At 36.4% G+C, this 72,089-nt stretch overlaps 1 protein-coding gene and 1 long non-coding RNA gene across 3 annotated transcripts; both read right to left on the reverse strand.

Moving 5' to 3' along the window:
* Positions 1-2,269: 2,269 nt before the first annotated feature.
* Positions 2,270-16,237, reverse strand: LOC140137460 (uncharacterized). The gene is made up of 5 exons (XM_072159154.1): positions 15,913-16,237; positions 11,884-12,020; positions 10,161-10,563; positions 5,249-5,385; positions 2,270-3,444 (listed from the first exon to the last, which is right to left on the reverse strand). Exons 2-5 carry the CDS (start codon positions 11,994-11,996, stop codon positions 3,084-3,086), a joined length of 1,014 nt encoding a protein of 337 aa, XP_072015255.1. The 5' UTR covers positions 11,997-12,020; positions 15,913-16,237; the 3' UTR covers positions 2,270-3,083.
* A 2,204-nt stretch (positions 16,238-18,441) lies between these two features.
* LOC140137462 (uncharacterized) lies at positions 18,442-35,165 on the reverse strand. 2 transcript variants are annotated; one of them, XR_011856847.1, is made up of 5 exons: positions 35,085-35,165; positions 26,439-26,546; positions 23,671-23,740; positions 22,287-22,423; positions 18,442-19,961 (listed from the first exon to the last, which is right to left on the reverse strand). It is a non-coding gene; the product is annotated as an uncharacterized lncRNA (long non-coding RNA). The 2 variants fall into 2 exon arrangements; XR_011856846.1 differs by lacking the exon at positions 35,085-35,165 and having other exon boundaries at positions 18,443-19,961; positions 26,439-26,736.
* Positions 35,166-72,089: the final 36,924 nt, after the last annotated feature.

Raw genomic sequence — 72,089 nt, forward strand, 5'->3', positions numbered from 1 at the left:
CATAATTTTTTGTGTTATTTTTGATAATTGGTTATTAAAAAGATGTGTTTTCCAAAAATAGAATTCATAACTTGGAATTGTCTTTCTACAAGTCTTTGGCCTTGAAACGACCTAGAAGGCATGTTTTTGGAGCGTATTTTCAAAATTGACCAAATATTAAAATCTGACTTTTATTGCCAGTTAGAATCCAGACTAGGATTACGCTATGTTTCATTTGGCAAAACAGACACATATTTATTTTGAATAAAAAAAAGTGCTGTATTTTTGTAGAATAGGGAGTAGACCATGTCAGAAGCAGAGGAAGGGAATGTAGACGATGGATGGATGGCATCAGATGATATGATAGCGTTACATAGAAGAGAATAGCGCAGGATGGAGTAAAATGAAAAATGGATGAAGAGGCATTCCTTCTACAGTGGAGTGAAATATTCTAAAATAGGGGAAACTACATCTTTAATGAATGAATCCAATGAAAATATTCATTGAGTAGGATTGTTGTAAATAATCAAACATCAAGTTTTTGCTGGCCAAATTCAAAAAATTATTACTCACGAAAATGAGCTCACATCCTTAGGTCACCGTAAGGAGGTGAAGTTGAGGGTCAGCCATTGTGAACATAGCACGCATCAAGGAAAACATTAAAGTTGACTTCCTGTTTTGGGATGCTATCATCAAAACAACAACAACAACAACAACAACAACAACAACAACAACAACAACAACAACAACAAAAACACACACACACACACACACACCCCGTCCATATCGTTACAAATACATACGAACATGCAACCGCATCCTCACGGACAACATAAAAGTAAAACAAGTTCTACTCCCGATGTTATTGTACTCTGTAAGCAAGGAAAGCATCAAGATAGACTTTCCTGTCTAGATGCTCTCACCGAGTAAATCAACCTCATCATTATCCATACACACACATATTCACCAGTAGCGTAGCCAGCGGGGGGGATCAGGGGAAGAGTGCCCCCCTGACAAAAACTGAAAGAAAAAGTGCCCCTCTGACAAAAAATGAAAGAGAAACCGAGGAGGGCAAAGGAAAAGAAAAGGGCAAGGAGCCCATTTTCTAGCAAAATTCAGGGCCAAAATAGTAAAAAAAAAAAAAAAATTCCGAGCTACACGCGCACATTGTAACAATAAAGCCCTTTTCAGCCGGATAATGGGCGAAAATAGTGTAAAATACCATTTTTCGCGCTACGCGCGCACATCATCCCAATAAGGTCTTTTTCGGGAAGCTCAACGACATACAGTCTCTATGTATTGTATGATGCAACTGCAATTTTTTTCGTCTGTGCCCCCGAAATTTTATTTTGCCCCCCTGACCAAGAAAGCTGGCTACGCCCCTGATATTCACCCCACACCCCCACCCCCACATGTAACCCTTAACATCAAACGCAGATAACACATCCAACACACATTCCATTCAAGGTCACAAAGAAAATTTTGTTCTCATTTTCTCAGTTCATATCCTATAAAAAGAACTTCGAAGGCACCAGTAACAAGTGATAAACGCAATTTTCGTACCTACATACGTATGGAGTCACAGTTTCACAAACTAAACGAGAAACCATGGCAACAATTTAACAAAATTCTATAATCTTGTCACTCTGTGAATATAGTACTGATAAAAGATTTAAATATATGATTCAACTATTGATTTATTTCGTGCTTGAGTCCTTATTTTGGGTCGGTGTTAAAATGCAGTCTAGTAATACACCAGTGGTGTATGAGTCTAGTCACGTGGTTGGGTCATAGTGTCTTCCATCAGTCAGAATTAATAGGTAAATTTTCACGGGAAAATTTTCTGGACACGTGACCAATGCGTATCAATGTGAGTGTAACCTCGAGCCTGATCTCTGACCTCCGGCGGTGACCTCGCTATTCAAGTCTTAGTAATTTTGAATTGGAATAGTATTTTTGACCGCAATTTTGATAGAAATTTGTGCATTGCTAATTTATTGAATATTATGTTATCTTAATTTTTTCACAATATCATCAAAACGTAATTTCAAAAATATCTATCTACGGAAAAAAATATTTATCTACGGAAACTCTTACCATAACATTATTAACTTGCGACAAGTAACTTATTTTCCCTCAAAGGAAGAATTCTTCCTATTCAAATACATTGGAAGAACACCCGCTGTGCTCGGGGTCACATTCCATAATGCTAATATGTCTGCGCCCATGGGTGTCACATGTCCAGAAAATTTTCCCGTGAAAATTTACCTATTAATTCTGACTGTCCATATAGCAAAAGTCCGAGTTTTCAACTTCTATCTGAACATCCCTAGTCATCTTTGGTATTTTCTCCTTTGCGTGTAGTGCTATTATCCTGTATCCTATCAGTTTCACGTATGTTATCTTAGGAAGAGAAAGTATGACATCATAGACGGCTAAAAGCCACTCTGGTGATTGTTGTCTCTGGTTCCCCTGCAATAGATAAAGCTTTTCGATAGAAGGGTGTCCACCCAACATACTGATGCCAATCGGTGTATATATTCCATCTGTAAGCTTCAGAGTTGTAAGCTTCTTCAGGTGTTTGGCAATGAGGCTAATGTTCTCATCTGTAATCGTCTTGCCGTGGAGTTCCAATATTTGCAGTTGCGTCAATGCCAAGGTCATCACAGCAAAGGTTTGACATGAGGGCGCCTGTATTCCAATCAATGATAGACACCTTAAATCTTGCCATTTGTCAGTAATAGCGCACAAAAACCTGTCAAGGTTGAGCCAGTATTCGCTGATGTCTGGATCATCGGTTGACATTCTAAAGGATGTGATGTTTGTAAAATTGAAGAGTGATATCAACGCTGTGTTTAGTTGACTAGTCTCATGGTAGGTTCCACAGGCTACCTGCATGTTGAGAAAGCTCAGTTGAGAAAGCTGAGTTAGCTTTGAATCAGATAGTGTCATGCAGCCTTCTGGTGATAAAATTATGCCATGGAGTATCAGACGCTGAAGTTTGGTACACTTTGCAAAGTACTTCATCAAATTTTCCCATTGGTTTTTATCATTTCTAGCCAACCATGAAACTTCACATACCTTGACGGTTTTATGCAGGGGCATTACTTCAGGAAAAGACAAGTACGGTATATGTCTGAAATATCTGCCGTATCCCCGGCCGTATATACCGGATCATTCGCCGATAAGAAGGAGATAATTTCCAGATTACTACAATTTTTCTTAAGATGCGTTAGGATATCATTGCTTACAACCTTAAGATAAATAGATTTCAATGAGCCACTGGTGTACTTCTTCAGAAAATCCAGGACGGACTCTTTGTCGGCTGGAAACATCCAAGGTTTAATGTATTGGCTAGATTTCAACCTTTTCCTTGTCATTCTTGTCAATTGTTGTTGTTGCCAGAAATCAACATGGGTCCAGACTTGAGGATTGGACAGTATTCTATGACATCTCTTAGAAACTCTGTGAAATGGAATAATAATAATAATAATAATAATAATAATAATAATAATAATAATAATAATAATAATAAAAGAAAAGAATATATTGGCCACTCACCTCATAGCTTAGTCAATAATAGAGTGGGGATTTTACAGCACCTGTTTTGTTGTTCACAGAACGTTTCTGTTTTTCACTCTCTTGTCGGCCCTTGTATTATTATCAGTGGCGTAACGTCATAAGGGCAGGGGGCAAATCAACGTGAAAAATTGAAATATCCAATTGAAAATAGCGGGAAAACGGTCGGTCTTATCATGCTCAGTGCCCACCCACCATGAAATGTTTCACGTTACGCCACCTATGTTTTAGGAACTTGGGACAGGTTTCGCACTAAACAAGATTGACTATAATATTTTCTTTGAACAGCTTATTAGCAAAACATGGTGGTTGTGGTATGGTCCGCGCCGGAAACAGTTTGATCACACAGTGAACTATAATGGCTCTTGAACCCACATCTCATATGCACAGTTTATTCGTTACATACCCTGTGTCTTGAATAGCTAATGTAGCCCACCAACCATGTGGTTGAATAATTCCTGGTATGCCTCAAATCATGAGATTCAAATCACTTTTTGTCAAATCAGTGCAGAGTAGGTTAGATATGAAAAGTGAAAGTTGAGCAAATACACCTGATCCGTGAACTCTGTCTTTTTAAAGACAATTCTTGTTAGGGCCATAGGTCATGCTAAAATTTAAGACGTACCCCATTGGCTATCTGGATCCACACGTTATACCCCAGACCCCATCCACCCCATGTCTGTGACATAACGTACTACCTAACCGGGTGCTTCACTAAATTTCTCCACTTTTAAAAATTTCATTTTTTATCCTCCCAAGTTTGGGGCTAAGGATCTTGGCACTGTGATAATTCCTGCCCTATGTATTAGCTGGTGTGATATCATGGAAAATGCCTGATCATTGTGCTATTCAATTAATACTTTATCATGTTTATTGCAAATTTGACTGTTAAATATATAATATTGCTATGTTGTAGTATTTTCGTCGTAATACATGGTGTGAAAAGATAAGGAAGGTCTTTCGCTGAAACTTTGTTACATTTTGGAAAATCTTTTGTTTAGTGTGTTTCCTGCAACATGACCACTGCATATTTTGATTCCTGTGGTACAAACTAGTGAAACTACAAAGCTTTCCAAAATGTACACTTTTCCTATCTTAGGGTAAGTTGTTTAATTCTCAAGATCCAACGATTTAGAGCAAAAATTGTATGTTGTGATTGAAAATCTTGGCTTTTGTTTGTATAGAATGAATAGGGATAAAATGTGTTAATTCTCAATGTGAATTTATACTCGATCACTTTTGCAAAAACGCGATTCTCGCGCATGCTCTGTGTTTACTTTTCAGAGTGTCGAGCCGATCCATCGATACCCATTGCTTTTGCAAAAACGACATCGCTTTGCTTGTCACATAAATGTATCAACCAATCAGTGCCTACCAACTTGATCTATTATTTTGCAAATTAATTTGTGCGATATGCCTATACTAACAAGGAAAAATCTCAATGGCCTGTTGAAATGAAATATATTCCCACAATATACCTCTGGTAAGTGTTCACCCGCCAACCCTCCCTACAGATACACACCTCTACATACGTACCTCATGACCATAAGACGTTCATATAGAGTGAGGAATGAGAAGATGATAATGAGAGCATCATCAGTGAGGATGTCAAAAGGACATCCCGACGATGTACCCCTGTCTGGTAAGTGTCACCCGCCACCCTTACAGATACACACCCCTATGTACCTACCTCATGACCATAAGACGTTCATATAGAGTGAGAAATGAGAAGATGATAATGAGAGCATCATCAGTGAGGATGTCAATATGGCATTCAGACGATGACGTAATCACTTGACCCATTTTCCAAACGCAGTCTATTCCGACCTGATGGAAAAATATTAAAGATAGTACTTATAAAATTAAGAAATCTTGTATCTTATACTATGGCATGCCTGAGATTATGTTTCGAATGACTTTCCTGGTCTCCTCTTGGGTCTGTGTTCGGGGGCTACAAACCAAATGGATCGTTTTCCAAACACACCAACCAGATGTTAAGTTATGACCAAGTAAAATGGCGAAATCCCCTTTCCTTGATCGTGTTATTACTTATTCACCTTCATTCTGGTTTTAATTTCAGTTGAACCCAGGCAAAAGTTGCTCAGAACTTGGTTTCAATAATCTTATAATATGGGGCAAAGAATCCTGATCATCATTCGCAAATTTGAGATGCTTAATTCGGATGCTTAATTTTCAAGAAAAGCAATGCACAGTTTCCGAAGTAATTTTTGTTTTTAGCAATAGGAGGGAAGTATTCAATATGGGTAAAACCCGCCAAATACAAAATCCTTTACCAATTTCGTGCAGCGCCATCCTATTGTGTCCCCCATACCTCTAAAAGGCTAATACATTTATTGAGGACAACTAAAAATTGCTCATGAATGTTATATTTTTCATGAATAAACCTTCATAACAACTTTATATTTTGCATCTGGAACTTAGCCAAAGTGTTCTTAATGACTACTTCTAGTGTAATTAATTTGCATAATTAATTAGCAAGTATACAAATTTGATAGCGGCTAGATATTATTTATATATCATATTACAATTTATCAGAACATTTTAAAACTGTTTTAAGACAGAGTTCTGCAAAGTAATATGAACATGAATGTATTGTTTTTGCCAAAACATTTGTTTTTTGAAATGCATAGGACTACTGTTTAGCTTTTTATTAGCTCATTAACTGCGTTAATAAATTGATTATTTTTAATATACAAGGATATTATGAATCTTTGTATTTGTATTAATGATGAACATACAGGGTGTAACAATAAAATTTATACAATTGCATTTTGACTTCTCAGGAAAAAACTAAAAGAGTTATGGCATAATTGTTATATGCAATACAATCAGTAATATCTTGGCTAAAAGAAGACGTTTAGTTGGTTTCTTTACTGACTTGGGTTCAAAAGTTATGTCCGATTAATTAAAACGTCCAGAAAACGTGTTGGGCCACTTTTGTCATGTTTGCGCACATCAAGTTTGTACCGCGTAGATATGCTTATCGTGCATTAAACATCAAAGAACTGACACAAAAGAATTATAAGTCGTGTTTCTTCATATAATTAACATGAACTTAATGACAATATGATCTTTCTTTAAAATCTATAAATGAAGTCATGAAATTTCTTTCAAAATAAAGTAATTTCTCATATCCCTGAGATATCGTTGGGCCCGACCGACCCAGTTTTTGCATCCATAAGTACAAAACAATAGGATTTTGAAATTAAGTTCAGCTGGGCTTCTGGGTGTGTCTGATGTGCTCTCAGTCCCCACAACAGATACTATGCAAAGGTGGGTGACCGACTCCTTAACACGGAAACAACATATTTGGTATTTGGCTTAAAGGACAAACAACGTTGACCAGTCCAACTCTGAACTGTGGTAAAGTTGTAACATAATATACCACATTAGCAAGAAATATCAATCTCAGATCATATCCAATCATGCATGCACTAGGACTTTACACTTTAATTCTGCATAAATGTAACTTTACACCACCTGCTCCTGAAGGTCACAATTTGTGTTGTGGGATATGATGCGACAAAAAGAACACACAATTCAAATACATTTATATTTGGAGCATGTATTTTCAGAATAATATCACTTCAAAGAATATGAGTGTTGAAAAACTTGTCAGTAATGATTTATATGGTTATATTAATTGTATGATTCCAGCAGGTATGAGATATGCTACTCTCTAAATGTAAAAGAGTGAAATTTTCACTCCCTGTCAAGAGTGAACTGATTTTCACTCTTATCGAGTAAAATTGGCTATTATTCGAGTGACAAGAGAGTAATATAATTCACTCTAAAAAGATTGATTAGTTTTCACTCAATTAAAATAAGAGTGAATCGCCACTTTTTTTTGAGTGAGAGTCATTTCATTTCCACTCTTTTGAGAGTGGGTTTCAGTCATTTTAAGAATGAGAAAGCACTCTTTCTGTTAGAGTGAATTTTCAATCTTTTACATTAAGAGAGTAGTAGCCTAGTACTCCTCTACATGTACGTGCAAAATCAGGGGGAAAATCCCGTCAACACGAAACACGGAAGTATTAAAAGCTACACGATGTGATGATATTATTATCAGAAATACATTTATGGCGCTTACATATCCATGACACTATCTAGAATTTTTTTCGATATACTATATCACCATATAATATGGCTAATATTATAAGAAATAAAAAAAGTTTTACGCAGTTTTGTATGGAATTGCAATATTTTATAGAGCTAGGACTTACCCGGTAAGAGCTTATTATCCTATGCACACACGTTATCAGAAAGGGCTCACACGACCGTAACCATGAACATGATGAACCAGAACAAGTCAGAACAAAGTTCAGTACTCACCGTTAATTTAAAACGAATCCTTTGTAAGTATGTGGAGTAGATGGTATAATGGATACAGTTAACCACTGTTAATGTCATGTTAATGTCATTTTCACTTTGAGATTTTTTTTAGTTTGTTTTCCAGATTCGTTTTAGGGCGTAATGAAAAATCATGATAACGTTTCAAATTCCTTTTATATGCCATATACTGTAGATAGTTCAGTGAAAGTTTTCTTTATTACAATATGATATTAATTATTAAATTGTATATTGCAGTAAAATTTCCATCTTTATTAATAATATTTGAGTAAAAGTGATATATTTTACAGCAGGATGCGTAGATAATACAACAAATGTTGCACTTTTAACATGTTTACGATGCTAATTTAGATATTCAGTAAAAGTGGCCTTTTTTGAGAAACTATCTTCTGTAGATCATGTAGATATTACATTAAAAATTACATACTTTTTACTACAAGTTGCCATCTACTGTAGATAGTTCAGTCAAAGTTTCATTTTTTATTACTGCAAGTTTCTATCTACTATAGATACAGGATGAGCCAAAAAAGTGCAATAAGGCAAAGATGCCATACTTATTATTTTTGGAAAAAATTGAATTTTTCAGTTGTTGAAACTTTATATAAATGATATGTTCAATAGTCACTACATGTATCTGTGAAAACATGAAATGTATCGTATCTGTAGTTTTATTTATATGAGCCTTTGTTTTTTACTGCAATACCCACTTTAAATATTTGTCCACGAGGCACCTGCATAGTGAATGTGAGTACACAGTGCGTAACAAACACTGCAGATCTAGAACTGATTTTAAACTTAGTTTTTGCCTTCTTTCACATCATGTTTATATTCAAATAAGGTCTCTCACATTTCTTAAAAGTCCTTCATACCCTTCAAAAATCCAGCTTTAGGTTCTCTGTGCCCTACCCAACTGAATATTGAGCTCCATTTCAATATGCACACATTTCGGTTTGACATTTGAAAAACATTTGAGAAAGTTAATAAAAAATAAATATCTTTAAAACAGAGGAAGGTGTGAAAATAAAAATAAAAATAAAAATTTAAACGATGTAATAATAATGTCCGTATTTTGGTAATTCCTCAAAATAAAAAAATCGGTAGGTGTTTTAAAGTCAAATTTCCGACCAAAAATCAGAATCCTTGTGAAAGATAATCCATTGGCTATTTTGGCCGTTTAACATGGAGTTCTATGGGATACTTAAAAAATCATAATTAAACTTTATGTCAAAATTGCCCTGTTGACCTACAAACACAACACATTTGGCAGATTCCATTTAGATGCAAGATGGGACATATGTAAACAATACACCAAAAATTAGGTTTTCAAAATATTAATCAATTGCATATTAGAAGATCGTACATTATGGCACCAGTGGTATGAGTCTAGTCAAGCAACACCTGTTCTTGCCTCAACACGGTTTCTTCAATTTCTTCAAATCGAATTTCCGAGTTTTCAACCTCTATCTGAACATCTCTAGTCACCTTAGGTATCTGTTCCTTTGCGTGTAGTGATATTACCCTGTATCCTATCAGTTTAACATATGTTATCTTTGGAAGAGAAAGTATGACATCATAGACGGCCAGAAGCCACTCTGGTGATTGCTGTACTTGGTTGTTTTGCAATAGATACAGCTTTTCGATAGAAGGGTGACCGCCCAGATTACTGATACCAATCGGTGTATAGATACCATCTGTGAGTTTTAGAGTGGTAAGTTTCTTCAGGTGTTTAGCAATGAGGCTTATGTTCTCATCTGTAATAGTCTGGCCGTGGAGTTCCAATATTTGCAGCTGTGTCAATGCCGAGGTCATCAGAGCAAAGGTTTGACATGAGAGCGCCTGTATTCCAATCAATGAAAGACATTTTAAATCTTGCCATTTGTCAGTAATAGCACACAAAAACCTGTCAAGGTTGAGCCACTTTTCGCTGTTGTTTGGATCATAGGTTGACATTCTAAAGGATGTAATTTTGGTCAAATTGTAGAGTGATATCAACGCTGTATTTAGTTGACTACTATTATGTGCGGGTCCACCAGCTACCCGCATATTGAGAAAGCTCAGGTGAGAAAGTTCAGCTACTTTTGAAGCAGATAGTGCCATACAGACTTCTGATGTTAAAATTATGCCATGGAGTATGAGACGCCGAAGATTGGGACACTTTGCAAAGCACATCATCAGGTTTTCCCATTGTTTTTCACCATTTTAGCAAAACTAAACCACGAAACTTCACATACCTTGATGGTTTTAGGCAAGGGCATTATTTCAGGAAAAGACAAATATATGTCTGAAGTATCTGCCGGATCATTCCGTGATAAGAAGTCTGAAATATCTGCCGAATCTACCGGATCATTCGCCGATATGAAGGAAATAATTTCCAGATTGCCACAATTTTTTTTAAGATGCGTTAGGATATCCTTGCTTACAACCTTAAGGTAAATAGATTTCAATGAGCCACTGGTGTAGTTCTTCAGGAAATCCAGGACAGACTCTTTATCGTCGGGAAACATCCAAGTTTTACTGCGTCCGCTATCAGCTATCAATGTCTTTAGTGGCATTATCAATTGTTGTTGCTTCCAGAAATCAACATGTGTCCAGACTTGAGGATTGGACAGTATTCTATGATATCTCTTAGAAACTCTGTGAAATGGAAAAAGTAATACAATTATTGAACACTCACCTTTCTAATATTGCAGGTTAGTCAATTATGAGAGTGGGGATTTTACAGAACGCATTGTTTTCAATACCAACCACAAACATCAAGGCCACAGGGGCCGAGGCGGCAAGTCCGAAGCCGGCTACTCCCATACTAAACACTCCAAAAAGGACCCCAATGGGCTATTCCAGAAAATGAATTCACACCCCCTATAGAGGAGTTCGGATATCCAGACTTTTTGTCCAGTCGTGATTGTTGGAAATCCAGACTTTTTAAGTGTCCAAAGGCGAAAAAATCCAGCAGAAAAATAGTTCAAAGTAAGAAATCCTAAATTTGGGAGCTCATTTTAGACATTTCTGTGATTTTTCCTTCATTTAATTGGATTTCCAAGCTTTTTCAAGCGACATTGACAACTGGAATTCCAGTTGTTTTCATAAAGCAGACTTGGAAATCCAGACATTTCTTTGATTAAAAATTTACTCCTCTATAGGGGTGTGCACTTATTTTCTGGAATAGCCCAATATAAGGAACCTCGCAGGGCACGAAAGGAAGAGTAACCTTAATATGACATTGATCAACAGTAACTTTAATGTAATTTGATATTAATATTTTAATCGAAGAGGCAGGAGAAGCGCCTTTTGCACACTTGTATACGGCTTTGCCTTCACCTTATTTATAATAAGCGTAAATGACGAATGCAAGACAACGTAATCAATTTACTTTGCTCTATCATTAACTTTCCCAGGCATGTGTGATAGGCCTATGCTCGCTTACAAGGAAAAAGTTCCACAATGTCATGTTGAAACGAAAAGTATTCCAACAATGTACCTCTGTCTGGTAAGTGTCACCCGCCACCCCTACAGATATACACCCCTACCATACCTACCCCATGGTCATAATACTTTCATATGTATGAGGAATGAGACATTGATAGATGCACCCCTGTCTGGTATGTGTCACCCGCCACCCCTACAGACACACACCCCTATATACCTACCTCATGATCATAACACTTTCATATAGAGTTAAGAATGAGAAAATGATAATGAGAGTATTATCAGTGAGGATGTCAAAAGGACATCCCGACGATGTACCCCTGTCTGGTAAGTGTCACCCGCCACCCCTACAGACACACACCCTATGTACCTACCTCATGATCATAACACTTTCATATAGAGTGAAGAATGAGAAAATGATAATGAGAGTATTATCAGCGAGGATGTCAAAAGGACATCCCGACGATGTACCCCTGTCTGGTAAGTGTCACCCGTCCCTCCCTACAGATACACATTATATGTACCTACCTCATGACCATAAGACGTTCATATAGAGTGACGAATGAGAAGATGATAATGAGAGCATCATCAGTGAGGATGTTAATATGGCATTCAGACGATGACGTAATCGCTTGACCCATTTTCCAAACGCAGTCTATTCCGATCTGATGACAAATATTAAAGATAGTAGCAATGAATGGAGACGCCTGCTTGCATCCTATACTATGGCATGCCTGAGACATATGTTTCGAATGACCTTCCTCGTCTCCTCTTGGGTCTGTGCTCGGGGGCTACAAACCAAATTGTTCGTTTACCAAAATACACCAACCAGAGTTTGGGTTATGACGAAGTAAAATGACGAAATTCCTTTTTCTCTACTTATTAACTTTCATTCTTGTTTTAATGTCAGTTCCATATAGACTAATTCAAGTTGCTCAGAGTTTGTTTTAATACTTAAAACTTCTAATATAGGGCAAAGAATCGTGATTCTCTAATTTGAGACAATCGGTAAACACAGAATACATGGAAATAACAAATCTATGTTTAATGAAAACGGTGTTTCTGATTTGCTTGAAACAAAAGCCATAATGTTAAACTGCATACTAGCTACCAAAAGGTGAGCTAATTTAGCTGTTTGAGAATAAAGATCTGTTCAATATGCATACTTTGTACTCAATAATTCTATTAAAAACCCACCATTTCCTTATTTCAAGCAAATACATAGATCGAGCCAACTTGACACGAAAACAAAATAATTTGGTATAATGGCACCGGAACACCAAATTCAAATACAGTATGAGAATATATATTATTAATTCTTGTGAATAATTATATCCCTTTTAGATAATATGAGTGTTGGAAACTTGTTGATTATAATTTATGTACAAATTAATTGTATTAGCTTTGCAGGTATGCTAGTACTGAAGTCTGTATACATGTACATGCAAATACAGAAATTAGAAATCCGGTCAACACGAAACACGGAAGTAAAGCTGCACGGCGTGGTGATATTAACCAGGAATACTTGCTGACACATGCATATCCATACCACTATTGTCTGTCCAAATAACTTAGACACCCAGTTTTTAGGATATATTTCGAAAAGTTTTCACTTTGGCAAAAAGTCATGAAAGAAAAGTTGCTAAACACGGTCAGACCTAACAGAAATTATTAGTAAAGCGTTGAAAAAAATTCTTCCTTGTCTACTTTTATTCAATTTTGACAGATTTACAGCAAGATATCTGGGTCCAGCCGAATATTCCTAATGACTTGAAACTTTTGATGGGATAATCTATTTACAGTAAGGGGTGTTTGAACATTGTAATCATGATCAGTGATTCCACCCTTTTTTCTTTGATCCTTTTACTAATTCACAATAATGGCGGCCTACTCAAATGCATTCAACAAAAGCATGTTTGCAATCTACTGCGAGAGGTTGTCTCACACACATAACAAATACACTACGATGAAATAGGTTGATGACAATATTTGATTGAATGGACTGCACTGTGCCATGATTTCGGTGAAGGACACCGGTTCAAATCCTTTGTTTGGAGCCAATCAATAATTTCATGCACAACCTCTATAACTCAAAAGATGTCACAGTTGGTGCATTATAACAAATGATAGGGCAAGTTACTATGCGTCTGGAGTGTATTGTGAATTATACTCCTCACCAATAACATCAGAACATTTATAGGGCATACAATTTGTATTTTCTTAGAATTGGACCAAGCCAAAAGCATGCACAGAAGAAGATTCAAATACCGCACCGAATTGTTGTAATTGGTTGAGGGACAGCTGGGATCACTTATAGTGGGTGCACTAAATTCACGGTTGTTCTATTAGCAACGCAAAACGTATGAAAAATTCCGCTGGTTTACTATTTAGAAAGTGAGGCCAGTTATCGATCCGTTATGAATAATTCATGTTCGACCCCTTGGTTCATGTTAATTGATATTGGCAAATAACAACGTTGTTAGTTTTGCGAACTTTGCCTGTTCAATGAGAGTATAGCGTGCCCCCAATACATCTGGGCACAAACCAGGCGAAAACGATCCAGTTTAATGAAATGGCGGACAGGTATTCCCATCAGGCACCAGTGATATGTTTTTTCAAAGAAAGTCTACTAATTTGAAATGAAATGACATTTTGCAATAGCAAAGTCAAAATTAGGACTTGCTGTCAATAATATGAAGGAAATATGTGACAGACGCAAGGTGTGAAATACAAGTAGTATTTGAAGTTACCATAACCTTTGATACCCGACCTGACCTTCCATCATGGCGCCTTATTCGTCTTATGTATTTCTATTATGCTCTCAAGCAGGCCCGTACGCAGGATTTTTTTTGGGTGGGTGCTGATTTTGAAAAAGTGGACTTTTTTCAAAGGGGGGCGATTTTGTGAAAAGTGGACTTTTCCCCTAAATTTGGACCTTTTTGACCAAAAACCTGATTTTTCATAAATTTTGGGACTTTTTGTCTACTTTTGCAAATTTGGGGAGGTGCGGTCACACCCCCCCCGCCCCCCTGCGTACGGGCCTGCTCTCAAGTAAAATAAAATACCAATCTGCACTAAGCAGACAGAATGTTACTTGGCTCCCAGCATGAATTATTGATTTTATACGGAGGTAAAGAAATGCACAGTTGACTACGACTATGTGCAAGCCGTGCAACAATACTCCAAATATTTACGGTAAATCTGAATAATGGTCACATGTTGACATATCATGTGTTCGGGAAATCACGTGGCAACATTTTAAGATTTCAGACTTGTTTACTAGTTAAATTGTCATTTGTATTATTGATTATTTATCTTTGTTAATTAATATATCTTTTAAATGCTGATAAATCGTGGTTGGCTGCCCATAATGTCTGTTAAATTCAATGTTTTATGAATATAATTTTACCACGCAGAGGGGGTCACACAGCATAATTTCACACCACACGACTTAGCTACAACCTTGGCGGAAATTCGTTGCCACACCTACACGTTCTGATGTTAAAAGCACGCAATCGGAGCCAAATATGTGATAGTTCCGTATTATTTTGTATAATAGTTGCAAATGTACATGCAGCTTACACTCGCCCCTTCCCCACCCCCACCCCCATTTTTTCAATGTTGGGAGACTGTGATGTAGAAATGATGACGATTTTGTCCAAATCAACATTGCAATAGGGGTGCGGGAAGGATGTTGACCAATTAACGCTCTGGTGTGGCAACCTTTTCCGCCAAGGTTGTAGATTTCGGAGCTCTGCACTTGAAATTCACATAAATTTCAAAGTGTATATTTAATATAATACTTATTTGTTTGTTGAACAAACTGGTACACGAAATATACTAGCTTATTACCTATACAGAAAGGGGATTTATACACATTCACTCAGCAATTTGACATGCCTGGCGCATCGAGCCATTCTCTGTCTGCATAACATGACTACTGCCCTCTATAAGCCTGGGCACAAATTTAAATAACAATACGCTATTTACATATCAATGCGGCCTCATGATAATTTCTAGTGCCGCTTCCAGGTATTGTTCTATGTTAATACACTAAGAATAAATATGCCAATTAGAAACACTGTCTGCATTTTATGAACTGAATTATATTTTTCATTTTTATAAAATGTTTTTGGTGAGGAGTATAATTAATTTACTATTCATCCATTCACTATCCAAAATCACCATACCTACAAATCTGTATAATGAGACCTTCCAAAATAATGGTACCCAACTTCTACCGGATTATTTTTAAAGTGTTGAGAAAAACCTTCCAATTTCAATAGAATTTCTGGTAAACTCTCACTCAATGCTTTGGAAACACAAAAATCCCGTTAGGTCTCAGCAAATGTTAACACTTTTCTTTCATGACTTTCTTTAAAAGTGGATATTTTTTCAAATAAGTAACAAAAACTGTGTGTCTAAGTTAATTGGACAGACAATAGTCATTATCTAGAAAATAATCTTTTTTCTACCATTTCACTGTATATGCGGTCATAAATGAAGACAAAGTTTACTCAATTTTGTATAAATTGCAACATTTTATAGAGGACTTACCCAGTGAATCAAATATGTGCATATACCCCACGTAATAAGATTACAATGATTGGAACCATCAATTTATAACGAATCCTTTGTAAGTAGGTACAGTAGATGGTATATTGGATACAGTTAGTGTAAATGTCATTGTCACCTTTGGATTTTTTTCAGTTGTTTTTCAGATTCGTTGTAGAGCCTAATCATGATAACATTTTAAATTTCTGATATACCATCCCAGCAAACACAAACGTTTTCGACATCATTCGCAAAAGGTTATAAAAGGTTGTCAGAAAACGTTTAAATGTCGGGTTATATAAAGGGTACATTAATGGTATAAAACGTTTTCATAACATTAAAAACATTTATTGGTAATTTACTGCACAGCAAACACAAATGTTTGACAGAAAACATTTAAATGTCGGGTTATATAAAGGGTATAAAAACGTTTTAATAACATTCCAAAAACATTTTTGAAAACTTGGTACAAATCATTCTAAACAGAATATTATTTTGGGGTTGAAAAAATATTTTACAAAAATGTTTGCCCAAAATATTTACAATAATGTTTTTAAAATGTTTTGACGACCTTTATATAACCCGACATTTAAATGTTATTAAAACGTTTTGTAAAAAACCTTTTAAGAGCATTTCTGTGTGTTGCTGGGTGCAAATATTTTATATTAATGTTATTTAAGTATTGACAATATATTTGGCCAAAAATGTTTGCAAAAATAGTTTACAATGACATTTCGAAAACATTTTAAAAATATTGTTGTAATGTGTTTTCATACAAAACGTTTTAAAACGATTTCATGACCTTTATATAACCCGACATTTTAATGTTATTAAAACGTTTTTACCTAAACCAAAACCCAAAATATAACTTAATTAAAACGTTTTAGAAACGTTTTTGTGTTTGCTGGGATATACCGTATACTGTCGACAGTTATCTACATCTGCATACCGTATGCTATTTACTGTATATCGCTGCAAACGTTTCATCTTTATACGATTACATGCGATCTAGTATCTACTGTATAGTTGTTATCTTCAGTATATAGTTGAGTGAAAGTGTCAAATGTTCACAGCAGGATGCTATACCTACCGTAGATAATGTATTAACGTTGCACCTTTTAAAACAAGTGTAACATTTAGATAATTTAGTAACAGTTACCTTTTTGAGAAACTATCTACTGTAGATAGTTCAGTGAGAGCTACATGTGATGCTATCAAGTTCAGTGAAAGTTATACCTTTACTAACTTTGCTAACTATTATAGATAGAAGACAAGATGGTAGATGGACTCAAAGCAGCAGCACGAATTTTTTGGGAATTAGAAAAAATATTCTCTGGCTTTGCCAAATGAAACGTAGCAAAATCCTAATCCTTTTATTAGTTCTAACTGGCAATGAAAGTCAAATTTCAACAGTTTTGCAATTTTAGCGGAAATGGGTCAAAAATTATGCATGTTTTCTAACAGCATTCAAAATCTTGAGTATAGGCTAAGTATTAACTCATATGTTATTTTTGATAATTATTGTTTATTAAAAAGATGTTTTTTTTTTTAAATAGCATTCATAATAACTTGAAAATGTCGTTTTACAAGTCTTTGGGCTTGAAACGCCAAAAAGGTATGTTTTGGGCCGTATTGTCAAAATTGACCGAGTATTAAAATCTGACTTTCATTGCCAGTTAGAATCCAGATTAGGATTAAGCTATGTTTCATTTGGCAAAACAGACACGTATTTTTTTTAGTGCTGTATTTTTGTAGAATAGGGAGTAGAGCATGTCAGAAGCAAAGGCAGGCGATGTAGAGGCATGCCTTTTGCATTGGAGTGAAATATTCTAAAACAGTGAAAACTACTGCTTTAATGAATGAATGATTATATGTATTTTCTAGTAATGTTTTGATTTTAATGTAAGGGCAATCCTTCAATTTATTGTGTTAATATTGGATCTGCCTAGCCTTGTGCCAAATGTTATAAATAAATAAATAAAATAAATAAATAAAAATTCAATGAAAATATTCATTGAGTAGGATTGTTGTAAATAATCAAACGTTAATTTTTTGCTGCCAAATTCAATAAATTATTACTCACGAATCTGAGCTCTTGCCATCTTGGTTGATGGCTTGATCACAGAAAGAGAGGCAAGGTTGGGGGTCAGCCATTAACGAAGGCACTTTTGTGAATATAGCACGCATCAAGGAAAACTTTATAGTTGACTTCCTGTTTTGGGATGCTATCACCAAAAAAACAAAAAAACAAAAACAAACAAACAAACAAAACAAACAAAAAACACCGTCCATATCGTTACAAATACATTAGAACATGCAACCCCATCCACACGGACAACATTAAAGTAAAACAAGTTCTACTCCCGATGTCATTGTACTCTGTAAGCAAGAGAAGCATCAAGGTAGACCCTTCTGTCTCTAGATGATGCTCTCACCGAGTAAATCAACTTCATCATTATCCATACACACATATTCACCCCTCCCCACACCCACACACCCCCACACATGTAACCCTTAACACCAAACGCAGATAACACACCCAACACAGATTCCATTCAAGGTCACAAAGTTCATATTACATAAAAAGAACTTTGAAGGCACCAGTAACAAGTGATAAACCCAATTTTCGTACCTATATACGTGTGGAGTCATAGTTTCACAAATTAAAAGAGAAACAATGGCAACAATTTAACAAGTTTCTATAATCTTGTCACTCTGTGAATATAGTACTAATAAAAAAATTAAAGATTTTAATGTAGGATTCAAATGTTGATTTATTTCGTGCTTGAGTCCGTATTTTTTTGGTCGGTGTTAAAATGCAGTCTAGTAATACACCAGTGGTGTATGAGTCTAGTCCATTAATATATGTGGGTCTATCAGTCGTCTTCTATCATATAGCAAAAGTCCGAGTTTTCAACTTCTATCTGAACATCCCGAGTCATCTTTGGTATTTTCTCCTTTGCGTGTAGTGATATTAACCTGTATCCTTTCAGCTTCACGAAGGTTATCTTAGGAAGAGAAATAATGACATCATACACGGCCAAAAGCCACTCTGGTGATTGTTTTCTCTGGTTCCCCTGCAATAGATAAAGCTTTTCAATATAAGGGTGTCCACCCAACATACTGATGCCAATCGGTGTATAGATTCCATCTGTAAGCTTTAAAGTTGTAAGCTTCTTCAGGTGTTTTGCAATGAGGCTAATGTTCTCATCTGTAATCGTCTTGCCATGGAGCTCCAATATTTGCAGTTGTGTCAATGCCAAGGTCATCAGAGCAAAGGTTTGATATGAGGGCGCCTGTATTCCAATCAATGATAGACACCTTAAATCTTGCCATTTGTCAGTAATAGCGCACAAAAATCTGTCAAGGTTGAGCCAGTTTTGGCTGCTGTTTGGATCATAGGTTGACATTCTAAAGGATGTGATTTTGGTCAAATTGTAGAGTGATATCAACGCTGTATTTAGTTGACTACTATTATGTGCGGGTCCACCAGCTACCCACATGTTGAGAAAGCACAGTTGGGAAAGCTCAGTTAACTTTGAATCAGATAATGCCATGCAGCCTTCTGGCTTTAAAAGTATGTTATGGAGTATGAGACGCTGCAGATTGGGACACTTTGCAAAGCACATCATTAGGTTTCCCCATCGATTTATATGGAACCACGAAACTTCACATACCTTGACGGTTTTCGGCAGGGGTATTATTTCAGAAAAACACAAATGTCTGTCTTCTTTTAAACATAGGTCTTTCATGGACCTAAAATCTAGCTTATCATTCGCTGATAAGAAGGAAATAATTTCAGATTGCAACAATTTTCCTTAAGATGCGTTAGGATATCCTTGCTTACAACCTTAAGATAAATAGATTTCAATGAGCCACTGGTGTACTTCTTCAGGAAATCCAGGACAGACTCTTTGTCGTCTGGAAACATCCAAGTTTTACTGTATCGGCTAGATTTCAACCTCTTCCTTGTCAATTGTTGTTGTTGCCAGAAATCAACATGGGTCCAGACTTGAGGATTGGACAGTATTCTATGACATCTCTTCGAAACTCTGTGAAATGAAAAAACAATAGAAAGGAAATGTAACACTTTATTGACCCTCACCTTTCTAATATTGCAGGTTAGTCAATTATGAGAGTGGGGATTTAACAGAACGTTTCAGTTTTTCACAGAACCTTTTTGTTTTTTCACTCTTGCTCTCTTGTGGGCCCTTGTATTATTATCAGTGGGGTAGCAACATAGAGGCAGGGGGCATATCAAAGTGAAAAAAAATCGAAAAAGCCCCCCCCCCTCCATCAAATGTTTCGCCCTACGCCACTTATTATGTTTTAGGAACTTGGGACAGGCCCGGGGGGGGGGGGCACTTCAATATGAAATGGATATAGGTGTAGGGTTGGCACTTTCGCAGTAAGGGGCATTCGGTGAGAGCAAAATGTAAAAAATATGGGGTCATTGGATGAGAACATGAAATTGGAACCTTTGGGTGAGAGCCGAAACAGCGTCAAAAACCTCGAAAATCGAATTTTTTAGTTCAAAAGGCTTCAAATTTCTTTGTTTTTTCAAAATAGGTAACAAAATCAGTGATAAATGAAAGTTGCTGTTCAAATTGAAAAATAAGGGTCTTTGGGTGACAGATCAAATGGAAAAATATGGGGAGGGTCTTCGGGTGACAGAACATGTGTTCGTAAAAAATATGGGGTCTTTGGGTGAGTGCGACGCTGAAAAAGGGGTCTTAACAGCCCTACATACGCGTCACCTCCAAAGTGGGAGTGCCCCCCCCCCCGGGGGACAAGCTTTCGCACTAAACAAGGTTGACTGTAATATTTTCCTTGAGCAGCTTATTAGCAAAACAAGGGGTTGTGGTATGGGAACTATAATGGCTCTTGAACCCACATCTCATATGCTCATCCCTTACATACTCTGTGTCTTGAATAGCTAATGTATCCCACCAACCCTGTGGTTAAGAGGCCAGAAAATAATTCCTGATATCTCATACCCTCGTTTGTATGCCATTTTCTAATCCTGCCCCACATGACAAGGACTATTTAGCACATCTAATATTGTAATGAGACAGTGGCAGCCAGGACTTTTTTTTAGCCTGTTTGCAGTTGGCTACCAGCCATCACATGATTATAATATGCTTTACTGATTGGTGAGCAAGGTTATTGATAAGGCCGCTGAGCATAGGAAAAATACACTGGATATTTCACCCGCCGGTTTACTGCTCATGGTGTCCAAATGTGTTCATGTAAGAGTTTATTAAGCATCTTATCTAGACTTTATCCGCATGGTATAATTGAATATGATAGTGATATGATGTGATAGTGATATGATATGAAGCTTTTCTGTATCCTTTTTCTAGAGTTTCTGGCTGGCGAGTTATATAAGCTTTATGGGTATCATGGGTGTGATATAGGCAGAGAATGTGTCAATCTGGACCTATAGCACACCATGAAAAATCCAAATCTGTTCCCTGTAGGTGGCTTAAAAATCTAAATGCAAAATGAGGTTTAAAAAAATATTTCCAGAGTCAGGATGAACAAGGTATCTTAATGCCTCAAATCACTTCTATATTTACAAATCAGTTCAGAGTAGGTTAAATATGACAATTGAAAGTTGAACAAATACACCTGTTCCATGAACTTTGTCTTTTTAAAGACAATTCCTGTTACGGCCATGGGTCAGGCTAAAATTTAGGACCCATTGCCTATCTAGATCCATATGTTATACACCAGAACAATATTTTTTATGATTGTTTTTAAAAATTGGCAATTTTTTGACCATTTTTGGTGCAAATTTTCCAAAGTTGGTCAAAAAAAACACAAAACACACACACACAAAAAACCTGTCCTAGATATTTTTATCTAGTTTTTTAAAAATTAAGAAACATTTTTTTGTCGTTAATTGTCCGAAATATTTGGGCCAAGAAACCCGATTTTTTTTAAATTTTCTCCAAAAATGAGCATTTTTTGCCCAAATTTGACCTCACAGATGAATTCATCAAGTCTTTGCCCGAATGTTTCCATAATTCCAGGGTTGAGACAACCCTTAATTCTCTGAATTTATACTCGATCACTTTTGCAAAAGTGATTCTCACGCATGCTTTGTGTTTACTTTTCAAAGTGTCGAGTCGATATCCGTTGCTTTTGCAAAAACGACGTCGCTTTGTGCGTGTTAATTTCTTGTCGTGAATGTATCAAACAATCAGTGCCTACCAACTCGATCATTAACTTTCGGAGGCATGTGCGATATGCCTTTGTTAACAAGGAAAAATCTCCACAATGGCATGTTAAAACGAAAATTATTCCCACAATATACCTCTGGTAAGTGTTCACCCGCCACCCCTCCCTACAGATACACACCCCTATATACCTACCTCATGACCATAAGACGTTCATATAGAGTGAGGAATGAGAAGAGTATAATGAGAGCATCATCAGTGAGGATGTCAATATGGCAGTTAGACGATGAAGTAATCACTTGACCCATCTTCAAAACGCAGTCTATTCCGATCTGATGAAAAATATTAAAGATAGTACTATTGAGAAATCTACTGGTATCCGAATGACCTTCCTTGTCTCCTCTTGAGTCTGTGTTTGAGGGCTACAAACCAAATTGTTCGTTTACCAAACACACCAACCGGGTTATGACCAACAAAAATTGAGAAATACCTATTTCTTAGTCATTTCATTACTTTTTAACTTTCATTAATACGGTCTTAATTCCAGTTGCATCCGGGGAAATTCAAGTTGCTCAGAACTTGGTTTTAATAAACTTATAATATTGGGCAAAGAATCCTGATCATCATTTGCAACTTTGAGACAATTATTCTGATGCTCCCTTGTTGAGAAATCAATGAAATGTTTCTGAAGTATTTTTTGTTTTTACCAATATAGTTCAATACATTTAAGAATTGCTAAACATTGCTCATGTATTTTTTTCATGAATAAACCTTCATAACAATTTTACAATTTGCATCTAAAACTTAGCCAAAGGGTTATAATGACTACTTATAGTGTATTCAATTGTCTAGCTTCCGCAATTTGCATAATTAATTAGCAATAATGCAAATTAGTTGATGAAGTATGAAAATACGGTTTTCAAATTCAATAGCGGCTAGACTATTATGATACATTAGATGTTATGAGAACATTTTAAAACGGTTTTAAGACAGAATTCTGCAAATTAATATGAACATGTTTGAATTGTTTTTAGTAAAATATTTTATCGAAAATGCATTGTTTAGTTTTTTATTAGCTCATTAACTGCATTGATAATTTGATTATTCTAAAAAACAATAAAATACAAGGAAATTATAAATCTTTGTATTGATGAAAATAGTATTTCTGATTTGCTTAACACGGAAACAAAATATTTGATATTTGGCACAAGAACACGAAATTGAAATGCATTATAAACATAGTTTGAGCATGTATTTTCTGATGCTTCAGAGAATATGACTGTTGAAAAACTGGTCAGATATGATTTATGGTGACAAATTGTTTAATGCTAGTACATGTACTATAATGTGCAAACTCAGGGCAAAAACCTCGTCAACACGAAACACGGAAGTAAAGCTACACGATGCGATGATATTATTACCAGGAACTGAATACATTCATTTACATATTCATGGTACTATCTAGAAAATCATTTTATTTTGGTATATACTATATCGCCGTATAATATGGCTTATTATAAGAAATGAAAAAAAGTTTACGTAGTTGTGTATGGAATCCAACGTTTTACATAGGACTTACCTGGTAAGAGCTTATCCTATGCACAATACATATGCCTTACGTCATTGGAAAGGATTCACATGACCATAACCTTGAATCAGAACAAAGTCCAATACTCACCGTTAATTAACGAATCTATGTTGAGTAGCTGGTATACTGGATACAGTTAAAGGGGTACTACACACTTCAATAAAATTGTGACTATTAAGTTTTTGCACTCTTCTCACAAACTAATAACACACTGGTAACAAAAGTTTTATATATTGTTGGGGCAAGGAATCCAATTACTACACTGAAATTTCAGTGACCCAAGACAAGCGGTTCGTTATTTATGAAAAGAAATGAGGTACCGCTAGGATGTACCTCATTTCCTATCATATATACTGGACCGCTTGTCTTGAGTCACTGAAATTTCAGTGTAGTAATTGGATTCCTTGCCCCAATAATATATATAACTTTTGTTACCAGTGTGTTATTAGTTTTTGAGAAAAATACAAAAATAGTCACAAATTTACCACAGGGTGTAGTACCCCTTAATGTCATATTTATAATGTCATTGTCATTAATATGTAATACTTCAGTGCCAATCAGGTTAAAGAAAACGAGAATAACACCTCGCTGTACCCTGTTAGTTTAGCTTGCGCATAGAGAACCTAAATTTGTATTTTTGTGGGGATGAAGGATGTAAGAAATGTTAGACTTTATTTGAACGTTAAAATGATGCGGATAAGTCTAAAATTACGTTTAATTTAGGTTTAAGTCAGAATTGGATTTGTAGTTTTTACTGTGCACTGTGTGCTCTCATTCTGAATACAGGCGCCTCTTGGACAAAAATTTAAAGTGGGTGAAGCAGTAAAATACTCATAAAGATAATCACTTTTTTTACACCAGGTGACTATTTATTGAGTCTTCAACACATTTTCTGATCTTTTTCATAACCAGTTATCAATAATAACACAAAATATTATCATCATGAGGTAACTCTTAGCCTGTGCTCAAGATATTGAATGCATAGACTTGTGCCAAGTCTTAGAATTTAGAGTACCGTAATTGATTTTATTATGTACTCTAAACATAAAACAAAAACAATTTTACATTAAATAAAATCACATGTAGCATTTTATCTAATACACTACGGGCTTGCAGTTTTCCTCTTTTCATTCCATTTTTCGTGCTAGCAAATTAAAGCCCATTGGATTGCATGACACACATATTCCACTGCATTAATTAAAAGCTCGTTAAATCCTTAATTACTTAAGTTTATTAAGAATAGAGTGAGGAATTAGAAGATGATAATGAGAGCATCATCAGTGAGGATGTCAATATGACATTTAGACCATGACGTAATCACTTGACCCATTTTCCAAACGCAGTCTATTCCGATCTGAGGGGAAAATGTTAAATATATTAGTGATGAATTGAGAAACCTACTTGCATCCTATACTATGACATGCCTGAGACATATGTTTTGAATGACCTTCCTCGTCCCATCTTGGGTCTGTGTTCGGGGGCTACAAACCAAATTGTTCGTTAACCAAACACACCAACCAGATTTTGGTTTATGACCAACAAAAATGGCAAAAATCATTTTTCTTAGTCATTTTATTACCTATTAAGGGTTTTCCGTCGTCACCCGCCCAGACAAACGAGATTCTTTTCAACGCGTGCGTACTCCGCTCGGCGTTGCGTTTAGTTGCAGACATCGCAGAGAACGATCCGTGTTGTGCGTGCCAATGCTATTTTTGCGCATCGGCGATAACCAGGGAAACCATGTTTGCGGAGCGCAAAAAGTGACCGCTTAAAGCAATATTATAACATTTTCAAACAAAATAGATTAGCATTTCTTTGCCATAAAATGTTAGCTTTTACTGTCAGATATGTCCCTTTATTTTTGAGCCGAACAACTACGGCAAAGCAAAGAAAATTGAATTTACTACCAGCGCACATGTCGCCAATACGTACCACTCCTTCGGTCATGTTGTGGTACGACCCTTTGTTGTGTATATCACCGTCCCGCACGCCGTGACGTACTATGTGCATGAACATCGTGTATGCGTTCGACTAACAATTCCCTCGTAATAATAAAGCGCTGAATCAGCCTTTAATTCAAAATCACTGATTTTGACAAAACTACAGCACTTAAAGTCTTGATTTTTGCAGGGTATATTGGTTTAATAAAGTACAATTTAATCGTGTAAAAAAAGGAATTTTAAAAATTCAGTGAGGGCGTCTTCCTCAGCAAATGTTATAATATGGCTAGAACATGTACAAACCAAATCTTGCCAGGGTGCTTCCACTGATAACGGACCTGGACCCCTCCCACAAAGTATGCTTAGGCACCAGAAACAAATAGGTTCGATCTTTGGATCGACCGTCGATGCTGCTTCGATGCTTGTTATTAATGAACTATCAACTAATTAATCAGAATTAACGCTTAATTTATATTGGTCAATATCCCTACAGGCACAAATTACTATTTTATCACAATTAACAATAGTAAATTAATTGATTTCATAAATAATAAGGATCGACCAAGCATCGATGGTCGATCGAAAGATCGAACTAATTTGTTTCTATTGCCTTACGACAATAGATGGTATGAAGTTATAGGCATACTAAACAAACACAGAATCAAGGTGTTTATTTTTTTAAACATTAGGCCCAAACGAGTGTTGGTTAAATTATCCACAATGTCATTGTCAAACGAAAATTATCCCCACAGTATAATATACCTCTGGTAAATGTACACCCGCCATTTTCCTTACAGATACACATCATTATGTACCTACCTCATGACCATAAGACGTTCATATAGAGTGAGGAATGAGAATGTCAATATGACATTTAGACGACGATGTATTCACTTGATCCATTTTCCAAACGCAGTTTGTTCCGATCTGATGAAAAATATTCAAGATAATAGATGCACAAATGAATTGAGAAACCTGCTTGCATCATCACATGCCTGAGACATAAATTAAGTACTGTTTTCATATCCACGTACGTGCGCAAATATCAATATAGAAACCCGCCGGTCCAATACAACACGATTTACACGAAACACGGTATTAAAGCTACACCGTCGTGCTGATCATCATATTAACCATATTAAACCTGCTATATATTTATGGCACATCTACTATTTCACTATATGTGACCATAAATGGACCGTGTAACAAATGAAAACAAGGTTTAAGGGATCTAAAATGAGCGTTTATTGCGTTTCGACAGTATTTTTTGTGGGACATGAGAGCACCTCAGACCTATCGAATTGCATTCTGAATACGAAGCATGTCTTTCTGGTATCAAATAATTTTCATTTTTGAAAATCACAATATAATACAAATCTTATGACAAATTATAAAATTTTTCAAATTTTTGATATATAACAGTCCTCGAAGTAAATTATATAAATCTAATGATATATTCTTAAAGTGTATGTAGCAGGGAGGAAAAGCCGATGGTCAATTGAAAATTTTGACCTTTCATATTGAAGATATGGATTTTTTCCCAAAAAGACCTATTTTTTTTTTTGGTGTTTTGGGAAAAAATCCATATCTTCAATACGAAAGGTCAAAATTTTCAATTGATCGTCGGCTTTTCATCCCACCTACATACACTTTAAGTATAAATCATCAGATTTATAAAGTTTACTTCAAGTACTGTTAAATATCAAAAATATCAATTTTAATGATTTGCCATAAAATGTGTATTAAATTGCGAATTTCAAAAATATCAGAATTCAGAATGCAATTCGATATGTCTGATGTGCGCTGATGTCCCAAAATAAATAGTGTCCAAACGTTCATACCCCAGCCCTTAACAACGTTTGTATAGAATTGCAATATTTATAGATGACTTACCCAGCGAAACAAATACATTATAACGGGGACTTCAATATGAAATGGACATAGATGTAGGGCTGACACTTTCACATTAAGGGGCATTCGGTGAGAGCAAAATATCTAAATTAGGTGGGGGGCATTGGTGAGAATATGACCTTTTAAAAATAAAGGTCCGAGGAAGTTTGGGTGACATATCAAAAAGAAAAATGCGGGGTCCTTGGATGGGAGCATTGTGCCCATAATAAAATATGGGGTCTATGGGTGTCAGAAACAAAGGGGTCGTATTGGCCCTACATAAGAGTCACCTCCAAAGTGGGAGTGCCCATGCCCAGTCCATAATCATAATGTCCCGCTTAATAAGATGATTATGCAAATATTTCTAAAAGTGTTTTTTGAACAAGAATTCTTTCATGATCATTTATTGCATAGGCTAATTACCTTTTAGAAATAGCCGAGTGCGAGGGTTTTCAATGAACTATTCTTTGTGTAAACACTGAAGCAATGTATAAAAGAATATATGAATATTGACCATACAATTATATAAAGATACCCAATTGCGGTACAATTGATCTGGTTTAGAAGGCATAGTATTTATTTCATTTTTTTTAATTTAGTGAAAATGAAGACTGAAAAGATGGTTAAATACATTAAAATTCCATATAACCCTGCTTAAGATTATTGTTTCGTTTTTTTGGTAATCTAATCTTTTATTTTCCGAAATTAACTTTAAGGTTCTATGTGGAATTGTTGCATAAAGTGTAAAGTACAAAGTGTCTTCACAAGAAAAATGGTACCTTGCAAGCCGGTGACTACTGAAGTCAAATCGTTAAACGATCGGCGTGGGTTCGAATTGCACCTCTGCCAAATCAATTTCTTTTTAAACAAGATATTCCCGAAAAAAATTGGTGTCAGTTCAATCGGACACGGTTATTATTATTATTCAATTGCGTGAGATAACAAGCAGACTTTCAATTGCAGAATTTGTATTGAAGGGCTGGGTTACATTCATTTCTTTTTATTTAATTTCTTATTTAACCTTTTTTTGTTGATATATTGATGTCACAGATTCGATTTGTCACATGATCGTCAAATTTTTATTTTTTTTAAGTAACAAAAAACCGTAAACAAATCTCTAAGTGAAGCTATGCAATTTGATCGAAGTTCACAATATGCAATTTGATTAGGGGAAATCTATTCCAGAGGGAGTATGTACATTAAATGCAACAGCCATTTCAGGGGAATATGTAAATTAAATGGAACAGCTAATTTGGGGCCATTATTTCAGAGGGAGTATGTAAATTAAATGGAACAGCCAATGGTCAATGGGTATGTAATTCAGCTGGAACAGCCTAATTGATATCGATATCAATATTGACGTCATGATCGTCAAAAGTGTCAGTAAAAAAAAGTAAACAAAAAATCTCTTATTCACAGTGAAGCTATGCAATTTGATAGATTGAAATTCTCAATATGCAATTTGATTAGGGGAAAGCTATTCCAGTGAGTATGTAAATTAAATAGAACAGCCATTTCAGAGGGAGTGTGTAAATTAAATGGAACAGCTATTTTGGGGTCATTATTTCAGAGGGAGTATGTAAATTAAATGGAACAGCCAATGGCCAATGGGTATGTAATTTAACTGGAAAAGCCTAATTGATATCGATATCAATATTTACGTCACAGATTCGATTTGTCACATGATCGTCAAACCTGTCTTTTCAGGAACTGACACAAAAATTCATTTTAGTTAAATGGAGACACACGAATTTATGCATGACGTAGAGTGGTGAAATCACTATGAGTGGAATCAGTATTCACCATCTAGTTAGGTCAAAAACTTCAATTTGGTGACCACTCTTTTTTTTCAAGATGGTGCTGGCCACCATCTTGGATTTCTGGGTGAAAATGATGCCGTAATGTCAAACTTATGTCAGAATCGGAATCCTTGTACTCGACATATCCGAAAAAGAGTCTTTGTGCATGATTATAGGTGCTCTGGTTCAAAACTTAAATTTTCAAAATGGTGGCGGAGGCCATTTTGGATTTTGGTCTCTAGCGAAAAATACCGGGATTTTGCAAGGGACATGGGGCTATTTTTTCTAAATGGTCCATAGAAGTCGAATCAATCGTCAAACCTTACTAGCCAGAGAGTGGTCACCAAATTGAAGTTTTTACCCTAACTAATCTATTTATAACGAAACATTTGTAAGTATGTAAAGAAGATGGTATAATGGATACAGATAATCACTTTATAGCAAAAAAATGGCAGCGTCCACGACCAGAAGTGGTTCGCTGTCCGAAGCAGATATTGCAGAACTAATTCTGAGAAAGGATGCTCGAAACACCCAGTAACCCCAGTTTGTATTAGGAAAAGGGAATTACATGTGCAGAACCTAGAGGAGCTCTTGAATCCGAAGCTTAACTTCAAGTTAAATTGTAAGAGTCCCGTAACTCCCCGTATACACCAATCCGAGAAGCGTTTACTGTATTTGGCCCTCTATTGACGGCAACACAGATGTACCAGAGCGGGAGATTTAATTCGTAATTCAATACTCATGATTGGGTATTGAATATCACTATTGTGTACAATTCCCGGGTACAATTCTGTATAGCACACGATAAATAATGGATGGAACCCCCGACCTCGGGACACCGCAGTTTTACATCGGGGACACCGCAGTAATGGCGAAGTCGGATAGGTGTATAGTGGGCCTAGCGCCTATTTTCTTCTTAAATTTTATGAACTGTGTCATTCTCTCATAAACATGTACGAGGTGTAATAAAACAAAATACTATGGTATTTTCAGGGAAATATAGTAACTACTTTTTCGTCGGTATTGGCTGCTTGCCTACAACCCATCACCCTTCGGGTTCAGGGTGGAAGGCCTGTAGTACCGAAGGAAAATAGTTTTCCCTATTTCCCTTCAAACCATGTAGTATTTGCTAACTTCTGTAGATAATTCATTAAAAGTTACATCTTGTTTACTACAAGTTGCTACCTACTGTAGATAGTTCAGTAAAATTGCCATCTTTATTAATACAAGTCATTATCTACTGTAGATACAGGGTGAGTAAAAAAGTGCAATAAGGCAAAAAGTATGCCATTAATTAATTTTGGGAACAAAGCTGAATTTTTCAGTTGTTGAAACTTTGTATTGAAATTTGTAATAGTCACTAGCTGTGAAATATGAAGAGAATCGTATCTACAGTTTTATATTTATGAGTCTATTTTACTGCAATACCCACCTGCACAGTTCGCAACAAACACTGAAGATATCAAAAAAAAACTGATTTAAACTTAAATTGCTTAGATTTTGTCAAAAGTCTCACCACAATTTTCCACTGGCATAACGATTCAGAAAAAGCCAAAATCCGACAACAGAGGTCAACCTCATTACAGCCTATTATAGGGCCTATAATAAGACCATATTCGTTGAAATCGGAGCACTCTAGTTTCTGACCCTTGTGGCCAAATAAACTGACCACTCCTCCGAATTGTCGGTATATCGATCGTAAATAGGTCAATTATTTCCAATAATTTACTCAGAATCTCAGAAACAACGCACGCACAAATCACGCTAGGAAGCAGTCCCTTCCCTGCATGCTGCAAGTTCAACACGAATTAGGCTATTCCATTTGAAATCCATAAGACATGTCCTTATTCTCCCGCACAGTGGGTTTAGATTTTAAACGGAGTCACCTATTCAGAAAGGCGGTGATGGAAGCGATATCACCAATTTTGAGGTCGCCATTGGATTAACACGTAATCATGAAATCTTCACAATCAATTCTAAATTTGTTATGTGGTGTCAAAGCAAAATTATCTTACTCTAAAACCGTCGGGGTTCGACAAAGTACCCCACTGCAAGTATGTTAATTTTCCATTTGTAATTGCTAACCGTGTATTTTGAATGGGGCTGTCAGCCCTGTATCTTCGCCAGCCTCGTACGTCACGTGTTGCGCTTCCTATGCCGCCTGTATTCAGGTAACCCAAAATGAAGTTCACACTACCTGTGTGGAAGATAAAGGTATTGTAGATGTATTTGAATGTAGATATTTATATAGCGCTTCATGCCGTAAACAGCCTCAAAGCGCTTTACATTTATTCCGCCGTCATTAGAATATGTCGGAATCACGTTTGCAGCCTACAAATGGCGCAGGGTTCATCAGTAACGACTGTGACTACCCCTAACAGCTTCCCATTGCACCTGGGTGGGGTGAGGCAAGCGAGACAAAGCGCCTTGCCCAAGGGCTCAACACGGTGTTGGGACGGGGACTCGAACCCACGCACGTCCAGCAAGGTCTAATATTATAAGTCCAAGGCTGTAACCACTGAGCCACCGTGACCGAAACAACATCATAAACTTCACCTCCAAATATATCGCACTTTTTGGATTAGGACGGCGAGTGCGGCCTCAGACATGTCAGAGTTAGTCTCCTACGCAGCCAGTTTGGTTACGCTCCCTCCACATGTGTGGAGGGAGCGTAATCAAATGGTTTCGTAGGACACTACGATTTGCGACCGTTCCGACATATTATCATAATCTGAAAAATTATGAAAATATGTCGGACCAACAGAAAATCATCCCGTTTTACTACAAATTGGGCGAATTTGACAGTTTGCTCATAGATTTAAGTTGGAACATGTGTAAGTATTACAAATATGCCAAAAAAATTTTGAAAAAATAAAGGTATATTCTGAAAAAGATCGTACATTAAGGCTTTAACTGGAACATCCCATTCCACGTATGAGGCGCAAAGGGCCAAAACGTATCGCGCGGTATAAGATGTTCGCTGGGATGGTTAATACCTAGAATCCGGATTAAAACTTTTGATAATCTCAAACTTTATTTGTTCATTTCCGCATCTTATTCTACCTCTGACCTTCCATCTACTTCTGATCTGTCTATTAAAACTAGTATCAGTTCCTTTTGTGTGTGTGTGAACATTTCAGGACATCAAGGCATTAACAGTTTTTATCATCACGGATAAGCTGACGGGTTGGCGTTTAAATTGTTGTTAATCTCATTTTTGAAGCTGGCCCGTTTCACAAGTCCTGGAATGTAAAGCAGGAGTGCATTCCATGTGCGGCCTGCAGATGAAATACAGGAACATTCATGGCTAACTAGGCTAACAAGACTAACTAGGTCAGTTCGGGCGCTGTAAATCCTAAGACTCTTCTGAATTCATAGACCGTCTGTGAATTCAAATACTCTTGTTAACTTCAAACTGCACTTTAGCTAAACACCTCAAAAGAAATAAGTCCCCCTCTGAACATGTCGACATAACATCGTAAGGTTTCATTTTGTACCAACAAAACTAACTTTGAAATAATTATATGACTGTTTACTAAGTGCTGTGTGAAAATGAGAGATTTCCATGACTTCAGGGCTGAATGAGCCTAAATTGAAGACAAAAAGTGCCCTTTCCAAAAGTCACAAAGTAGGCCTAATGGCAAGTTGAAAATCCTAAAGAAGAAGACTAAGAAGAAGAAGAAGAAGAAGAAGAAGAAGAAGAAGAATTATTAATAAATAAAGAAAAATTAATAAGTAGCGCAGTTCTTTACGTAAGATTAAGTAGCTTTAAGTGTTAATGTATTTTTGTCTGTTCTTGATCCGTGTCTGATGACCGGCGTCAGTATTGTATTCTCAGTCAGTTTCCAATTTAGCAGATTCATTCGTGAATTTGATATGCGGGTTGATCAGATCTTGTTAATGTCGATTGTGAATTCCTCTATATGGGCTTGCCTTGATCGATGAAGTACGAAAGTGTCATCCACATAGCGAAACCACAAATCACAGTAGCAGTTCAGTGTTGTTACAAGCTTCAAACCACCATTCCATTAACAGATTACAAAGCGGGGGACTGACCGGAAGTCCAATTGCGCAGCCATTTTTTGATGTTTGTATTTTTGACCTCTGACCTTTAAAGTACATGAATGTGAGGTAGAATTCAAGTAAAGGGTGATTTCTTGCTTTGCATTAAGGGGCTGCCATTTTTCAAAAACGAGGGTTTCCAAATATGTAGCCCCAACAAACATAAAACATTTTAAAACGTTTTAAACAGGTTACATTTGGGGCTTTTGGTTTTGGTAAAAAAGTTTTTTATATAAACAATGTCGGAATATATAAAGGTCATGAAAACGTTTTAAAATGTTCTGTATGTATTAAAATGTAATTGAAAAATATTTTCTGCAAACATTTTTGCCAAATATTTTGTCAACACTTAATTGCAGTAAGTTATCAAAAAATGTTTTTGAATGTTATGAAAACGTTTTATACCCTTTAAATAACCCGACATATAAACGTTTTCTGGCAACCTTTTTTTAACCTTTTGTAACTGATGTTGAAAACATTTGTTTGCTGGGGCGGTCGTGTTTTTCCAACAAAAATAGAGAGGGTCATAAAATTATCAAAATACAGACTTGGCATTAAGTCTGAAATATTTTTTCGCAAAATTCAACGACTGGTCTGGACCAACATTTTGTAGGCGTTTGTTTTTTTTTGGGGGGGGGGGGGAAGTTATATCTTCAATACGAAAGGTCAACATTTTAAAATGATCGTCGGCATTTGCTCCCAGCTGCATACACTTTAAGTAAATATCATTAGATATATAAATTTTACTTCGAGGACTATTAAATATCAAAAATATAATTTTTTTATAATTTGCCATAAAATTTGTACTATATCGCGAATTTCACAAATTCAAAATTATTTGATATTCATTCATTCATTCATTCATTCATTCATTCACTTTATTTATACACGGTTACATGTTCAAAAAATATTTGTTCTTCCACACGTCCGTGGTGTAAAACATTAAACATAAAAACAAGATTAAAAGATAGATATATAAAAGAACATTATTATATACAGGTTATTACAAAACATGATAAGAGATCGTTTTAAAACAATTATCTTACAGATGTAAAGAACTTTAAGAAAAAAATACATAAATCTTTAAATAATTCAAAGTTAAATGTACAATTTTTCAAAATAATAACACCAAAAACAATTACACAAATAATATCTAGTTAAAACATAAAACATATTGAGATGGATTGCATTTAAAAATAATGTTTCTTAAGTAACCTGTTTTGAAATTGCGAAATATTGCACGCTTGTTTAGTCAAATCAGGAAGAGCATTCCAGCATATTGCACCTTTATACGATAATGATCTTTTCTTGAACTCTGTTCTGATTTTGGGATGAGAACGTTTTTGTGGCCCCTTAGATTGTATCCAGAATTTCTTATAGAAAATCTATTTGTCAGATAGGAAGGCACATGGTTATTCATTATTTTATACATAGTACTTGCAAGGTGATTATCATGCCTTTTTCTTAAATTGATATCAGAAGGACATTCTTCGCATTCAGAATGTCATTCGATATGTCCGATGTGCTCTTATGCCCCACAAAAAATACTGTGCAAACGTTGCTATCCGAGCCCTTAACTGTAAAAAACATGGCATATCATTGTGATATTCTGAATAGCTATTTAAATTTGGTAAATCTTTATCAGACACTAACAGATAATTTTCATCTTGGCTTCCATTCGGATTATCTGCGTCAAATGGAATTGTGCACTCACCTCCTTGCTGGATGTCAGAAGCCCAGTAGTTTCTTGTCTTAACTTTGTATCAGAACGCTCAGAAGTATTAGTGTTGTTTGTAGCAGAGTTAAACAGATGATACCATAAATTAATATTCCCAAAAAGTCAGTTTATATTCCTATGCCATATGATGACGCATGCAGAGACAAACAGTGGTCTTATCAAGATGAAATGTGTATCAGTTAATCATTCATGGAATGACGTCATGAGCAAATTTGAGGAGACGGGTAGGTCATACTGTTGTCACTCATGCTGATTGCTTTGAACAATTATCTGGTAAAGAAATGTTTTAGTAAGCGAGCAATAACGAAAAGAAAGTATTGCACAATAAAATATAAGCCTTTTCAAATCTATTTTTAATGCAAACTACGTAAATAACTACGATTAATGTTTTTAATGCGTTTATTTGCATTCAACAGTTTTATGCTTTGGCATTAACGCAGGAAGATTTGCCTTGTCTTTCCAAGTCTTTTTATATATACTGCGCCAATAAAGTATCCTTAAACTGCCAAAAATATTCCAAACTGAACAATATAGGGGTAAATTTGTTTTTTTAATAGATGTATTATCTAATCCTGCACATTATGACACCTCATTGAATTTTAGAGTGGTGAATGGCTAATTTATGCGTTTGGCTTTAATTTAAAACAAAAGGAACAAAAGAAAACTGAAACAAAAGAACTGACAAATAAAATGAAAGTTATGAAAAGTACAGAGAAGCTGAAATAAAAACTGCTATAAATAACGCTTCATTGAAGAAACTGTGTTGTCTCTTTGTTTCGCTTGTTGGAATCTTTTTGCGCCTTGTATAGGCCAGTTTGTCACTTTTAAAACTGGACGTTCGTCTATTCAATTGCTTGTAACTTTACTTCTTGAGGTCACATTGGATTCAATGTGGTGTCATAATGTGCAGGATTAGATAGTGCATCTATTTAAAAAAAACATATTTACCCCAATATTGTTCAGTTTTGAAATTGTGATAATTTTTCCGAGTGTAAGGATACTTTATTGGCGCAGTATAGTATTTTATATTCATTTGTATACGAAAAACCAGGTTTACATTCCCATGAGATATTAACGTGTTGGTACACATAGTATGTTATCCGTTAATGATCCTTTAACTTTATTTTATAGTTTTAATCAAAATATATCTTTTTTTTTTTCAATTTCATGAATTTGAACAAGTAAAATAGTAAATTACATAAATACACAAAACGGCCCCTTCACACTTGATGACTTACTACACTACTACACCGCGATTTGGATTGAAAAAACGTGTGCAAAACGAGGGAAAATTGTCCGGAAAAAATGGTGCTGGATACTTCAAGAATGTTTCCCATACACGCCCCCCCCCCACCCGCCCGCATGTCAAAAATAAATCCACGACACAAGGAAAGGGCTACTGAGGGCATAGGTAGCAGAATTTGATATATGGGTTGATGTTGTTGATGCAAGTTGTAAATCCATCTACGTGGGCTTGATTGCAGAACTACGAAAGTGTCTTCCACATAGCAGAACCAAAATGTAGGGGGCCGAGTATAGTTCAGTGTTATTCCAAGCGTTTCAAACCACTATTCCATATTCCATTAACAGATTACAAAGCAGGGAACTGAACGGAAATCCCATTAAGGCCAAAAAAAGTATGTCTCAGACACATTTGATAAAAAATGTAAGTGCTATGCGATTTTTTATTCTTTTTAAGAAAATGAGCTATGCGATATGCGATATTTATTATTTTTTTTAGTCAAGGCACAATATTTATGGACTTTTTAATATTCAAATACAGAAACATAGACATACACAATGAACAGTTAATTTGTTTGTCTCTTTTACAATCATGGCGAAATTTGTACAAAAACAACAACCAAACTGGAAAAAAAGACAAAATTGAATCGCTATACGATACTGAAACAAAAAATGAACATATGGGCAAGAAAAAAATTACGGTCCACGCGTAGCGCTATGCACAAAATTGGATTTCACATAGGCAAAAAAAAAAAGATGTTTGCTTGCCCTCAACCGACCGACCCTAATTTTGGAAATCAAAAAAAAGGGTGTTTTTTTTTCTATTTACTGTACAAAAGAATACCGACCCTATTTTTGGAAATTCCTGAAAAAGTTTTTTTTTCTTTTCAAATTTTTGCATTCTGAAGATGTTAAAAAATGTATTTTAGAGCTTGTGTTCAACATTTTAGTTGTTTTCTAATGTTAGTTGATTCATTTTGACATCAAAATTGTCTGATTTTTCATATTTTGAGCCTTAATTAATACAAACATTAGAGTTTCCTAGTAATTAAAAAAAAAAAAAAAAGAAAAAAAAAGAAATCCCGACCGACCGACCCAATTGTTAAAATTCAATTGAGGGCAAGCAAACATTTTTTTTCTTGGCCTTAGCAATGCGCGTGGGTGTCTGAGACATACATTCTTTTTTTTTCTTGGCCTAAGCAGCCATTCTCTCATGTTTGTATGACCTTGGAACTTATTTTCACAATAACCCAAAACACATTTTCTGTCCTCTTCGAATAATTTGTTTTTGACGTGGATGTGCGGAAGGGGGGGGGTCATAACATTTTTCAACCCGTGACAGATGAGTCTTAAAAATGCCCTCCCTCCCTCACGCTCGTAAATCATAGGATATTACCACTTCCAAGATTTCTCGGTTGTCTTGAAACACTTGTTAGCTAGGAAATAGCTTGCTAAAATATATAAACTTATATACAGCACCAAATATTTTTCGATACTACATTGTATTAAAATGATGATGTGAATAAAAGGAATAAATTCATTGTTAAACTTGCAACATAATTTTCTGGAATCGAATAATAGTACAATTTTTGTTCAGTTGCGCTAATATAGCCATAATTAAAATCCTTTAAGGGATCTGGAATGAGCGTTTTGAGCGTTTCGACAGTGTTTTTTGTGGGACCTGAGAGCACATCAGACATATCGAATTGCATTCTGAATACGAAGAATGTCTTTCTGATATCAACTAATTTTAATTTTTTTAAATTCACGATATAATACAAATTTTATGACAAATTATTAAAATTTGATATTTTTCACATTTTTGACATAACAGTCCTCGAAGTAAATTTTATAAATCTAATGATATATTCTTAAAGCTGGGAGGAAAAGCCGACGATCAATTGAAAATTTTGATCATTCATATTTAAGTTATGGATTTTTTTCCCAAAAGACCTAATTTTTTTTGGGAAAAAAATCCATATCTTCAATACGAAAGGTCAAAATTTTCAATTGATCGTTGGCTTTTCATCCCACCTACATACAATTTAAGTATAAATCATCAGATTTATAAAGTTTACTTCAAGTACTGTTAAATATCAAAAATATCAATTTTTAATGATTTGCCATAAAATGTGTATTACATTACGAATTTCAAAAAATCAAAATCATTTGATATCTGAAGGACATTCTTCGTATTCAGAATGCAATTCGATATATCTGATGTGCTTTAATGTCCTAAAATAAATACTGTCCAAACGTTCATACCCCTTCCCTTAAGGCCATTTTGGTAAAAATCAAGGCATGATGTGATTAACCCCTGTGGAGCCGAAAATATGGCTTTTGATTCAAAAGCTACATTTGGGCCAAATTTGGATGCTTTTCTGTAAAAATGCACAATACTTACAACCCATTCTGCAGAAAAGGTTTTTAGGACTGGCTTGAGCATAATAGCTTGAGCCTTTCAAATCAGGACCGAAGTGTATCATTCCACAGGAAAGGCTTCAAACGAACAAACAAACATCATTCAGGAACATAGGACCCAAGCAATAATCTTCCAAAAAGAACTACCACAGTCTTGAATTTTGAACTACTTTTCTTTGTTTATTGAGGATGGGTTGTTAATTTGTCTCTTTTTAAAATGTACTTTGTTAGATCATCCATTGTCATCATCATCATCACTTGTCTCCTCTCCATCGCTCGTTACGCTCTATTTACATGACATAATATTTTGCCCTATTTCCCAATGGGCCAGCAACACCCATCTCAATTGTAATACTGTAATACCACAGATTCTTAAAATCATAAAGCCTTAACTCAATTCAACTTCCTATTGCATCTATAGCACAATAATACTTGGTCACATCTCAATGCAAAAATATTATTTTACTCATTTTTCTCCAAAAGGCACTTTGAGTTTAGGCCTTCTGTTTGTCAACCCTCGAATAATTCTTTTAATTATTCGTTTGCAATCCTTAACATTTTTAATGCTTTCCCTCACACATTGTCCACTCCCTGTTAGTGATCTACTGTTTGGTGCGATGGATTCCAGGGTGTAGCTATTGTGTAGATGAAGTCTATGGGCCCTGCAAAAGCACAAATGAAATAAGGGCTGATTTGCCCCCCCTTCCCGGCACTTGCTACGCCCCTGCTGTCTTCTATTTGAATACTTGTCAATTCTGTTGTTCCTGAGATAAGAGACTGATTGCTGCTTTAGACTCTGCTGTTGGTTTTTTGAGACTTCTAAGTAATTGCTTGGGCCCATCAAAGCCAAAATTGAGGCTATTGAGCAATTATTTCCCACGCCTAAAACCAAAAGAGAACTCATGAGATTTCTGGGTATGACTGGATATTACAGAAAGTTTTCGGACATAGCATCACCTCTGACTGATTTGTTGAAAAACGAATACCAGATTCATATGGACAGAGCAATGTGAGAATGACAAGATCAAGTCAATTCTGATGAGTTCACCTGCGCTATTAGTACCTGATTTTCAGAAGCAGTTAAAACTGACAGTTGATGCTAGTAGATATGCTGTGGGGGTGTTCGCATGCAAAAGGGTGAAGATCAAATTGATCACCCTTTCATACACTCCTAGATAGCGAGAACCAATCAGAGCAAGCGTTAGAAAAATCCAAACCATGCATTGATTGTGTATATTGTGCACTCCGCGTCTCAAGGTTTCCATCGCGTCTTCCATATTTGGGGAAATTATGGCCCCTGAACGAGCTTAAAAAATGAGCCATGAGTCGTGAGTGGGAAAATACCGTGGCTATATATAAACCCCGATGCTCACTGCCACTGCACTGTGTGTGCATCAACATGATCAACGCAACGCAAACAGGAAGCAAAAAATGCAACAAACACATATGTGACTGTATAAACCAGCAATAAATTAAAATAAATAACTTGATTGTTATTTCGTTTTTTTAGTTTAAACACACAAAAATACGGCAAATTTTATGGCGTGCAGTCCGACGTCCTGCGCCGGCTGAAGTAAACGGTGCGAATCAAAACATGGCGACCCCCTTCTAAATTATAAAGCAGACAACGTACAAAACATTCTCTTACTACTTACAGACAGCCCAATAACACATAATTTAGAACAAATCATTGACAAGTTTGATAAATGTTTATGACAACAATTCATACAAAATCGTTCGAATGACCAAAATATAATATAATGCATACTAAATTAAATAAGACAGTCCGCCAAATTACACTCGAATATGGCGGATCACGGCGACAACCCCCCTGCGGTTGCGGCCCGCGAAGATAATGAGGAAGATGAGGTTGAGGACTTGACTCCTACTTTTGATTTGTTGTTTGATTTAGTAGCTGATGATATAGGCCTAAACCAAATTATTGATTGGGACTCGGATGTCGACGACACCGCCTTGATAAGTTGCCTGGAGAGCATGGAAGCTGAGGGGACAACAGCACCCCCGACAATTACACCCACCGTGCCCGACAACAACTGCCCCGTAATTACTGCACAAGCGGGTGCACTGCACAAGTCCCAAAACGGCGTCATGCATTAGTAACTGAGGAGGACCTTGTGAAATTAGAACAGGACCGGAATGAAAAAAACACACTCCAAGCCACAGCATGGGCTGTGAGGGTCATAACTGGTGAGGATAGATCCAAAATCAACAATAATATAAACATAAAAAAATAAGAAACAAGTTCAGCTGTGCATGTCAGTTGTACAGTACAATGCCTGCGCGTACATGAACCACCGACCACGTATACGCGCAGTCATGCACTCACGGATGGTACAACCCTGGGAGTACAACGGTACAACCGGGTCAATGCCCTTGCCATGCCCACAGAATCAAAAGTACACATGTCCTTCCTTGACCTTGCACAAATAAAATAAAATAAACCGTAGTAGTGTAATTAAAATTCCATGCAATATATTGAAGGCGGTGGTATTTTTATCTGAGACGAAAATAGCCTAAAATGCATTTTATACATACATGTACCTATAGAGTAGACACAAGTTTCTTCCCCTGAATAAAATTAAATTCAAACCCAGAATTACAGGAAAATCTCCGAAAGTCAACAAAAAGAAGCAATGATCAAAATATTTGCCCACATTAATTTAATTTCCACAATTTTATGTAAATTAGCCATCATTTTAAAGAAAGATGGCTACTGGCTAGTATTGATAAATGACAACTAATTGTGCTAAAATATCAAATCAAATGATTTTAATATTTTCTTATTCAACAAAATTATGTTTTTGTCCAATTGGTCATTGCTTCATTTTGTCATGGCAGGGCATTTATAAATAGGACATTCATTTTAGATTAAATCTTAATTAAATTATAGCCATTTACATGAAAATCGGTTTGGTAGTACGTCCTTAAATATACCCAGAGAAAAATGAAGTTTGAACACAAAATTATGCTAAATTTATGGTTCTGAAGTTGATGTCCAATCTGTCCTACAAAATTAATTGGTAACTTTGGAATAAATTTAGGCCTACATGATTTTAAAAGTAAACTAAATCAAAGAAAGATCACAGAAGACAATGAAGCTGTCAATTTCTATTATTTCGAAACTTTCTTTCATGTGTATTCCACAGATTGGTGCACAGAGAATAACATCAATCCAAAATTTGAAATGCTACCAGTTCAAGATATGGCACAAAATACTCCAAATCGAGTACTTCGAATCTTAGAGCAGGACTACAGAGACACCTGACTTCTCCACCATATAGCAGGACCTTCAATATCATCACAAACGTGGAGTTTCAGGCAGCAAATAACGTCTTTCGAGGTGACCTTAAAAGACAAAAACGAGCAGGAGGAGACACCACAACCTCATTTCCACCGATATCAGATGGGGATTTGGATCGCTTACACAGTAGCAACATCATGAACATGACAACGCCATATGGCTTGGTTAAACTGGTTTGGTTTAACACCCAGTATCAGTTTTGTAGGCGCGGGTGAGAGGGTCAAAGGAACCTCAAGAAAGGAGACTGGGAGTCCTAACAGATGACACAGGGCGGGAATATGTGAGCTTGAAATACAAAGATCATCAGAAAAACCATCAGGGTGATGGCAAAGAAAATGAAGAGCGTCCAGTAATGTATGGCACCGGAGCCTCGGACTGCCCGTTGAAGGCTATGAAGCTTTACATGAGCAAATTAAATCCTATGAATGAGTCTTTCTATCAGAAGCCACTAACCAAATGGAAACCAGAAGACCCTATCTGGTATAGCAGAGTGCCAATTGGAGTAAACACCCTTGGCAACATGATGAGAGAATTGTCAAAGTCTGCAAACCTAAGCAAGATATACACGAATCATAGCATTCGCGCCACAGTCCTCACGGCTCTGAATGATAGCGGCAAATTCAGCGATCGCACCATATGTTCACTGTCAGGTCACAGGAACCCGCACAGTCTTCAAAGCTACTGCAAAGCGTCATACGGCCAAAAACGAGCAATGTCGACCAACTGCAACATACAATTGGAAAGAGCAGATCATTCGGGTATAAGACACCATCAGCTCGCTGTCCTGCTCCCAGTACCATCTCACGAGCACCAGTAAGTCCGCCCTCAAGATCTGTCAGTAGGCCTATACCACATGTGTCATGGTCAAATCCACTGACCCTACAACAGCCACCAATCCCTGTGCCTGCTCCGGCTACTCAGTCTACTGCTCCGGCTACTCAGTCTACTGCTCCGGCTACTCAGTCTACTGCTCCGGCTACTCAGTCCGGCTACTCAGTCTACTGCTCCGGCTACTCAGTCTACTGCTCCGGCTACTCAGTCTACTGCTCCGGCTACTCAGTATACTGCTCCGGCTACTCAGTCTACTGCTCCGGCTACTCAGTCTACTGCTCCGGCTACTCAGTCTACTGCTCCGGCTACTCAGTCTACTGCTCCGGCTACTCAGTCTACTGCTCCGGCTACTCAGTCTACTGCTACTACTCCATCAGCTGCTGCTCAAATTCCTCCACATGCACTATCACAATTGACCTCAGTGCCATCATTCTTCAACTGCAACATGACCAATGCCAGTTTCACAATATATTTTGGTAATGAACATTAACAAAATTGAACAGTAATCAAGCAAAAGTACTCATTTCTAATGACAAATTGGCAATGATTTTTCTTGTGTGGGCATGTAAATACATGTAGGAACAAAAAATTGGGTGTCTGTCTGTAAAAAAATTAAATTAAGAAGTTGTCCTGTTTGACTTTGATGAAGTTTTATGCAAAGGCCTAGATTTGTTATGAACATGTTAATCAAATCGACTTTCACTTTTGATATTGTTGGTTTCAGAATTTGATATTTTAAAAATAACATAACATTGAATCAAACAAATCAAAAAACAAATGTAGATGTTAAATTGGTTTTGTAAATATTTTTCCATTGTTTACAATGTCAATGGTGGATACAGGGCCTGGTTGGAGCCATAAATTAATTTGACCCTGAACCAATGCAATGAGTAAAAGTTGGAATAGAAATATCATAAATATAAATGTAAATATGTTTCAAGGTCTTTATAATTGAAATTTTTCATAGGTAATCACGAAGTAGGCCTAGCCTACACATGCAATTGATGATGTTTTAGGTGCAAATAATAATATGGTTCAAAAAAACCTAAAAATCAATCAAACAAATCAAAAAACAAATGTACAAATTTATTTTAAATTGGTTTAGTAAAATTGTTTCCATTGTTTACAATGTCAATGGTGGATTACAGGGGTCTGGTGCATGGTTGGAACAGAAATTGGAACCATAAATTAATTAGACCCTGAACCAACTCACTGAACTTGGCAATGAGTAAAAAAGTTGGAATAGAAATATCATGATATTAAATGTAAATAAGTTCAGTTTTATGATTTGAAAGCTCCTGAAGTATTCGTGTAAATAATAACGTGGAACACACAGCTTTCTACTATTCAGGTTCATCTGTATCAACAATTTTGTATTCTCCATTTCTCATAAACTCATGTACATGTGTAAATTGTGTATGTACCGTACTTACGTTTCACCGATATGCATGCATATGAAGTTTCAAAATTGAGGTCGGTTCATGTCCAAGTCAACTCGAGCCTTGTTGTGAGAGAGTAACCCTGCAATATATTCCGACAGGATTCGAGGATCGATTAGACTGTTCCTTACCATAACCACATTTCATGATTTTAATATAAATCCACCGGGTTTGGTTCCAATTGAGCTTGACTTTGAAGCTCTTTGACAAGAGCACGAAGAGCAAGGCCCGGGAGCAAGGGCGAACATAATAAGCCCAATCGGCATTAGAAGTTTGCAATGCATTGTGGGACAGTTTTTGCAGTTTTAGGACACTTTGTCCTTTGACCTATCGGGAAAATTGCTGTAATTATTAATAATTTATTTATTATTGTCATAATGTTATCATTAAAAATATTTAAATAATTAATTCATTTAATAATAATGTTTTTAAGTTTGTTTTATTCTAGTAACAAGTTTTAAATTATATTTTGTACGCACAAAACCCGAATTTTCCAGATAGGTCAAAGGGCAAAGTGTCCTAAAAAACCGGAAGTTACAATAGCGATTTGGCTTATTCCAAGTCGCGTCGCCTCACGACATTGATGGCATTGCACACTGTTTTATTCCTGAGTTTTATGGATTGATCCGTATCATCTTATCCCAGATTGATGATCACATTCCACATATGTATCTGTCCAAAGTTACTTCTGGACTAAAACATTGTGATATTTGCAAGATATGTCTGCAGCAAGCAGCGCTTTTCACCATGCTTCTTAGGGACGCGCCATTAGATATTATCGGGGGGGCTAGGGAGTTTGGGTCAGGCGGAATTTTTTTTTTTTTGCCGCCGAAGGCGGCGAAATTTTTTTTTTTCGCTGCCTTTGGAGGCAAAATTTTTTTTTCGCCGCCTTCGGCGGCAAAGTTGTCTTTTTTCAATTTAAATGTATACCTTTATACAGAGCTGGGTAGGGGAAAATTTTTTTTTTTTGCTCATCAGTGAGGCAAATTTTTTTTTTTACTCATCAGTGAGGCAAAATTTTTTTTTTTTACTCATCAGTGAGGCAAAACTTTTTTTTTTATATTATTTTTTTGCCTCACCGATGAGTATCTAATGGTGCGTCCCTTACTGCATGTGTGTGATCTGATGCGCACGTTGTGAGAGTCGGTGAGAGTTCAAGGACTTGACACATCAGCTGTTGCTGAAACATTCGCCCCGGAACATGGATAAAATAGCTCACTAAGCCGTCCTGTTATTTGTTGTTGTAAATAATCGGCGGGCTCTACCATTTTTTTGTAGGTGGAAATACTATTGTTTATGTTGTTTCGACTTTGTTTACGAAGAAAAAAATAAACAAAACTAGGTAGTTTGACGTAATTTTTTGTGCATGAGTTACATAATTTTGTCGTGTATGAAATAGGTTAATGAACGCGTATTACTTGTTGCTCGAGAAATTAGACACTTGCGCTGATGTTGATGCGTCTAATGCACTCGCCCCTCCGGGGCTCGTGCATTAGACGCATCAACATCAGCGCGCGTGCATTATTTGGTCTAATTTCTCTCGCAACAAGTAATACGCGTTCATTAACCTATAAATAATGTTACTACTCAAAGAAGTTTAACAAGCACCACAGAAATTACTCCACAATTAAAAGGAGTGTCTTGCATTGCTTTTAGCATTGCAACATTTTGATGTATCACAGTGTGCCCTGTGCTTGTCTTCACAGATCATAATCCACTCACATTCATCCACAGGATGCAGAACAAAATCAAAGATTGGTGAGATGGAGTTTGACAGTACAAGAATACAACTTGGACATCAAGCATATCAAAAGAAAAGATGTTATTGACCGATGCACACCGACATCGCCTGGCTAATAATTATTTGGTGCAGCAGAGACACTAAAATGAATACACGGGATCGATACACGTGAATTGCTATGCACGATTTTGATATCAGACGAAAATCTTCGGATACCGGGTTAGAAAATGATGAATATCTCCGTAAATGATTTCGTCTCAAGAAACCAGATCTGGTCTCATACACTTGAAAATACGTGTTGAACAGATATGATAGTCGTTAGTTTTCGCTTTAAGAAACGGCCGTGAGTCTTGAACTCAAAAGCTGACCAAAATTCTTAATTTTATATTGCGTTGGTCCTGTATGGACTACAGCGCGCAGGCTATAATCTGCACTAACTACTCCAGTGGAGGTACATGTAGTATGACCATTGACCGCAATGTCGTATACAAGCTTACTCACACAGCGAGAAATCAATTACCCCGGCTATTGTCAGTAGCCTTAGTCAGGTCACTTGGCTAATTATATGCGTCTCATAAGGTCGGAATAAAATGACCTTTCGTGGCTGTGGATTCAACTACACCACATTTCGCCATACTGCATTTTAGAAACGCATGCTGTTAGAATAAGAAAATTTTTAATGCTAATTTATTGCACATTCTAGGGAAGCGTGGTTACCGTTTTGAAATAACCGAGTGAGAGGGTTTTCAAGAAAATATTTTTCCTGTCAAAACTGAAGCATCCTCTGTATAAAAGAAAATATGAATATTAACTGCACATCATATATAACGACTTGCGATACTCAATTGTGGCACATTTGATGTCGTTTATGAGGCAGAGAATTTTATTTCAATTTTATATACGCCAAAATATTTTTTAATTGAGCGAGAATGGCGATAGAAAAAACCTTGAAAATTCCATGTAAAAATGACATTAGACCCTACCAATGATTACTGTTTCGTTTTTATGGTAATCTAATCTTTTATTTCCTGAAATAAAATTAGGGGTCTAATGTGGATTTATTGTATAAATGATGAAAACATCGACGTGTATACAAGAAGCTACAAGAAAAATGGTAGGCCACGCCACACCGACATACTTTTGGTATACGGCGAGCACGTGCGAGTCAAAATCGATACAATGTATGAAAAAACTATTGTGCGTAGGCTCATTTATTGTATATAGAACACGCAGTTATCAACAATTGAGCGCTATTAATACACATTAATGTTTTTAAACAAATAAAATTCCAAAATATGGTACGTTTTCTGTCTTTGCTTGTCACGTGGTATGTTGAAGTAATGAAGTTGCGATTATATGTTTAAATTTTCATCATGATGCAATCAAGCCCTTACGGCCGAGCGGTCTAAGGCGCTGGTGTTATGTCAGTACTGTATAGTACTGCTCAGTGCAGCGTGGGTTCGAACCCCGCCGCGGCGCCTGTGCCAAAATAAATTTCATTTTTTTTTATATTTCATATTATGTTAGGGAAATGTGGCTGGGAGAATGTATGTATGGCGAAGAGTGGTGTGGGATTCAACCTACCATGGCGATTTCTACCATGGAGATATCGGGGCGATGAAGCATCGCGATGCTTTGTCCAGAATTGAATAAGACAAACAAAATTTCCTTTAAAAAGGAACAAGAGTAACAAGAAGTCACTGTATGTACATAGTGTAAAAAGTAATATTAGTTTATGAAGATATGTTTTATAATTGAGAGCTAAGAAGGGGGAGTGTTATGTGCCCCCCGAAATATTCAATAATAATAGTAATATTAAATATAATATTCAGTAAAAGTTGTAAAGTAAAATGTATTAAGTTTCACTTGTTTTGATGTTTATCTCCATTTCCTTCAATTTGGAATATTCTAGAATGCAAATGATTAAAGTGAACAACAACTTCATATCTAGTTACATGTAGAAATTCCTGGAAACATTTGGATATTACTATAATGATCATGAAGCTTCTGGAACATTAAGTGGTGGGGCTATTACAGTAACCATCTATATACACTACTGAAATCTGATTGGTTTGTGTTGATGTAATGTGCTATATTTAAAACTAATGTATACAGATTAATGATTGTCATTGCCTTGTGGTGATCTAATGTAATATGCCATAAATAGTTAAGATTATTCTAGAATGGTAAGAAATGATATAATTATAAAGCCTGGATAGACTAGAGTTACAAGAGGGAACTCTATGCAATTTATGTTGGGGTGTGTTGGTACAAGAGTTACCATTATTAAGAGAAGTCTTCAAACTTCGGTTTACCGTTCGCGTTCTTCTGTGTGTTGTAGAGAAGAAAATACGCCAAAGGGCGGTAGTAGAGCCAATAGCTTGATTTTTGTCGACTCAAAGAAGCGGCAGACCTAAATATCTCCATCAACGAACTGTGGTATTTTGCTGGACTAACATAGTGTATTATATGTCTGTCAATTGGAGCAGAAAGCTTGCTCAAGAGATCGTCGAGAGAGGAGTCTTTGCCCGGAGTCTTTGGTTAACATAGAAGAACATTTGGAGAACACTATCATAGCCGCTAATATAGTGAAAATATAGTAGTCATGACATTGGACTGAGACTGTGTAAACCAGGGGTTTACCTCGGATAGACAGGAACTTGGATCAAGATCTTATTATTCTGATTCTGATTATTTTACTATTATTATTATTATTATTATTATTATTATTATTATTATTATTATTATTATTATTATTATTATTATTATTATTTATTATTATTATTATTATTATTGATTTATAGATAAGACACTTTGGTCATAAATCACATCATAATGTCCACCAACCATGCAAGGAAATGATGACTCTGTTGAATGGAATATTTTATAAATTCAGTTTATTTGTAACCTGACGCTTGTTGAAACCAGCGCTCGATAGTGCGTTTATATTTTCACGTGATTCGCTACAAGACGTATTTCTATTGGTTCGTTTTCCTCTGTACAAATATAATTATTGACTTGGTGTTGGCGATGTTCACCATCTGTCAATTGCACACAGTTGTAAATGAACATTTCAATCTATCGGCAAGCACCTGTATAATCATCACATTGTATACTCTTCCCAATCAGTCAAGAACAATACTTGTTTATTATGAAGATCACACTATTTGCCCTAATAATTTCGGCTGGAATCTTGAACTCTTGCAATGTCAATGCAAAGTACAGGAAACAAGGTAAGAATATGTCTGCTTTTTTTTCAAGTTTTAATCAATGTTTTTTAAATCGGTTTTTTTTTCATGTCAAGATGTTGGCATTAACAGCTGAAATCTAGAAGATGACGTTCACGAAACTTCGACCAGGCGCAAGTGACCTGGTGAAGGGGGGTCGGGGGAGTTGTCGCCATAGATAGCTGGTAGGGCGGGTTTTTTTTATAGGACAGGCAGGTGTATCCAACAATCGGGCTAATTACCCTGATCGAAACGGACTGTAACGATGTAACGAGGCCTTTTATCACGGGTCATCATTCTGTCCCGCCCCCGGTCCCGCCTTTACTAGATGAGCCACGGACAGAGCGGAATTAGATTTCTTTAAGGTTACACAAAGAAACGTATAAAAAAAACGTATAAAAGACGTATAAAGTTGTTCTCAGTAATCAAATATCGCAGCGAGTGAAATGTTGGTGCATTGGATGTAGCTTAACATTATTTTTCTGTGTTTATACAAATTTTTAGAATAAATTTGAAAATCCTTCGTTAAAATCCTTTTTACGCACCATGTTCACAAGATCGAAAACGCGTTCCATGACGTTTTTTTTCATATATGCGCCCCGTATAAAACCACGCCGAGTGATTGTTTTCTTCTTTCTTGTATTGTACTACAAAAATCGATCAAAGAAATAATGTTGCCATGGGGAACATTTCGAGAATCTTGCTTGAGAATAAACTGTTTTGTTACATTATCCATATCTTGATTGTGGAACGTTAAGTTTGACATCTAACTACCTACATTATTTCTCAACTGTCTGTCGATTACGCTTGATTTTCATTCCAAATTAAAGCTACTTTTGCAAAAAACGAGTTTTTTCGTCATCGATGCATCCGACTTTGCGTGGGTAATGCGCTTGTTTATCATAACAGTCTGAATGCACTATTGCATATTAGCAAGTAACACGGCATTTGTAAGTGCTGCATATTATAGTCAGTTTGAGACCATCAATTTTGTGGCGCAATCGATTAGCGCGCTTGACTCATACTCTTCTCGACTATTTAATAGTTTTGAGCTGGACGACGACTAGTACGGGTTCGAGTCCCTGTGTGGTCCAGTTCTATTATTTTCTTTTTTTTTTCCTTACTTCTTACTTTTTTCTGTCTTCTTCCTTTTTCGTTTCTTTCTTTCTGACTGCAGTGATTGATTGTTTTTGCCGGTTTTTTTATTATTATATAATTCAGGAATAGGCCTACTAGTCTAAATAGGCGCGGCCTATATAGGCCTATGTCATTAATATATTTTACAAATTACATATTGGTTGTTGGTTTTGTTATTGTTGTTGTAGTTATTTTTGTATATATTGCATAATCAGGGTAGGCCTATTATTAGGCTGAGAAGCATTGATTTATTTCACGACAGATATCATCTTAATTAAAAAATAGTTATGCATGATTATATGTATTACTCTGCTCTATAGGCCACTGTGTTGAATTACGTTCTGGTATACCAGATCGTAATTAAAATTTGGCGATATCTTTGCTAAACGAATTAATCTGCAAGAAATAAACATTATGTAGCTACAGGTTTCCAGTGGAATCTCAAATTGTGGGGAATGAGGCTGTGGATCACGAAATGCCCCTTTACGTTAAGCCTATGATTGAATGCAAACAAATCAACTAGAGAGTGGGCTAATAATAGATACATTTGCAGCAAAATGTCAGGGTAAAATAAGTACGAAGAGTAATAAGAGGGGTAGGCCTAGTATCAAAATCTTCATAAAACGTATTGTCAGACGCAATCGCCCATTTTGGGACATTTTCGAGTTATTAAATACACTTTTTTTGGTGTGGGTTACAAATTATGCAATTAGAATCTAAAATGAAAGCCTTGTCAAGATCAAGTCGGCGTGTAAGATCTTCTCTGGTGGGGTGGGGGGATTGGTAGGGGCGCCAATTTTTGTTTCTTGCCCCGGGCGATACCAACCCTAGTTACGCTACTGCAGACGGGTACTCTAACTCTCCTGTACAAAGAACCTAAAAGATGCCGTGTTTGTTTGTTGATTAAATCCATATATGTGACGTGTCATGTCAAAAGGAGACACTTTTGGGCAGGATCATAAATGGAGAAATAGCCAAAAATCTGCCGGTGGGTGATTTTATCACAATTTGAAAATTTGTGATGTTATTAATGCTAAAAATATTGTCTGATAGTTTCAGACCGGAATATAATAATAATAATAATACTATACACTTATAGAGCGCGTTACAAACAAAACAGTTTCTCAATGCGCTTTACAGAAAAACCCTTAACTACAAGATATACTACAAATTTAAAAAACCCAATAGAGCAAAACAAGATAAAATCAAGCAAGATTATTACAACACAGCATAAATGCTAATTGAGAGAACAACGAAATCACAACCACCACCAGACGTGCTTTCGCAGTGCCGAACGGGGGAGAGGCAAAATGAACGTAAGCAGCAGGCCGCGAAACCCGGGGACACTAGAAAAACACGCCAAGTGGTTGAAGCAAAAATTAAACAATTAATGATGCAATCAATTAAATAAAGCCAAACAGAAATGCATTTATAAAACAACACTATTTGCCGTGGGAAGAGAAAACCGATGTTGCACCCGTCCGGGCAGGACAAATAACACAAAAGACAGAACAACACCAATATAGCTCAACCCACTACAAATAGCTAATACACAGGCATATTGATAAGTAATACATATAGCATAAAAATAAAACATAATATAATATAACACAGTCTGAGCAGATCCAAAAAGATCAAACAATATTGCACGAGGATGAAAGATGCGGAAAACGAGGCGTCAAGCAAAGAAAATACCCTCGTGAAATACAGAACGATCATAACATTATAAATATGTATACAATTATAGCACCAGAAACAACATAGTAATATGCAAGCAATCAAAATATGAAACACATATATAAGAACGAATTAGATATCCAAATTAAACAGGTATGTTTTTAGCAATGACTTGAACTGCTCAACAGATCTTGCTTTGCGAATGTCCATTGGTAGACTGTTCCACAGGTTGGGGCCCGCGATGGAAAAAGCCCTGTCGCCGAATGATTTAGTCCTGCTTTTTGGGACGACGAGAAGCTCGCGAGAAGCGGAACGAAGGCTAGAAATAGGATGGTATGGTTTGAGCAGTTCGGTTATGTAGTTTGGAGCAGCGTTGTTGAGAGCCTTGTATATGATCAGAAGAAGTTTGAAGATGATGCGTTTCTTGATAGGGAGCCAATGAAGGTCTCTTATGACTTGACTGATGTGATCACGTTTCTTTGCGCCTGTAACAAGTCTCGCGGCTGAATTTTGAAGTCTCTGCAATTTGGAAATGAGCTTATCAGGTAGGCCATACAGGAGGCAGTTACAGTAGTCGAGTCGAGATGTCACATATGCATGGACAAGTTTCTCTGTTGACTCTTGGTCGAGATACTTGCGGATTTGTCCAATAGAGCGAATGGCAAGAGAAGCGGCCTGGCACAGTTTGTTCACATGTGCTTTCAAGGAGAGGTGATGATCAAATGTGACCCCTAGGTTCCGGACCTGATTAGATGGTAAAATATCACTTGGTCCGATAGAGATAGCACTAATGGGGTCAGTGAGTGTAAAAGGAGAGGTGATGTGTACTACCTCAGTCTTGCTATCATTGAGCTGAAGCTTGTTCACTAGCAACCAACTCTTAACATCAGCAATGCAGCTCTCCAACCGGGAAATGGCAGCATCTCTTTCATTAGGATAAAAAGAACAGTACAACTGTGTATCATCCGCGTAAGAGATCACATTGATACCATGTCCAGAAATCACATCTTCAAGCGGGGCACTGTACATGGTGAATTTTGAAGGTCCAACCACCGATCCTTGCGGAACGCCATAAATAAGTTTATGAGATTGAGAAACTTGAGAACCAACTGCAATCGACTGCACCCGATCTGTGTTGTAGGACTCAAACCACTGTAGTGCAGTACCGGTAATTCCGTGCCTGGACTGCATTCGACTGAGAAGTATACCGTGATCAACGGTGTCGAATGCAGCCGATAGGTCCAAGAGGACAAGGACTGCATCCTTCCTACTGTCCAATGCACAGAGAAGATCGTTTTGTAGGCGCAGAAGAGCTGTTTCGGTACTACAATTGGGTCGATAAGCAGATTGGTGCGGTGCGTACAAGTTGTTAGAGGCAAGGTGTTCATGCAGTTGACTACATACAGCGCGCTCGTTCAGTTTGGAGATGAAGCTCAGGTTCGAAACAGGTCTGTAATTGGACAAAACCTCCGGATTAAGGCTAGCCTTCTTGATGATAGGCGTTACACAAGCAACCTTCATACAGTCAGGAACATGGCCTTCACTCAGGGAGAAGTTAACGATTTTTGTCAGAGCAGGAAGGAGGTGATCAAGGCAACGCTTTAGTAGCCAGGTAGGTAGCGGATCAAGGACGCAGGATTTTGATGGCATGTCCGTGACAATTTTCCTGACCTCCTGTTCAGAAAGTTCTTGAAACTGACATAGAGATACAGGGCAAGCACGTTTATTGTCCGTTGTAACAGACGGCTGTGTATCGGAATTGTCTAAGTTTGCTCTTATGGCAGAAATCTTGCCGGTAAAGTACTCCCCAAAGCGATCAGCGACGACTTGCTCCTCACCTGATGGTAAAACCGTTGCCGATTTAAGACCACAAATCTTGTTAATGGTACTGAACAGCTGCTTGGAGTTGCAATTTGCGATTTCAGCTCTATGGTGCTGAGTCTTTGAATCCTCAAGCATGGCATGATATTGTTTACACTGTTCCTTGTAAGCTTGCATGTCCACCTGAAGACCAGATTTAACCATGCGACGTTCCAATCTCCTTTTACTACGCTTGGCATCGCGAACAGCATCCGTATACCAGGGCGCGTGAGGTCTAAGGGAGATGGTCTTTGTCCTTTCTGGTACATGGTGATCAATTAGCTTAGCAAGAGTGGCATTGTATTGATTTACAAGCCCGTCTACATCGTCGGCAGGAGCAGTAATAAGCGAAGACGATATAATATCCTCAGAGAATTCGTCAACTTTCAAGTTCTTGAATTTCCGAAAACACAGAGTCTTCTTTGTAGCAGCAGGTCGCTGGACGTTTAACCTGCATTTGAAGGCAAAGTGATCAGAGAAGAGTGCATAACTGGCATCTTGCAGTTTTTGAGACATTTTTCAAGTTAATTCCTACTCTCAACATTGTCAATAATATTTTTAAAGGCCGATATCTCAATTTCCAATTTTATAATACCATAACTTTCGAACTCAATATCTTCGCTTAGGAATGTCCAATTTCATTGGGAAAAACGGCGTTGTGGAACAAAATATCTCTATATTTAAGATATGTAAAAAACTCGAAATTCATAACCTGCCCAAAAGTGTCTCCTTTTGACATGACACGTCACATATTATAAAAGGACATGGTAATTGTTTGATGCATATAGAATGTCACCAAGGTATTTAAAACTACCAACTCTCTGATTTTGAGATTGGTCCTCGTTGGTCTGTTGGGACACTTTTTGAATTTTTTACAATAGCTGATCTTTTTCTACGCATGTTTTCTGATCTAGAAACGTTGATTTATCACAGCATACTCACTCCAGCATACCTGACTCAGTTCAATTTCTTAATTACATATGAACCTCGACTGTAACTTTGAAAAGTCATAATAATTTTTAATGTTCTTCTTTATTTTATTATTCAGACAATAGTTCAAATCTAAATATCATAATATTTGAGATATCGTATATTTTAGATTATCTAAATTATCTGATACTTTGGATAATATCTAAATTATCTCATATTTTGGATAATTTAGATAATAGTTAATTATCTTATTACATCTTATTATCCATCACTTACCAGGTAAAAAGATCTAATCCCTAATATCCAAATATCACAAATATCTGCTATAGGCCTATCGGACGGATATTTTAGATAATGTCTGAATATTATCAGATAATATTTTAAATACTTCAACAAAATAGTTAATTATCAGATACATTCACTATTATATTATAGAACACACAAACATATCAAAATTATCTATATAACAAAATACTACAATTCCGCTTCTAAACCCCTTTGTTAGAGCTATCACGAGTCTGCATCATGCCTCATAGAATAAAAATTCTATTAAATCCATTATCGTTGAATTACCAATATGGGTCCATATGACAGTATGATAGAAATTTTTAAATGTCCTTGAATTGTATGTTCTTTTACTTTCTGTTTATATTATACGTACCAGTATTTTTAAAATATTCGCTTCACCAAAATTTCCATAAGGCCTACGATTTATTAATTGAACTAAAGTTATTCAAGATAAAAACAATTAAATGAAAGTACAAGTATTTAAAACAATATAACAATATCCACTTCATCAAATTACTATATGACTGAAACAAGAAGATAATAACAACTTAATAAAATTGGATGATTTAAATGGGGTAGGCGTTAGCATAATACGTTGGGTGAGAGGAGTTCAGTTTACTAAAAAATTCTATAAAGGTCTAATTGAACAGGAAAACCTATAGATATTTAAAATTAATCAAAATTATTTGATATCAGAAGGAAATTCCTCGTATTCTGAATGCAATTTGGTGTGTCTGGTGTGCTGTCAGGACCCACAAAAAATATTGTGCAAAGGTGTGTTACAGAGCCCTTAAGCCAAATATAAAATTCAAATTATATTTTTGTCTCACTCACTATTAAACATGTTTTTTGTCGCCATGTTTAGCACATGTTTAGATTATAAATGTTTAGATATCAAGCATCAACCTGTACATAATCAAGTCAAGTCAAGTCAAGTAAAACTTTATTAAATCCACAAGGGAAATTACACTCATGAGTGCTCATACAACACATATAAGTTAAAACACCACTTTTTAGTTTGTGTTTAGATTTTATACAGGTTAATGTTTGATATCTAAACATGTCGCTTAGCTAAAGGGTAGAATTTAAAGTGCTTTGGACGGGTATAAGTGTTTAGGGCGTGTTCATAAAAAAAAAAAAAAAAATTTGATCCCACCTTTACACCCAAATTGTAATATGCGCAAATATTTTTGATTTGAAGCGTGAGAGTACACAATTGAAAAATACTTAAAATTCATGCGAGCGGAAAAAATTGGATGTGCGTGCCTTGTCGTTCATGGTACCCCGGACTTTTACCTTCAATTTTTTTGATCCCCCCTATTAAGGCCTGAATTTTTTTTAACTCCCCCTTTTTAGGACCCAAATTGTTTTGGATCCCCCATATTTTCCAACCTTCACCAAAGTATTTATGAACACTCCCATAGGATGCGTTTAGATTTAAAATCAAAGTGTGATAACTTCTAAACCAAAGGGACGGTGTTAATTTTTATTTTGGAAATGATGTGTAGGAGAATATGACTCAAAATATGAAAAAATTTCTGAAAAGGTACATGTAGATAATAATCAAAATTTGGCTCAATACTAACATATTTAAAAAGTGTTACAGCTAGGGATTCCAAGTGAGTATACATGGATATAATCATATAACCATAGTTTCAAATCGAATGCATTGTCGCTAATTAGATTGTCAATGCATGAAAATGAAAATAAGATAAACACGATTTTACAATCCCTCTGTATCTATGGCGAAATCGATTGCCGATTTCTTCAAACTCGATGCGCAATGGTGAAATTTAATTCACAAAAATGAGTTGTTCTGATCATACAATAATTTGATTGAGCTATAATGAAATCGATTGCTCATAAATGCGAAAAAGAAACTGTGATTTGTTGCGACCACTCAATTTCGCGCCAAAAAGAACTATCTTGCATTAGATCGAACGCACAAGTTGCGAAATTGACCGGGAAAGCATTTATTTATTTACTTATTTATTTGTTTATGTATTTATTACCATCCTCTGAACCCCAGATTACAATACAATTTACTTATTTATTTGTTTATGTATTTATTACCATCCTCTGAACCACAGATTACAATACAATTTACTTATTTATTTGTTTATTTATTTATTACCATCCTCTGAACCACAGAAAATACGATTTACAAACACTTGTGCATTTCTTGAATTAAAATACTACAAAAGTAAATTTCGACAAATTGACAGAAAAAAAAAAAAACTTGTAAGAAAAAAGTAACAGCCGTGACTATGTAACTGCTTTGTAATTAGTGTTCAATCTAGCGTAAGTTTGGGCCTTGCGTTCTAAACTACCCCCGCGACTATCATTATTCCATCAAAATAATAATGAGATTTGATGGAAAGAATGGTACGATATTGCTGTTGTATTTTATTGTTTTTAGTCAAAATTAAAGCTATTATTTTCGGGAACCATATGCCCATATTTGAGCATAGTCATGAATACAGTATTATAGTATAACCATGATAACTGGTAAATTTGCTTGATGATATCACACATGATATATTACAGCTTGCATGTTAAAATCCTTAAAATGTTTTCGATATTTTGAATACCTAGTAGAATGTGTTATTATAAATTTCTTAGATAATGGAAACAAACCTTGAGCAACTCACCTATAAAAATTTAAAGCATTCGGTAAATCGGCAGAGTACTGATTTTCACGACTTGTTTAACTTCCATTGTTAATTTCTTTTGTATAATCAAACAACCAGACTACACTCAGAAAAATGGTAATGTTTTTTTAATTGGCATTAATTCCTTTTATAAACCACAACAGGTTGTTTCAGGGATTTATGGTCAAAACAATGCGAAATATTATTGATATTCAATGTTGCTCATTCTTAACCAGACGTGCATTCAGTTGGAACATGGCTCGTATTTGAAGTAATAATCTATACTGATGCAAAGCAGCGAAAATTTAAATGCCATGGCCTACTTTGAGTTAGTTTTTAGAAATACCATCGAAATATGTCGCAAGGTTTCGTGAAACCTACGTTATTCCGATACCGTATGTTAACACGTACCTTAGTCGTTACAAACACTGAAATTGAACCAAAGTGTCTTTAAATATACTGTTTATCATGCAATTTATATGATAGTAATGTTTTCAGGTTCACATGATTTATGTATTCGAGAAAGAACTCCTAGGAAATTCGAAAATTCAGACCGTATCTTTAAGAAATGTAACATACGTCACCATAAAGTGCAGGATTAAAACAAAAAAGTGACTATAAACTGTTGAGCAAATTATAACCGCAGGTGTACTTGATAAACTTTATTAATATTATTTCATTAACGCATTTCCAACATACTTGTCGGGCATTTTGAAGTTAAAATGTAACCTACGTGACAGAAACATACGTTACCATTAATTTTAACACCCTAGTAAAATTTACTAAAACCGCGCCCGATTACCCGTATATTGTTTCTTATAACGCTACCATGCATTATTAGTACAGAATTAATTACAGAAAATAGGCTCAATGAAAAGTAGGCCTATCCTAATTGTAAGTTTCATCTAAATCAACTCTTTTTGAGGCAATCAGTTCCCCTTATATCGTCATATTTTCCAGAATCAAATTTAGAAAGTCTTTAGAAGGACTGTGTTTGATTTATGAATAATAAAAATTCCCTCTAAAAGGGAAAGCCAGCCTCAATGTAGAAGCGGTCTTGTAATTCTCGCTATTCGCAATAAGGGCGCCGCCAGCGGTTTGCGATGTAATCGTGAATATTCGTGATGTATCATGGGAAAAGGTCGACATCCAAGTCCGCGCAATACGAATATTACCATGCTATTACATAGGAACACGTGACAATATTTTTTTAGTTTGTCAAAATAAAGGTGTGTTTACTTGTCGTATGGGAGTCTCCGGCCTTGGGCCTGCCGGTTCTGCGTCCTTGATGTTTTTGTTAATGATGGGGACAGCGGTCACACTAACTTTTTCCAATTTTTTAATACCATAACTTACGAACTCAATTTCTTCGCTTAGGAATGTCCGATTTTATTGGGGAAAACGGCGTTGTGGAGCAAAATAGCTCTTTATGTGAAAGCCTCCAAATTTATAAGCTGTCCAAAAGATGTCTGTTTTTGACATGATACACCATATTTCTTAAAGACCCATTCAGTGATCCCAGTGCAAGAGTAAAAAAATTTAAATTGTTTATAAATTGCTTAAAAGAGAAGGATAGGCCTAAGTCATTCAAATTGTCATTTGGTATTTTTGAAATGCCAAAAAAAAAAAAAAATGAAGAAAACAGCAGTACTGACGAAGTTCAAGCCCCGCCATTCAAATACTTGTAGCTAATTTTAGATACTGTCAGTATCTAAAAATACAGATTCGTGTAAAATGTCTTATTTTGTCTTAAATAGGCCTACACGGCTTTTGGCTGAACCATTCGCAGACTTAGCACATCTATGTAATAACAAAGGTACGGTACCAACATTTTGATGATTTTTACGATCGTCCGGATGAGCAAATCACTGAATGGGCCTTTAATATTAATAATAGATAAGCTGCCTTAAAAATATTATTGACAATGTTGAGAGTAGGAATTACCTTGAAAAATGTCTCAAAAATACAACATGCCAGTTATATTCCGGTCTGAAACGATCAGACAATATTTTAAACATTAATAACATCATAAACCCAAATCGTGAAAAAATCACCCCGGGTAGATTTTTGGCTATTTCTCCATTTACGATCCTGCCCAAAAGTGTCTGCTTTCGATATACCACGTCACAAATACTACACTGCACTGACTGCAGGTTTTAGTTAAAAGGGCATTTCGTGATCCACAGCATCATCCCTAACTTTTCTCAAAAAAGTTGAGATTTTTATATCACTGGAAACCTCTGGCTACATAATGTTTATGTACAAAATATTTCTTGCAGATTAATTCGTTAGCAAAGTAATCGTGAAATTTGAATTTCGTTCTGGTATACCAGAACAAAATTGCAACACATTGTGTACACATAACCATGCATAACTCGTAAAGGCAAAATCGGAATCAACTGAAATTTTGTAGAATAAGCTTGTTTGTGTGGATATCTACTGAAAAATGTCATAAAAAAGAGGATGCTAGGATCACGAAATACTCCTTAAATTCGCCATATAACATAATATAAACTCACCTTACATGTACATTTTTTTATTTTAAAATAATTTGATATTAATTCGCAATGTATAGTTTACTATATGATAGATGGTGGCAAGAACATTTATAAAGGACTGATTACTCACTGCAATCTTCACTCTTGTGTGTCTTGACTGTAAGTTTATGAATCAAATAAAAAAGATAGAAAGTAGCTTCACTTACGTTATGTGTCATTTTATTTATAACATAGAAGTTATTAAATTAATAAAGTAAGACAATTTATTTATATATAAGTGCATGTCAAATGGGTACATTGTTCAATACTATAGGCCTACATGCATAAATTATGCCCATATTATAGCTAGGCCCTAAAAACTTTATTTTGCATCGGATTTTTCCCGTTGAAAAGGCAAAACTGATATGCATGATAGCAACTATTTCATCAATAGCATGTTGAGTCATTTTTATCCATAAAACGACACAGGATATGATAGATAATTACTTTGACATCAATATGGTCCATATGATGAAGATTTTGATTCTTAGATCTGTTATCAACATGATATCACGCTGTTCAGTGGTCAAGGACCCCGGGTCAAAGACACTGAAATGACATACTTTTCTTCTGCTGACCATATGATGCTGTATATTAACTATTATTGTTACATTTTAGGCCTATACCTAAAACTTTTAAAGTCATATTAATTCAAACATAACTTTGGTAATACTCACTCGTTTTCATTCGTTGAAACGGCAAAACATACTTACTTTTCCTTACACATCGAATTAAAATATTTTTTTAAAAATTCAACCACAAAAAGTTTTAACAAAAAGTCATTCCAATACCAATAAAAAATAATCTCTTGAGCAAACTGACCCCATCCCAGAAACAGGTACCAGCCCGATGGGCTGGCGAAAAGGAGTAGTTTAGAGATACTTTATTTTTGCCGATTTTTCAATTCCAAGTACATGCCCGCCGGGTTCCACCCGGTTGGGCCCGTTTTCTATTTGTTTAGTTCTAAACAATGAAATGCGGCCCTGTACATTAATTGGCGTCCACGAGTGACAAGCAAATATGTACATATGTCGGAGTCAATAGGTCTACTCTTTGATTCTAACACATTGGTATGAATATTACAGGTAATCACTGGTTTGAAGACGGAACGCTGCCTTCTGTCACGGAAGATAAAAAGCTGAATGGTGGTGAAGAAGGGAAAACGGAATTCGAAGAACTCTTTAAGGATCACGATGCTGCAGCGCTAGCGAAGAAATACACAGACGATTGTGTGTATAACTGTATATGCATCAAGACAAAGGGATCCTACGAGGTAGAGACGGTAAGTTGCACATGGCGTTGTTTATGTTGCCAGTACGTACTCGGCAAAATCAGAGTAAAAAAAAAGTTTTAAAAAAATCTGAAAAGTTCATCAGTTTCCTTTTGCGCAGAAGGTTTCCGGGAAGGTTTAAAGTCAGTGAATTGAAAATCAACATTACTGTTTGAGTTGTGATTACACCATGCGCTTGAACTAGCTAGCTAGCAAGCAAGCAAGCAAGCAAGCAAGCAAACAAGCAAACAAGCAAGCAAATAAGTAAGCAAGCAATCTATGATCGTGTAACGGGGCGTAAATAGCTTATGCCCTTTATTCTTCTCCCCTTCTCCGTCTTCTTCTTCTCCTTCTTCTTCTGTATTCACTTCTAGCTCAAGAAACAAAGTTGCCTCTTTTTTTTTGGCACACATTCATGGAGCACCTTTTAAATTAAACGCTCTAAAATGGCCTAGGAAAACAATACGGAAACGCTTAAATATGCAAATTTTCATGCTCGCTACGCTCGCAAAATGTATCTAATTATTGCCTATTTCTTATTATGTTTTAGCTGTTCGAGAAGCATATAAAGAAATCTTTGTTTCCGGGATAGATAGCGTGAAGATAATATCGGGTAATGCTGAACTGCTGGAAAATGGTGACATACAAGCCACTGCAGTCGAGACATATTTTGACAAAGACGGCAACAGCATGGGTGTGTCTAGGTAAGTCACCTTGGTCTGGGCCGGACATTTTATAAATCAGTGGAGCGCAGACGACATCCCTTGTGTCCGACAAGGCCCGTAGAGCTGGCAAAGTATTTGCTCGCGGGCAACTCAACCCAAACCTCCACGTGGTGTCGGATGGATAACGCTAACTTGGGCTCTGGGGAACAGGCTTGGATGCGAGGAAGTCAAGCTAGCGGAGGATCATGCAAAGTATTTTGACCACGTTTTAGCCCTTCCTCGGCTGACTCAGCCTGTTGTGGCTCTGAAGAGACTCCGTTTGGTTTTTACCACGTCGACGAAGAAATAAATTTTAATGTACGTACGGCCATATACAGCAAGGGAAATTCAACGAGATAGGCACGAAGAAGATAGAAATAACTAAGATGCAGTGAAGCAGATAACTACGTATTGTGACTGAATGGAAATACAGGTGCAACTTGACAAAGGAGTGAGTACTGGCGCAAATAACCTCAGTAGTTGAAAGCGCCATACAAATCAACCAAAAACAAAAAAACAAAGACATCCCTTGTTTTACAATCCAGACGAATGGGAGAAGGATCTCGCCTTTTGATTCGATATGGCTCATTATAAATTTGTGGTCTCACCCACCCCCTACAAATGTTCCTACATTAGCCATAACCTTGTACATCAGAAGCTAGGCGCCACTAGACTCACTAGACATTTTACTACCGGTATCTTGTATTCTATTACGTTGTTTGCCATGCGCTCGGCTGCTGGTTGTCCTAGTTACTCTGTTATTTTCGGGTTTTCGTCTTCATTTGAAGGTCTGTACAAGTCCCCTCCCACATATCTGTACCCCGACCCTCTCCAAACAGCCCAATCCCATCCTCACATTTTACATGCAGGTATCGAACTTTGACATTTTTTTTTGCAAGAAAACGCACACGGCACATTGTTGCATTTTTACATGTGCAAAGTGCCTAATGTGAACATTTTAGGAAAATTGAAACGGCCATTTTAAAGATTCTTGTCGTTGGCATTTTAGTATTAAGGGTAGACGAGGTATTGTTGGTCGAAGCAACCTAAAAATCGATTTTCATTATCTAGATCAATATATTAATGCAAAAGTTCATTCTACAAATCGTATACTTTGCAAACTTGCTTAATTTATTGTTGTTAATGAGTTATGTACATTTTACAAAAGTGTTGTTGTTTCAGCCCTCTTTACAACGTAACTTAAAAACCGCAGCACCTATAAAAGTATATCTGTGATATTTTAATTCTTCTACACGCTCGCTATGAATTGAGCAATGCAGTTTTTGCCAAAGCTTACTACCATTCGTCAGATGCTGTGAACTACCAAATCACAACAGTTTAAATTAATAACCTTAAAGAATAAGCGTTAGCTTCTTGACGGGCACGACTTCCATAAGACATGTTTGCATTTAATTGATGAAACCAACCAGCGTTCGAGAGCCTAACAAGCCCTAATATGAGTAGCATAGCACTTGGACTTTTGGTGCTCCAGATCAAAGAGCTTTTAATAGAAATAGAGTCGCAATAGATTATATAATCTTTTGTTCGTTTGATGCCGATTAGAAGTTGCGACAGGCTATTCATAAAAGTGGTACCATTGTTTCGAATAAAGGGTTCCGCCATTAAATTGGTCACTGATCCGGCATCATATTAACGCTCTACACAACAGGCGAGTATCAATAAGTGACCACACTACAGTCATGTGTAAGGGCAGTCATGTGTAAAGTGGTACCATTGTACTGATGTATCCCAAATGTGTGCTTGTGTGGGTCTGAAGACTATAAGGAGGCTTTAGCTGTCGATGCAATCATCTTTACCACCCACCTGACGATAGGTGTTTCATTTAAATAAATTGAATGCTCTTGCCCTTACGAAAATGGCACGCTTTTTTTGCAAGCGTGCAGCATGAATGCGCACACATGTCGCACATGTGCATATGAAGTGTGCGCATGCGTGTTTTTGGAAAAAAAAACACGCATGCACATGCATGCACCGTGCACGGTCTGCACGCATGCAGGGCTGCATGCATGCAGGAGCTGCACGCTTGCAGGAGCTGCATGCACGCATGCAGAAGCTGCACGCTTGCAGGAGCTGCATGCACGCGTGCAGAAGCTGCATGCTTGCAGGAGCTGCATGCGTGTTTTTTCCAAAAACATGCATGCGCATGCATGCACAGTCTGCACGCTTATATAGCATGCAGGAGCTACACGCGTGCAGGAGCTGCACGCATGCAGGAGCTTGTCGCTTGCAGGAGCTGCACGCGTGCAGGATCTGATGATAATATACAGGTATTTATACACTTCATGCATGTCTGCTGAATTCAACACTAACCTCATAGACTATGGTTTCCTGGGGAAAAGGATCGCAAAAACACTTTTGAAACTTACGCAATTCGATTTTTCTTGCAGAGACTATTCTTGATATGCTCAACATCAACAAGACAATGATGAAAACCCTAAAATACACTTCAAACTTATAAATTTTCAAAGTTATTGGGAGCTTCTGAGGAGCTAGCACTTCTCTGATCCTTGGCAGTTGGTGACCTCTGATATCCCATACTGCACTGCTGCTTCCTGCAATTATGCGTGCAAGTGGTCAATGCGTGCGCTGCACGCTTCAAGTTTGCGTGCAGAGAATATTAGGTGTGCAAATGCATGCACTGCACACTTAAAAAATGCGTGCAGGGAAAAATATGCAAGTTGCGTGCAGCGCACAGTTTATTATGTGTGCAAATATGTGTGCAATTGATACTTGCGTGCATTGCCTGCACGCACATGGCTAGTTCGCACACATGAACACGCTCTTGCTCGCTTCTGCACACTTCTGCACACTTTTGCACACTTATTTAAGCGTGCAGCACGCTTCGGCACACATTATTTTTTGCCTGCATTTTCGTAAGAGTGGTGATCGATTACACATTAGAATGTATGAAGGCTGCCACGTCCAGTCCATATATCTATATTACACTATAATGGTAATCGCTATACGTATACATGTAAGTATAAGTATAGGCTTATAAAGGTTGTTTTTAAGAAATTTCCATTTAATTTTATTTTATATACTGCAGTTACTGTCCGTTTACCTATACACAATACACAGTGCTCTCACCATTGAGCTGTGACCTCTACAAATCGTGCCACGTTAAAAGGATAGGCATTTGCCTAGTTAAGGTTAGCCGAGAGTTTTTCATGCGCTTGATTTCAGAGGGGCGTAAGTTCATAACAGAAACAGCCATGCAGAAAATGAACAAGCGTACCGGGACGTAGGCCTACTTACAATAGAATATCGATCCACGGTCAAGACATGAAAAGGCTATGAAACTTGGCTTAGCTCGTGCCCGGAGCTCGGATGCCGGGGGGGTGGCACAAGCCGTTTTCGGCAATTTTCACAAGGATTTTATAAATTTTAAAATTGATTGGGGGCACTTCGTCAAGCTACGCCCTGGAAAATGTGTTGATTTTGAATTTATAGCCTTGATATCTTTGATGAAATCAATGCTGCTATTCCCCTGATTACAATGTAAGGGTAGGCAACAACAACAATATCAAAAAGCAATTATTTGTAAATCGAATTTGGGATGAAAATCAACAAGACAGACTTAGCAGGCCTACAAATTTCTGAATTATATAAAGTGAAAAACAATCAATCACGATTCACTGCACTCAGCGAATCAATCAAATAAAACTAAAAAGAAAGGAGCAAGAAAGAATAAAGAAATAGTGAAAAGAGAAAGAAAGAGAGAGAAAGAAAAAGAACGAAAAAAGAAAGAAAGAAAGAAATGAAAAAAGAAAGGGAGAAAGAAAAGAAAGGGAGAAAGAAAAGAGGAAAGAAAGGAAGTAAAAATGAGAAAAGAGAAAAAAGAAAGAAAATTCAGCCACACGGAGACTCGAACCCACAAAAATAGTTCATATTAGATTCCCAGTCCAACACTCTATCCACTCGGCCATAGATCACCTTACGCAATTGAGCGTTCTCAAAGCGGATGATATAACTATAATTGGATGCAATTACAAATGATTACAATCGCGTCCGCATTATGGCTCTTAGAATAAACACGCATGTCGGCGCTGAAATTTTGAACGAACTGATGGAGGAAAACCTCGTTTTTTGCAAAACTAGCTTCAATTTGGAGTGAAAATCAAATGGAATAGCAATTGGCAGAATGTTGAGAAATAATGTAGGTATTCAGATGTCTAAATTAACGTCTCGTAATCAAGATATCGATAATTTCACAAACCAGCTTTTTTCTCAAGCAAATTCTCCAAAATTTTCCCCCAAAACGGGCTTATAAAATTTAATCGGTACTGTATTTGGTTCTTCCCCATGGCAACATTATTTCTTTGATCGATTTGTAATACAATACGAAAAAGAAGAAAACAATCGCTCGGTGTGGATTTATACGGAGCGCACATTTGAAAAAAACCTCATGGAACGTGTTTTTGATCTTGTGAACATGGTGGGTAAAAATGCTTTAAACGAAGGATTTTCAAATTTATTCTAATAATTTGTATATAACACACACAAAAATGTTAAGCTACATCCAATGCACCAACATTTCAGTCGCTGCGATATTTGATTACTGAGAAAACTCTGTTTTAGAGAACAACTTTATACGTCTTTTATACGTTTTTTATACGTCTCTTTGTGTAACCTTAACGTCAATGTGTGAAAAATAACCGGCCAATATTAAAAGTACTCTCAAAACTTCTAGCAAATATATTTCTCTAACATGACCTAAAATTACAGCTAGGTTAGATGTTCAGAAATATTCGTACTTTGGTAAAACAGTGAGTGAGGGCAAGGCATAGCTAGCCAAATCCCGTGTTAATTGAATGGAGATTTGACCGAAAATTTTGGTAAACGGACCGCTCACTTCTGAAGAATGCCACACGAAAACGGTACAAGCTACATTTAAAGTACTCTCTGTTCGATCATCATGATGAGTTTTTTAAATAGTAGGCTATGCCGAAATTTGGTACTGTAGGTAATTGACAAAGGGTCGTACTTCGCTGATGAGTAAGTGACAGTGAACATGAAAATCAGGGCCCATAACCCAAGTTAGTAGCTAGTTAGTGGAGGCCGTCACGGGACTGATTATTGATTATTGAGGGCCTTATTAATAGATACGCACGATTTAGGGCAAGAAAAAAAAAACCGGGACACTTTTGGAGACATCATCATCATCATCATCATCATCATCATCATCGACATCATCATCATCATCACTTTCTACATTTTTTCTAAACAACATAGGGCCTACCGTTTTAATAAGATTTTTTTCTTGAAATGCATGTAACTATAATTATTGTTTAGAGCGTGATGAAATAAAACATCACGATTTTCATCACAAAACAAATATAATGCACAAGAAATCGTTTGTTTTAGAGCGTGATGATGAAATAAAACATCACGGTTTTCATCACGAAACAAAGTAATACATAAGAAATCGTTTGTTTTAAAGCGTGATGAAATAAAACATCACGATTTTCATCACAAAACAAAGTAATAGGCCTACAAAAGAAATACATTTTTCGAGAGTGATTAAATAAAACATCACGATTTTCATCACGGAACAAAGTAATACATAAGACATCGTTTGTTTGATTGCAATCAACCGCGACAGTTCGTCTCACACACATAACAATGCACTGCGATCAAATAGGTTGATGACAACATTTGATTGAATGGACTGCACTGCGCCATGATTACGTGCACCGGTTCAAATCCTTTGTTTGGAGCCAATCAATAATTTCACGTACAGCCTCTATGCAAATTAGAGTTTACACACGCTGCAGCTGGGGTAATCGACCGAAGCTGGTTGCCGTTAGTGATCGAATGCATGAGCTTATTTGCTTTATTGAATCGATTTACTGGATTAATTTCCTGTTAACTAGGTTTAATGCCACAAAGGTCGAATCGGAGGGGAGGGTGTTGGGGAGGGGCAGATTCACCTCTGTGAGAAGTCTTGGGAGGGGGGGGGGGAGGAAGAGGGGAGGAGGGGATATGGAGAATGAGAGAGGGCTGGAGGAAGGAGAAATAAAAAGATATAATAAAGACAAGTAGATAAATAGAAATAGGCCTATAAGGAAAATGATGGGAATGAGAAAGGGAGTGTGAGAGGGGACAATGAGAGCGAGGGAGTGATAAAATGTAGGCCTAGGAAAGAATAAGTACAGAGAAGAGAAAAGAAAGGAATGATGAATACATTTAATAATAATTATTAGGCCTATTATAATAACTAAACACATAACAGCACTGGGCAGCCATTCGACTATGTCAATGCCTTTATTCGTTACGTAATTAAAACGCCCAGTCAGATGTATTTCACACCTACCAAACACAACTCACCCAATTTCGCAAACTGGACGTTGAATGTACACTCTCATGAATATTGATTGGCAACATTTTCCAATATGTCAGCGCTCTAATCGGAAACAATAGAACAATAGACCCTGCAGAGCGTTGCTCCAGATACCCTACATGTCATCATGATCATACTGCTTTCCTGCAAGTATTGTAAAGCTTAGCCATATTTAAAATATTTATCGGTGTAGGATGCTTTGGTGATTTTTGTCTAGATTAAATTATACCAGTCAATGAGGGTAAAATTCTTGGACAGGGCCATTAATATTAAGTTTTTCTTTGATTGTATTTTTCAGAATCTTCGCTATTATGAAGCACGTGGAAGATGGCTATCAAACGCATTTGAAGGCTGAATTCACTGAATATGCTGAATAAATACTGCGACAACGTTTAATTGTTCAGGCTTTTCAGTAATACAATACAGTAAGCCAAAAAATTAAGGTACCAGTTATGTTCACCTCCTGTATATCCTAAACAAAGACAGATATGTCATAATTGGAACCAGCAGCCAATCTTTTAGCTCGAATTTAAGACCTCATTCGTTGAAATTGTTCAAGAAATAAAGACACGGCGATCCCAAAACCCAAGGAAGATACCAATTTAAAAGTTGCAGTTTGCTGTATTAAATGCCCTATTGATTTGTACACAAAACGTTCGTGAACAAGAGAACTAGCGCTGCGCTTCAATGATTTATAGCGCGTTAAAACTAGCGTCGTGCTTTCATTGATTAAAACACAAAAGTGCAACTTTTGATTTCGTTTCTTCATTAGATTTTAAATCACCGTTTCTTTAATTCTCAACCAATTTCAACAAATAAGGTCTTAAATCAGAGCTAACGAGTACAGGTATTGCTTGTTTTAATTTTGACATATTTGTTTTTATTTAGGATATACAATGGGGGTAAACATAATTCTTTGGCTTACTGTATATCAGTCTAAACATCTTTTAAAACTAGTTCAGAAAAAGTAGTTAAATTAATTTGCTATTTAGATGTTTCTTTCTACGGAGATCATATCACTTTAGAGAGATTGCGATTTCCAAACGTATGTATCTATTCAAAACCACTCTCCTGTATCGAAGCGAGGTCACGTATTTAACCAGTTTTAAATATTTTCCACGTGCGAAATCAACGTAGATACATCATTGAAAATGCACATAATTTGTCCATTTCATAATATGTTAAAGACAGTCAAGGATAATACGAAGGAAAGTCTAATTATTATTATGATCCTTTTTGTTTGTAAAGGTGGCTGCAGAATCCGTATGTTACGTATAATATTTTGATGTAATACATGCACTTTTTGTGACGTCAAAAAAGTATTGTACGTCAAATAAAAAGTATGTACTGCGAAAATATATATTTTGTTACTACAGGGTATTGCTTCATTCATAATGAGTTGCCATATTTCAAAGAGTGGTAAATTCAGTGAGTGTTATTGCACGCAACACCTTTTGATGCATCTTGCATATTTTAACTTATGGCTTATACTTCAATTACTATACACAACAAACAAGGATAATTTAGTACATTGATTTTATAGACAGACAATTAACAACGATAATAATAATAATTACTTTGATTTTATTCATCTTATCAATATAAATCATGAATAGTTTGGTATGTATTTGGAGGCCTACGCTGGAATAAAAAAAAAGCCGGATGTAAATCAATAAATTAATAAGAGTTGAACAATTGGTTACAGCATAAACACGTTGGGTTATACGTAAGTGGGTTTCTTGTGCAGGTTCCACTAGGAACATTTAGCTATTAAAGATGGAGAAGCAATAAATTGCGTAACGCATTGTTCCTTTGATTTGATTTACCGAAACGCTATTCATCGAGAGGTACCTTGTGTTCGGGACAAAGGGCTTCCACCATTAAATCGGTAACTGACCTGACAGCGTATTAACGCTTTAATAGCTACTGTCAATAAGTGATGAAACGAAAGTCACGTGAAAGCGCCTACACGAGCGAGAGGTACCAGTTGTTCCAATACCATGAATACAGCCCAAGGGTGTGCTTGAGTTGTCACACAAAAGCACACTTTATCGTCGATGAAAATTATTTATAACCCACCTTTATTTAGGCCCTTCATTCATTTAAATAAATTCAGTAGAGTTGCTGATCGCTTACCCGTAACAACGTGCCATGGCTGCTATAGGTCTATTTGTGTCACTTTCTATAGATGAGTTGACCTATGATGTCACATGTTTACATTTAGACCGCCCTCTGTTGTTTCATGCCAGGCAAAATAACACAGGAGTGTCTATGGCAGACATGTTTGATAACATTTGTAGCTGCTTTGAAACCACTTAAGTTAATGAAAACAAAATCAACTTCTTCCATGTAAACTATAGTGTTTTTGCCTGGCAGTTTTGATCTCAGATCAACAGAGGGCGTATCAAATGTAAACACATATCAACTCATCTACAGTTAACTCTCTTCGCAGTATTATAATGTGTTGTTATCATGGTTATTGGCCTATTCAATATGGGTTTCGTAATATCCCGAATATCCATTTTAAAAGCCAGGGGCAATTGAGGCCCGAATTGAGGTAGTAAAGAAGGGGTCGAGGGGTGTAAAGTGGAGTAGCAGATGGGTGATCGAGATTGTAGGGGAGCCGAAGAAGACAAAAACAAAAGAAAGGAACAGGAGGAGAGGGAGAAGGAGAGCCATGGAGTGACAGGCTGCCCCGGGCAGGCTGCATGGGCGTTGATCCCGAGGGGAAGGGGGTGGGTGGGTGATAAATCCCCAAATATTTTGCCAGGGGATGATCCATACAATCATCCCCTCATGTTGACGCCTGTGTATAGGTTTCTGTCGCAATTAATCTCATATTTGGCCATTTTAGCCCAAACAATTCCTAATATTCACTATACCGGGGGTACTTCTAAAGAACATTGCCTTCAGGCGTTTGGCCCAAATATTGCAACATCGCCTTGATGACAATTTACTATTATTATGCTATTATAACGGTCTCAATAAATAAGTAAAGAAAACACTTACCATTATCCGAAAGTCATCAGGAACACTTACACCACATTTGAGGCCAATAATTATAATATTAAATACAAAACTTATGAACATTTATGCATTCATTTTAGCCAAATACGGTATTGGTTAAAATTACATATCTATGAGCACTATCAAGTCATTGTAACAAATTGTTGATCTACCAAAAGGAGTTCAGAAAAACGTAATTGCTTAAGGCCCGGTCACACTATGACGGACGATAACCAACGAAAGGTGACGAACGTGAAAATCACAAAATGTTGACGGCAAAGCGACGACAAAAGAGGAAAAACAAGATTCGCTGACGAGTGGGAACGACCTTCAGCGA

The sequence above is a fragment of the Amphiura filiformis genome, chromosome 17 (assembly GCF_039555335.1).
Source record: "Amphiura filiformis chromosome 17, Afil_fr2py, whole genome shotgun sequence".
NCBI classification, from domain to species: domain Eukaryota; kingdom Metazoa; phylum Echinodermata; class Ophiuroidea; order Amphilepidida; family Amphiuridae; genus Amphiura; species Amphiura filiformis.

Bases quoted from the DNA above. Each gene is read 5' to 3' on its own strand.
- LOC140137460 (XM_072159154.1), bottom strand. From the start codon at position 11,996: ATGGGTCAAGCGATTACGTCATCGTCTGAATGCCATATTAACATCCTC. The intron at 10,564-11,883 runs GTAGGTACATAT...TCCATTTCACAG, and splicing joins GAACGTCTTATGGTCATGAG to AGTTTCTAAGAGATATCATA. The intron at 5,386-10,160 runs GTATGTGAAGTT...TTTTTCCATCAG, and splicing joins CCTTGCCTAAAACCATCAAG to GTCGGAATAGACTGCGTTTG.